Here is a 72,089-nt window from a genome sequence, read left to right on the forward strand (position 1 = left end):
TTGATTTATATTGTTTAAACTGGATTTTTGACTGCATATATAAATTCAACACCCTCAAAAGCGCTTAAAACACTTCAGTTTGACTTTTTAATTACTCCACCAAAACAAGATTTCTAAGACTAATCAAAAACTGCAATCCTAGAACCAAAACCAACGAACATAATGACCCACATATACTTCTAAAACATTGTAGATATTTGGAAGTGTCGATTGCATTCCTTGGATTCAATGAGATTGCTTGCGGTGAGCAATCGCTCTTTGGATGCAGTCCTCCCTGTAGGAAATCGTACAACTCATTCTTCTTTCCAAAGGTGCACGACTGTTGGTAGGAGATTCGCTATTTGGAGAGTTCAATGACTTTGAGTTCGGTTAGGTATCAATAGAGATCCTTCAATAGAGGAGAAGGTCCCAGAAAAGCACATATGATTTTGATTTTTATTTCTTTACGGATTGCTGCTGCCTCCTCATGATCACTCTCCTTCTGAATACTGACTTTATCCTCCTGACGCTGATACCACGCTGAGAAAGATGGTCATTCGTCCCTCTGGTATTGGACGCCTTTGAGAAAATAGATTTTAGAAATGCTTTACAAGCTTTCAACTTGTGTGTGGGGAGTGTCAGTTGTGAGTGAGTAAATGCAGTGGCTTCTTATACTGGCTATGAACGAATGCCGGTGGGAGTGTGATTGTTGTAAGTTTCATTAACTCGTTGTAAGGACCAATGTCAGGGAGTCCTTGAGGTTGTGGTATAAGGTTAAGTGTGGAGGTTTACTCTTCTCAAGTGGGGTAGTGCAATTCAGGATAAGACTATGTCTACTAAAGCTGGCTCAAGTTATTTTTTTTAGTTAAAAAAAATAAGAGTAATATTAAGGGCATGAAGTTTTTATTTTTGGTTAGAAACCTTAATTCCTCGCCATGACAATTATTCTGGAGTTTTGAATTTGGTGTCTGGAATAGATTTGCAAGTAGTCTCACTCGTGTTTTGGAGGTGTCACCCATATGCCCCATATGCCTCTAGTGTAGGAGGATACATGCAATATGAAAGCAAGTCCCATCACCAACTAGGGCCTATGGGGTTTTGGTGTTTGGAATGGATTTGCTAGTATGGGATTTTGGTGTTTGGAATGGATTCGCTAGTAATCTCACGAGACATCACACCAGTAGTCTAAGAGGATACAAACAATATAAAAAGAAAACTCATCACCAACTCCAGCTAAGAGGATATAAACAATATAAAATGAAATCTCATCAGCAACTCCAGCTTGTGGAAGTTTTGGTATTTAAAGTAATAGCAATTACTTTAATAGCAATTACAATATTATTATTAATAGCAATTACTTGAGATCCAAAATTTTTTCTCTTACAAAAAAGAAAAAAATAAAACTTCCACTTCTTTTACCTACTTTAAATATAATGTTCCAAGATTATCATCTCCATCTTCTTACAATATTATTATTAATAGCAATTATTTGAGATCCAAAATTTTTTCTCTTACAAAAAAGATAAAAAGAAAACTTCCACTTCTTTTACCTACTTTAAATATACTGTTCCAAGATTTACCATCTCCATCTTCTTATACAATAAGAACTTCAAACCAATATTCATTGGACCCTAGTTAACCTGGAAAGCAATATTAGAAAGCAATATTCATCCCTTCTGCGTGAGAAAAGTGTTTAATGCCAAACCAAAAGTTGTAACAGCTGATGAAAAATCCTTTATCTGTGTTATCTGTTTAATAGGCAGTAACCTGACAGATCACCGTCCACGTTCCACCTTGCCATTGTAGAGCGGGGAGTAAATCTGGACGCCCACACGCCTTGATAATGCAGCTGTCTAGTAAGTAGACGATCGCCCAAAGCGTGTCCTTCCAAGGAACCAGTCTGATAATGACACCACACAACCAGCAATTGTTCTCATAAGTCTCTACAGCGTCCCTAGCTGAGCAGTGCAGAGGGAACGCCATGTGTGAGGCACACGTCCTCCACCAGGAGCTTGAGTTACAATCTTGTCATAGCATACCTTGCAAAGCCGACCCTCTTCGTTCTCACACACAAAAAAATATCTCTTATATATAAATTTGACATTTAATTTAATTCTATTATTATTATTATAATATTTATATTTATTATTAATATATTTTTAATAATTTTATAAGTATTAATAAAATTATTATTTTTTTATATTAAAAATATATAATAATTAAAATTATACTATATTCAATTTTGAAACTATAGGTACATTATCCTTGTCATAGCATACCTTGCAAAGCCGACCCTCTTCGTTCTCACACACAAAAAAATATCTCTTATATATAAATTTGACATCTAATTTAATTCTATTATTATGATTATTATATTTATATTTATTATTAATATATTTTTAATAATTTTATAAGTATTAATAAAATTATTATTTTTTTATATTAAAAATATATAATAATTAAAATTATACTATATTCAATTTTGAAACTATAGGTACATTATCCTAAAAACATATATGTCGATAACAAATACAAAATGTTTTGCCTTCAACGTGGAAAGTAAGAGTTACATTATACCAAATATCATTGAATCAGTATGATGGGGTATTAGCTTTCATCATCCTTTTAACTTTTCACATCTATAAATTTTTTACATCTATAAATTGAGTGATATTAGCTTTTGTCAACTTTTTAAGTTATTACATCCATAATTGAGTGAAATTCCCTTTTTCATAGCATACCTTGAGTGAAATTCCCTTTTTCATAGCATACCTTGCAAAGCCGACCCTCTTCGTTCACGCTGACAATAAAAATGACCAAGCCATTCACAATGGGTTGTCTGGATTCAAACCATGCACGAAAACTCTCGGAGAGCCATTATGAAATCCTCAAACGATAATTTCACCAAATCGTCTTGAAAGATCTTCAGCAGCACCATACCCACTTGGAAAACAATCTTCACACCCTCGAAAAGAAAAACATCCCATATGTGGAAACGGAAAACCTGCAGAGAAAACTGTCAAGAACCAGCGGCTTGCGAGCATAGAAGGCAAAAGTCAAATAAGCATTTGTTGAGTAGAGGTAGACCGTCCAGGTATAGGCTTCTGCATGGAGTATTCGCTCCGCCTTTGAGCAGCACAACCATCACCCAAAACAGATTCTCCTCCATCACCCAAAACACATTTTCCTCAGACATGTACAGTAGAAGCACGCATGCTATGAAACTCATCCCCTGCGTATACCCCACCTCATTGTCATACACCGCATATGCTTTCAACACATTGTGGAGAGACCTCTGCGCAAACTGGAAAATTAATAAGCCAGTCAGTTGAGCCGCAAGAGTCAGTTATGAGATAAGTCGGTTATTGAAAAGAAAAACATCCCATATACAAACAATTAGGGGAAATGGCACATCTACAGAAAAAACCGTCAAGAACCAGCTAGTTGCAAACATAGATGGCATGATCGTTTGCTCCTCAAAATGTTTCCTTAACTCTGGCAGGAATGCCGTAATATCATGGCCTATAATTGCAAGATGAATTCATCACTAAAATCACCATTTGTAGAATGAATAAACTATTTTATTAAATGTTTTATCATTTCAATAAGAAGTAGAATGATGGCCATGCAAGTGAGAGTTAGGTTAGCACAACTTGCATTTTTCAAACAATCCTCTAACTTATCAATATATATGTTAAAAAATATACAAGGCACATAACAACCTTACTTAACTACTATATTAATATTATTTTCTTTTAAATAACCCTCTATGTTCTTAAACTTAAATTAACTTTATATTACAAACTTAATGTAGTAACTCTCAACTAAGTGCAACGAGCTCCTTCTGGAAGCTTCAAATAATAAGAATGGAAACTTGGATTAAGCTTCAAATAATAAGAATGGAAACTTGGATTTACAATAATTCCTGCACATATTTTTTGGGCAATTTTGAAGGTTGGTTAGATTACGACATAAGAATTTGGTTTGGGATGGAAACCTTCAAAGAATTTGGTTTGGGGTGAGGCCTATGCCTTTGTATCAAATAACAATCTTGATTTATGTGGTTTAAACTAGTTTTTTGCCTACTTTGATTGTGAAGAGTTTACTAGTCAAAATTGTGATTTCAATGATTCCCTGACAGATTTACATTGTGAAAATAAACCAGAAAACTTTTCAAAAAGTCACACTTGTAGACAACTCGATATGGTTAGGGAGCTTTATAAGTGAGACCTTTTGGAGTTTCCCCCATTATTTTTCCGATTAAAAGAAAATTGCAATTAGAAGTCCTAGGGCACTTAGATTGTGAATAGTTCACCCCTCAAACTTGGAGTTCTATAAATGAGACTTTTTGGAGTTTCCCCAGACTCAGACTCAAACTCAAAAACTCTTAGGGCACTTAGATTGTGAAGAGTTCCCCTGTCAAACTTGTGATTTCAATGAATCTTGAGGGATTCGGATTGAAAAATAAACCTGAAAACCTTTTAAAAAGTCATACTTATAAACAACGTGGTATGGTTAAGGAGTTGTCTATAAGTGAGACGTTTTAGAGTTTTCAACAGATTTCTGACGGGAATAATCTTGATTTATATTGTTTAAACTGGATTTTTGACTGCATATATAAATTCAACACCCTCAAAAGCGCTTGAAACACTTCAGTTTGACTTTTTAATTACTCCACCAAAACAAGATTTCTAAGACTAATCAAAAACTGCAATCCTAGAACCAAAACCAACGAACATAATGACCCACATATACTTCTAAAACATTGTAGATATTTGGAAGTGTCGATTGCATTCCTTGGATTCAATGAGATTGCTTGCGGTGAGCAATCGCTCTTTGGATGCAGTCCTCCCTGTAGGAAATCGTACAACTCATTCTTCTTTCCAGAGGTGCACGGCTGTTGGTAGGAGATTCGCTATTTGGAGAGTTGAATGACTTTGAGTTCGGTTAGGTATCAATAGAGATCCTTCAATAGAGGAGAAGGTCCCAGAAAAGCACATATGATTTTGATTTTTATTTCTTTACGGATTGCTGCTGCCTCCTCATGATCACTCTCCTTCTGAATACTGACTTTATCCTCCTGACGCTGATACCACGCTGAGAAAGATGGTCATTCGTCCCTCTGGTATTGGACGCCTTTGAGAAAATAGATTTTAGAAATGCTTTACAAGCTTTCAGCTTGTGTGTGGGGAGTGTCAGTTGTGAGTGAGTAAATGCAGTGGCTTCTTATACTGGCTATGAACGAATGCCGGTGGGAGTGTGATTGTTGTAAGTTTCATTAACTCGTTGTAAGGACCAATGTCAAGGAGTCCTTGAGGTTGTGGTATAAGGTTAAGTGTGGAGGTTTACTCTTCTCAACTGGGGTAGTGCAATTCAGGATAAGACTATGTCTACTAAAGCTGGCTCAAGTTATTTTTTTTAGTTAAAAAAAATAAGAGTAATATTAAGGGCATGAAGTTTTTATTTTTGGTTAGAAACCTTAATTCCTCGCCATGACAATTATTCTGGAGTTTTGAATTTGGTGTCTGGAATAGATTTGCAAGTAGTCTCACTCGTGTTTTGGAGGTGTCACCCATATGCCCCATATGCCTCTAGTGTAGGAGGATACATGCAATATGAAAGCAAGTCCCATCACCAACTAGGGCCTATGGGGTTTTGGTGTTTGGAATGGATTTGCTAGTATGGGATTTTGGTGTTTGGAATGGATTCGCTAGTAATCTCACGAAACATCACACCAGTAGTCTAAGAGGATACAAACAATATAAAAAGAAAACTCATCACCAACTCCAGCTAAGAGGATATAAACAATATAAAATGAAATCTCATCAGCAACTCCAACTTGTGGAAGTTTTGGTATTTAAAGTAATAGCAATTACTTTAATAGCAATTACAATATTATTATTAATAGCAATTACTTGAGATCCAAAATTTTTTCTCTTACAAAAAAGAAAAAAATAAAACTTCCACTTCTTTTACCTACTTTAAATATACTGTTCCAAGATTATCATCTCCATCTTCTTACAATATTATTATTAATAGCAATTATTTGAGATCCAAAATTTTTTCTCTTACAAAAAAGATAAAAAGAAAACTTCCACTTCTTTTACCTACTTTAAATATACTGTTCCAAGATTATCATCTCCATCTTCTTATACAATAAGAACTTCAAACCAATATTCATTGGACCCTAGTTAACCTGGAAAGCAATATTAGAAAGCAATATTCATCCCTTCTGCCTGAGAAAAGTGTTTAATGCCAAACCAAAAGTTGTAACAGCTGATGAAAAATCCTTTATCTGTGCTATCTGTTTAATAGGCAGTAACCTGACAGATCACCGTCCACGTTCCACCTTGCCATTGTAGAGCGGGGAGTAAATCTGGACGCCCACACGCCTTGATAATGCAGCTGTCTAGTAAGTAGACGACCGCCCAAAGCGTGTCCTTCCAGGGAACCAGTCTGATAATGACACCACACAACCAGCAATTGTTCTCATAAGTCTCTACAGCGTCCCTAGCTGAGCAGTGCAGAGGGAACGCCATGTGTGAGGCACACGTCCTCCACCAGGAGCTTGAGTTACAATCTTGTCATAGCATACCTTGAGTTACAATCTTGTCATAGCATACCTTGCAAAGCCGACCCTCTTCGTTCTCACACACAAAAATATATCTCTTATATATAAATTTGACATTTAATTTAATTCTATTATTATTATTATAATATTTATATTTATTATTAATATATTTTTAATAATTTTATAAGTATTAATAAAATTATTATTTTTTTATATTAAAAATATATAATAATTAAAATTATACTATGTTCAATTTTGAAACTATAGGTACATTATCCTTGTCATAGCATACCTTGAGTTACAATCTTGTCATAGCATACCTTGCAAAGCCGACCCTCTTCGTTCTCACACACAAAAAAATATCTCTTATATATAAATTTGACATCTAATTTAATTCTATTATTATTATTATTATAATTATATTTATTATTAATATATTTTTAATAATTTTATAAGTATTAATAAAATTATTATTTTTTTATATTAAAAATATATAATAATTAAAATTATACAATATTCCATTTTGAAACTATAGGTACATTATCCTAAAAACATATATGTCGATAACAAATACAAAATGTTTTGCCTTCAACGTGGAAAGTAAGAGTTACATTATACCAAATATCATTGAATCAGTATGATGGGGTATTAGCTTTCATCATCCTTTTAACTTTTCACATCTATAATTTTTTTACATCTATAAATTGAGTGATATTAGCTTTTGTCAACTTTTTAAGTTATTACATCCATAATTGAGTGAAATTCCCTTTTTCATAGCATACCTTGAGTGAAATTCCCTTTTTCATAGCATACCTTGCAATGCCGACCCTCTTCGTTCACGCTGACAATAAAAATGACCAAGCCATTCACAATGGGTTGTCTGGATTCAAACCATGCACGAAAACTCTCGGAGAGCCATTATGAAATCCTCAAACGATAATTTCACCAAATCGTCTTGAAAGATCTTCCGCAGCACCATACCCACTTCGAAAACAATCTTCACACCCTCGAAAAGAAAAACATCCCATATGTGGAAACGGAAAACCTGCAGAGAAAACTGTCAAGAACCAGCGGCTTGCGAGCATAGAAGGCAAAAGTCAAATAAGCATTTGTTGAGTAGAGGTAGACCGTCCAGGTATAGCCCTCTGCATGGAGTATTCGCTCCGCCTTTGAGCAGCACAACCATCACCCAAAACAGATTCTCCTCCATCACCCAAAACACATTTTCCTCAGACATGTACAGTAGAAGCACGCATGCTATGAAACTCATCCCCTGCGTATACCCCACCTCGCTGTCATACACCGCATATGCTTTCAACACATTGTGGAGAGACCTCTGCGCAAACTGGAAAATTAATAAGCCAGTCAGTTGAGCCGCAAGAGTCAGTTATGAGATAAGTCGGTTATTGAAAAGAAAAACATCCCATATACAAACAATTAGGGGAAATGGCACATCTACAGAAAAAACCGTCAAGAACCAGCTAGTTGCAAACATAGATGGCATGATCGTTTGCTCCTCAAAATGTTTCCTTAACTCTGGCAGGAACGCCGTAATATCATGGCCTATAATTGCAAGATGAATTCATCACTAAAATCACCATTTGTAGAATGAATAAACTATTTTATTAAATGTTTTATCATTTCAATAAGAAGTAGAATGATGGCCATGCAAGTGAGAGTTAGGTTAGCACAACTTGCATTTTTCAAACAATCCTCTAACTTATCAATATATATGTTAAAAAATATACAAGGCACATAACAACCTTACTTAACTACTATATTAATATTATTTTCTTTTAAATAACCCTCTATGTTCTTAAACTTAAATTAACTTTATATTACAAACTTAATGTAGTAACTCTCAACTAAGTGCAACGAGCTCCTTCTGGAAGCTTCAAATAACAAGAATGGAAACTTGGATTAAGCTTCAAATAATAAGAATGGAAACTTGGATTTACAATAATTCCTGCACATATTTTTTGGGCAATTTTGAAGGTTGGTTAGATTACGACATAAGAATTTGGTTTGGGATGGAAACCTTCAAAGAATTTGGTTTGGGGTGAGGCCTATGCCTTTGTATCAAATAACAATCTTGATTTATGTGGTTTAAACTAGTTTTTTGCCTACTTTGATTGTGAAGAGTTTACTAGTCAAAATTGTGATTTCAATGATTCCCTGACAGATTTACATTGTGAAAATAAACCGGAAAACTTTTCAAAAAGTCACACTTGTAGACAACTCGATATGGTTAGGGAGCTTTATAAGTGAGACCTTTTGGAGTTTCCCCCATTATTTTTCCGATTAAAAGAAAATTGCAATTAGAAGTCCTAGGGCACTTAGATTGTGAATAGTTCACCCCTCAAACTTGGAGTTCTATAAATGAGACTTTTTGGAGTTTCCCCAGACTCAGACTCAAACTCAAAAACTCTTAGGGCACTTAGATTGTGAAGAGTTCCCCTGTCAAACTTGTGATTTCAATGAATCTTGAGGGATTCAGATTGAAAAATAAACCTGAAAACCTTTTAAAAAGTCATACTTATAAACAACGTGGTATGGTTAAGGAGTTGTCTATAAGTGAGACGTTTTAGAGTTTTCAACAGATTTCTGACGGGAATAATCTTGATTTATATTGTTTAAACTGGATTTTTGATTGCATATATAAATTCAACACCCTCAAAAGCGCTTAAAACACTTCAGTTTGACTTTTTAATTACTCCACCAAAACAAGATTTCTAAGACTAATCAAAAACTGCAATCCTAGAACCAAAACCAACGAACATAATGACCCACATATACTTCTAAAACATTGTAGATATTTGGAAGTGTCGATTGCATTCCTTGGATTCAATGAGATTGCTTGCGGTGAGCAATCGCTCTTTGGATGCAGTCCTCCCTGTAGGAAATCGTACAACTCATTCTTCTTTCCAGAGGTGCATGGCTGTTGGTAGGAGATTCGCTATTTGGAGAGTTGAATGACTTTGCGTTCGGTTAGGTATCAATAGAGATCCTTCAATAGAGGAGAAGGTCCCAGAAAAGCACACATGATTTTGATTTTTATTTCTTTACGGATTGCTGCTGCCTCCTCATGATCACTCTCCTTCTGAATACTGACTTTATCCTCCTGACGCTGATACCACGCTGAGAAAGATGGTCATTCGTCCCTCTGGTATTGGACGCCTTTGAGAAAATAGATTTTAGAAATGCTTTACAAGCTTTCAGCTTGTGTGTGGGGAGTGTCAGTTGTGAGTGAGTAAATGCAGTGGCTTCTTATAATGGCTATGAACGAATGCCGGTGGGAGTGTGATTGTTGTAAGTTTCATTAACTCGTTGTAAGGACCAATGTCAGGGAGTCCTTGAGGTTGTGGTATAAGGTTAAGTGTGGAGGTTTACTCTTCTCAAGTGGGGTAGTGCAATTCAGGATAAGACTATGTCTACTAAAGCTGGCTCAAGTTATTTTTTTTAGTTAAAAAAAATAAGAGTAATATTAAGGGCATGAAATTTTAATTTTTGGTTAGAAACCTTAATTCCTGGCTATGACAATTATTCTGGAGTTTTGAATTTGGTGTCTGGAATAGATTTGCAAGTAGTCTCACTCGTGTTTTGGAGGTGTCACCCATATGCCCCATATGCCTCTAGTGTAGGAGGATACATGCAATATGAAAGCAAGTCCCATCACCAACTAGGGCCTATGGGGTTTTGGTGTTTGGAATGGATTTGCTAGTATGGGATTTTGGTGTTTGGAATGGATTCGCTAGTAATCTCACGAGACATCACACCAGTAGTCTAAAAGGATACAAACAATATAAAAAGAAAACTCATCACCAACTCCAGCTAAGAGGATATAAACAATATAAAATGAAATCTCATCAGCAACTCCAGCTTGTGGAAGTTTTGGTATTTAAAGTAAATAATCCCACCTGTATATTCTCACTCCAAAAAAATATGTGCTCAATACAGCAACAATAGCCCAAAAAAAAAAAAAAAAATTGTTTCTATTTCAAATATTTTCGGTTTGAATCAGCGTATGCCTCCAATACCTTTTGTGGAGATTCAAAGCATACGGATTTTTCCAATTTCTCTACCATCTGAATACGAGGGGGGGCATGGAAGGAAAGCAGCTGGCCTTTATAAAAGAGCTCGAAGCCGGGGGCATGGAAGGAAAGCGACTGGCCTTTATAAAAGAGCTCGTCTGCGGGAGAACCAACGGAATCCAGCTCGATTGAGGCGGCCTAGACAGGTTTGAGTCCTCGGTGGGGTATATCAAACTCGAATTCTCTCGAAACCGCCGCATTATTCATATTCAGTCTTCTCTTGCTCACGCCATTAGAAACCATAGCCGAGCCAATTGTGAATTTATCAAAAATAAATTCAACGATCTCTTCATAATTCAATACCCCGAATGAGTCTCATGTCACCTCTTTCACCATTTGGAGTCCTTTCGATCACTTACTTATCTTTAATTTCCTCACACCTCTTGGAATACTCTATTCTGGTGGAAAATTGGGTTTTAAAAAACAGTACACCTCATTCCAACTAAGTAAAATATTTTCTACTTTGGCAGTTGGCAGTGAGTACTCAAATCTAACCCATTAATAAAAAATTTATTTACATGTACTCATTGCTATAAATTTTATCATTTCCTTATCTTCTTATAGTTATTTCTATCATTGCCTCATACCGGCATTGCTGTATGCAGGTAGTGAGAAACGGGAGATAAAAAAACGTAAGAGCACCGGGCAGTAACAAACGAAGAGAGAGCCAGACTTTCTATTGCTCTGTTCTATAATGCGAGTATGGATTTTGTTTAAAACAGCTAGATATGGGAAGAAGATAAAACTTCAGATAATGGGCTCTTAGTCAATTTATGGTCGAGATTTTTGGGTTTGTAACTATCCATCAATATTCTACTACCGACACGCGGAGCAGTAGTATTCTCTGAGTCTGAAACCTGATTCTTTGGTGCTCGACCAGGTCTTGGCGTGGGTAGTGAAAGTTCCGAAGCACGAGATCTGTTTCAAAACAGGGGAACGCAAACATTGAAAGCATTTTTATATAAAACATTCAGGATCCATCCTTAGAGACGCATAAGAAAATTTATCAAATATGTGAGTTAAAGCAAAAGGATTTAACCCACAGACATCATCAATCACAATAAAACCCAAAATTTTACCTGATGTTATCCTTGATCAGTCTCTGCCTCGCAAGGAATCTCGCAATGGGGGCGTGAGCGCTATGGTAATGGCCCCTGCAAAAGAAACAACACCTTATTACACAACCAGCGCAAAGGCTCCTCCACCAAATTTTAAAAGTTTAACAGCTCTGAAGCTTTCCTTTCATGAGTTTTTCCCTGTGCATTTTTCATTAGTTTCCCCTGAATTTTCACCGAGAAGCTCCTTGGAGTGACCTTAATGATCCCAAGCCGGCCTTCCAGTTATACCTCTAACTACCAATCTATAACTACCTTCAGCGATCCGATGGAGGAAAATACTTTAATCCTCTAACACACAGTATGGACGGCTCCCAAAAGTACACGGTGTCACCTGGGAAAGTTGTTTTCAAAGAACAACGCCTTACGGCGTAAAATGCATTCTCCTCAGACATTTACAGCAATGGAGTATTCGCTCCGCCTTTAAGCAACACAACCATCACCCAAAATGCATTCTCCTCGGACATGTACAGCCTGACTCAGCAAAAGAACATTGTGTGGCAAATGTTTTCGTGCAGAGCAGGGAGCTCAGGGACATGTCCTCCAGATGCAACTGACCCTTCACCTCTTCCTGATCGGGAAGCTGTTTCCGAAAGCTCAACTGCCTTCAGGAGTTGTTGCATTTGGGTTGCAGCTAGATGTGCATAATTTATTGGGGCAACTGCATATCATCAAACACATAAATGATGATCAGATAAGATAAAAATTTGACCGATGGCATTTCCGTTGCAAACTAACAACAATTACAGTTCTTTTGAAGATTAACAATTTACCTGAAGATATTGCCGTTGTACTCTTTTGATACCTGCAACGAAACAAATACATAGTTGAAGAGTCAAAAGACAAAACCTCAATATTATTGGGTTGTAACATCAATTAAAACCATCAAGGATTGTTTCTTACACATAAGATAATACGTGCACCATACTCTGAATATCGTCCACACTGAAACTATTCTCATCTAGTAAAACGTGGTAACGAGTAGGCCGTGAAGTTCCCTACAACAGATAGTCATTCAATAAAATGTTAGGAAATTTCAACTTCCCAGGTTTGCATACCACTAGTAAAGTTATGTTTAATTAATTACAGTATAACCATATCAAAGTATGCTTACCACTGCGCCATTTTGAGGACACAAGTAGAAATCAAAGCGTCTAGGATGACAAATCTGAGTATCTACAATAGTCCCTGCATCCAAAGGGAAAATAATTTACACCTCTTTTCTTTTTGAAAATGCATAGGAGAGCATCAAGTTTTCACATTAAGGTCAATTCTTAGGAGGTTTTGAAGTCATTGGCATTCTGGTCAATGGGTCACAGCATAATTCAGATATGATGATGGATTTTAACAATGTCGTATTTTATCCATATGATAAGATTTATAAAGAATATAACCTGGCTGCACATTGCCTTGACCAGTTGGGAACAACTTTGTGTGGTGATTCTTCTGCGCAACAATCAATGTAACTTTGGGTCTATAACCGTCCTCTATATCATTACAGGCCTAGTGGATCAATAACCATTCACAACTTTAGATTGAATAATGTTAAACACATAACAAACCATATGAGAACTGTCAACCTGAAATTACAAACCGAACGAACTAGGAAATAAGGCTAGGATAACCTTGAGTATAGCTCGCAACTCAACATTCAAGACCTGCTCAAATTGTGTTTCACTAACTCCGTCTCTGCAATATTGAACTCATTAGTGACTCCAAAATATTCAAAATATCAAAAGGTTGGAAAATTAGATCAAAGCATTTCAAACATAGCTAAACATAAATATACATCACATCACAAGGAAACTATAATTAAGGTTAACTTTCAACATTGAAACTTGGGGGTAATTCGTTAATTAATGGTAGTGATCCTTGTTCTGATGTGGATTAAATGAATAAAATCCATATGAACTTTTCTAAACAATTGACAAACCATTTCAACAACCTATGTCCAAGAATTCTGGAATAAGAATATGGAAGTTGACATGTAAGCGTAACAATATTCATTTCCATTAATTTACATTAACAACAAATAAGTTTTACTTAATTGGCCTACCAAATTTGTAAATACAAAATGACAGCATTGCTTGCTGAGTTTCTCACATCATAGCGAAAAGAAGTAAAAACAAATGGCAGCACTAAACGAAATAACCTGAACCTCTTTTGCCTTAGTAAACAGTTTTCGTTTATATAATGCATTAGCTTCAACTCACAAAAATGGGCGACAAAAGCAATATTACATTATGTAGATAAGATAAGATAATTCATCTAAAGTTAAACTAGCCTATTATCTTTAGTCCACATAGCAACAGATAAAGAAAGAAAGCCCTGCATTTTAATAACTACTACTCACATTGATGCATGCTTTAGTCCACAAAGCAACAGATAAAGAAAGAAAGCCCTGCATTTTAATAACTACTACTCACATTGATGCATGATTTAGTCCACAAAGCAACAGATAAAGAAAGAAAGCCCTGCATTTTAATAACTACTACTCACATTGATGCGTGCTTTAGTCCACAAAGCAACAGATAAAGAAAGAAATCCCTGCATTTTAATAACTACTACTCACATTGATGCATGCTGCCAAAGAGGTCAATCTCCTCACGCTATGCAGTTAAAATTAATAAACAAACAACACAAAAAGAACAAAATATACCTCTCACATTGTCTGTATACCTGAAAATGATCATTTGTTGAGGTTTTCTTTCTACTTCTGGTGGAGGCTTGCAGGTGCTGTGGAAATCTAAAAGTAGCTCTCTGTGTAAAACGCCCATTCCAAGAATAATTGTTGGTATCTCGGATATCTTAGGCATTCTATGCTCATATTCCACAACTAAAGCAGAGTTGAGCCCACCAAGCTGAGACAAAACGATTTGTTCAAAAATTCAATCACATAAGAGCAAGGGACTTGCCTGAAAATGAAAGGGCAGATCTAGCCTGCAGACGCACGCCTGCTATGAAACTCATCCCCTTCGTATACCCCACCTCACTGTCATACATCCCTTCGTATACCCCACGGAGATCAACGGTAGTAAAGTTTTTAATCGTCTAACACTAAATCTAATGGTGAATAACCAAGACAGCGCGGATCACAGGAGAGTTCATTTCAAATAGAAACGCCTTACGGCGTAAAAACGCCTTACGGCGTAATTATTATTATTATTTTAATAATCGTAATCGTATTTTGCAGATAAAGAAATATTATATCTTTATTAATGGATCATTGAAATAAAATTAAGGTCATTATATGTAAAGATGATCATGATCATGATCACATTGTATGAGGAAATCACTTTATTATAATCTTTCCTGACCGTGAAATCATGATGTTACATAGACGCATCAGCTTTGCATTCACCCTCAATCATGGCACATTAGCACCACCACTAGGTGTTTAAAATTCATAGTAACCGTTTGACTATGGTTTTTTCTCATTACTTCAGGGTTATATTTTGTAAAATATTTAGTTTAACCCTTTGACTATGGTTTTTTCTCATTACTTCAGGGTTATATTTTGTAAAAATTTAGTTTAATATAATAAAATAAATGTTAAAATAGAAATAAAAATATCTTCATGCATTCATGTGATTTACCGACTACCACATTTCAAATTGTATTTCACACAAATATTGATTTGATTGTTATTCCAATAACTTTGTGTTATATCCAAGTTAGCTATTAAATATATTACTACTTAAATCTCAACCTTCCCTCGCAATATGTAACCGGTTAACCCATTATGCCCATTTATAATATATAAAGTAATGGATACAATTTTTTAAATATTTATTCATAATCCCAAATTATAAATCAAATAAAAGAGAATAACAATCATTATTAACTAATTAAATACCTAAATAAATAAATTTATCTAAACTAATAAATAAATAAATGGCATTCGATAAACCTTTAAATGTTAATTTTAAAATATTCCCAAAACTTTATTTTTAATTTTATAATAATTTTTCATCCATGGTAAAATTTCTGACCAACTTTATCAAAAATTAAATAAATATAACTTTTTCCCAAATTAAAACCCAAAAACATTCCCAAAAAAGCCAGTAAAATCCATGGCAAATCTGCAATGGAAAAAAGCATACTTCAAACATAACAATGTACACTAAGGGCACAGGGAATCTTATTTTCTTCCTTAGGCATGGAAAAAAACATAATTCAAACATAACAATGTACACTAATGGCACAGGGAATCTTATTTTCTTCCTTAGGCATCGTACCACTCGATTCTCATGAAAAGCGCCAACTTCCATAGATTTCTACGAATCTTCTAAGAGCATTCCGTAAGCATCCCATTAGAAAAGAAGTTCCCGGATACATCATAGCAGATCATGCTTGTATTATTGTTCCCTAGGTATGGTTTGATTGTATGGAAGAAAAAAGCATGAGATAAACGTCTACATTACTCGGGGGTTGTATATTGGCTCACAACTAGTCGTTGAGATACGCCATTACTTTTCAAAATTTGATGAGTGTTCCTAAACACATTATATTCATGCTAATATCACTCGAAATGGCTCCATATATAAGAATCATTCCCTTCCTTTTATATATTTTTAAATTTAAATTAATTGGGTTAGCTTAATAATGGTTTATCTAAAATATATTTTTTAGAGCTTAGATTTTTGTGATTTATATTGAAGATTGTCTTTTGGATTTATCACATCATGATGATTTGGTTGATGTTTTTCACCATCTAATGTGGTTCATCATCAAAATAAGAATGCAGTTTATCCTCACTACAAGAGTAAAAAAGTCAATCTTTCCAAATGATTAAATAAGAGGGATATATCCGGATCCATAGTTAGTAGTTATGAATTAGTCATTCAGAATTAGTTAGGGATTACCTCTTAAGAATTACTTACTAGGAAATAGCAAAAAAATTTATTTTATTATTATTATTATTTTATCATATATATCAAGTCAAATTAAAATAATTTAATATTTAATAAAAGGATAAGAATGGTTTGTTAGGAAATCGTTGTTAGCCATTATTTTAATAGAAGAAGAATAAATTATTTATTTATTTAATTTTTATATTTAATTTTGATTTTGATTTTGATTTTTTTAATTGAATTGAATTAAATTAATATAAAATACTAGAGAGATTTTTAAAATTAACTATAATAAATCTATTCAACTATTAAAGAATAATTAGGAAAGCTAGAAAAAATCGAAATATAAATTAAATAAATGAGGTAAAAAAAGGAAAACAAATATGATGGGAAATCAAAAGGAGAGGGCAGCATCCAACTCCTACTTAATTTCAAACCATCGTTCTTATTGAGATTGATTGCATGATTCTTAATCTCAATAGCCTCTCTTAGCTTCCTATGATGCAAGTGATCAATCCTTGCGATGACACGTGAATCCTCAATGCAAACATGGTGCTTGGAGTTCACTGCATGTTCAACTAAAGGAAGAACATGAACGATTGTGTCTAATGTCTGTTGCATGTTCATGGATTCTTTGGTTGATGGAATGACGAGTTTCACCAATGTAAGGAATCCCACACGAGCAAGGAATAGAGTATACCCCTTTCATGTTTTTAGGGTTGACGAGGTCTTCAACAGATCTAAGAGAGTTTATGATGGTATTAAGGGGCTTGAAGACAACATAAAATTTATTCTTCTTAAGAATAAGAGAAATATTATCAATGGTCCCTTGGATAAATGGAAGTTCCACATTGGGAATTTGATCCTCAAGAACATGTTTAACTTTGCACTCTTTACTGGCTCTTTGAAATGGTTTGAGGCCTTGCTGCTGCCTACTATAGGCATCAATCTCAAAATCATCATTATAATGTTACATTACATTGCAATTAATTCAACATCATATTGCGACATTACAAAATTAGGCATTAATATTAGTATGTATAATATTATGGTTTATAATAACAAGTTTAATATTTGGGTTGACAATATTGGGTTTAATATTAAGACCTAATATTAGGTTTATAATATTAGGGTTTAGTATTACACTTCATAATATTGGATTTAATATCGGGTTTAATATTAGAGTTTTTAATATTTAATCTTTAATATATTAAGTTTATAATATTTGGGTTTACATTAATGGAATTAATATTTGGACTTATAATATTCGATTTTATAAGGTTAGGGTTTATAATTTTTGGTTTAATATTAGGGTTTAATATTGTAACATTTGAATGGTACTAGAATTTTTCCAACATTACATTGTGACAAACATTGTCACAATGTGACAATCAATCTAAAAATGATTGCCGCAATGTTACATTACATTGCAATTTATTGAACATCCCATTGCAACATTGTAAAACTAGGGTTTAATATTAGATGTTATAATATTATGATTTATAATATCGAGTTTACTATTTGGTTTTATAATATCAGGTTTAATATTGGGTTTATAATATTAGGTTTAACATTAGGGTTTAATATTGATTTTATAATATTGAGCTTAAAATAGGGCGTTTAATATTATATTTTCTCATATTTGGGTTTTAAATATTGAGTGTATAGTATTGGTGTTTAATATTGAGTTTAATATTAAGGTTTATAATATCGGGTTTAATATTAGTGTTAAATGTTGGGTTTATAATATTGAGTTTAATATTAGTATTTAATATTAGGCATTTTAATATTGGGTTTAATATTGAGTCTATAATATTAGGTTTATGATATTGTGTTTGATATTGGGTTTATAGTATTGATTTTAATATTAGGGTTTACAATATTGGGATTTTAATATTGTTTTAATATTAGGATTTATAATATTGGGTTTACTATTAGGGTCTATAATAGTGAGTCTGATATTAAGGTTTAATATTGGGTCTATAATATTGAGTTTAATATTAAGGTGTATAATATTGGGTTTAATGTTGGATTTAATATAACATTTCAATGTTAAATAAAACTAACTTAATTGAACGCTTAACTTATATTCACTTATCTTAAAACCCTGATATTAGAACCCACTACTAAAATCAAATTCTGAAACTTAATACTAATATTATATTTATATATTAATTAATATTAATATTACAATATTACGCGAGGCGAGTGAATCTTCTCGAGCGAAGGCGACTTAGGGTTTCTGTAACCCGTCCTAGGATTTCTGTAGCCCCTGCTACGACAGGCTTGACAGGCAAACCGCAGTATTGAAGGCATCAGGGCGGATTGGTAGTTCACGTGAGCTGGCCATAAGCACGTAGAAGAATGCAGCCCCCTCAGGGGGAGAGCGATGCGCCTCCCCCCAAAAAAGATAGTCAAAAGCAGCAGACGGAAGAATGGGACAATGAAAACAGACAGAATGAAGGCAATACGGGAAGTAGCAACCAACAAGACAATGAGCCAGGTCAGAAAGACAAAAACAAGGCAAGTTCCTACACATGCAGACCAGTGGCAACTCACAGGCCAAAAGTGGAATTTCCCAGTCACCGAATCAATGCCAGAATACAATTCATGAGAGATCATGCGCTGATTGACAAGTTCATTGGAATATGGCGAACTGAGAGGGCGCTGAGGAGCTGGATAAGCAACAAATGGAACCCAAAAGGGCACATCACTCTGCATCTAGGGCCAAAGGGGTTTTTCACTGCAGTTTTCAACTGCCTGGAAGATCACAATAGGATTCTGGATGGGGGTCCTTATTTTTTCAATTCTGTAGGACTATATCTCAAAGGGTGGGTCAAGTGATTCAATCCAGACAAGGAAGACCTTAGTTATGCCCCCGTTTGGATAAGGCTGTACTCACTTCCTTGGGAATATTGGGAAGAAAAATCCCTTCAGGAGATTGGGAATGCGCTAGGCGAGTTTGTCAAGGTTGCCGAGGAAAAAAAACTATGCAGATACACGTCTTATGCCCGGATCTGCGTTTATATGGATCTAAAGCAAGCCCTGCGAGACACAGTAAGTCTCTTTCATGAAGATGTTGAATGGATTCAATTAATAGACTATGAGCATGTACCGTTTAGATGCAGGAAATTCCATGATATAGGACATCTCTAGAGAGACTGTCCTCTGAACAGGAAACCCCCTTCTCAATTGAGTTCAGATAACCAAACGTCTGACGGTTTTACCAAGGTAACAAACCGTAGAAGAGGGAACAAAAAATCGACAGCCAATCCCAATACAAATCCAGTCGACATGTCAAAACCCTCAACGAGCAATAGCTTTGAGGCCCTGGCCAATAATGATATGCAAGATCCTGATATTGAACCTCAGAATGACAAAGAATCTAACAAAGAGCAGCCGGAGGAAACTTCATAGCAAACAGAGGATATCCCATTCAAGAAATCAATCCTTCAATCCCAAACCAAAACTCAACCCTGGCATTCTCAAGGAATGGAAGTTGATAATCCTGAACCAAGCTCCAAGACACCGAAGGAAAGAGAGGAACCCTCTCAAGAACCCCAGATCATGGAAGAAGACCCTGAGAATATTGACATTGGTGAATTGGATATCCTAGGGCTGGAGCAAGCATGCAAGACAGGGAATTTTGACAAAATACCAGACCGGGAAGTGGATAACTTGGTAGAGGTCCTTAACCATGCACAAAAGAAATACTCTCTAGGGGTCCAGATAGGAAGTCAATGGGATGGCAAGTTTATCACCAAGGATAGCAAGAAGAGAGGAAGAAAAACAACCCTCGAAAGAACCATCAAGATAGGCGATGTGTTAGTTGAGTCAGGGAGGTACGCCAAGCTGACCAAGTACTTCAACACCAATCCCAATCCTTCTTAATGAAGCTGATATCATGGAATATAAGGGGGCTCAACAGCCCAAGGAAAGGCAAACTATTAAAAAATATGCTTATGCAGGAAAAACCAACTATACTTTTTTTTGCAGTAGACTAAATGCAATTCGACAGTTTTGGAAAAAATAGCAGCGAAAGCCTGGCCAGGAGGGCTAGTAACAGCTGTTGATGCTCAAGGGGCGTCGGGAGGACTGGAAATTCTCTGGGATGCATGAGTAATTCAACTCAACAATATAAATGCTAACAAGAACTTCATTTAGGCAATATTTCATTTAATCGGTACCAACACCCATGGTCATATAACTAATGTATATTTCCCTCAGGGAACTATACACAAAGCTAAAACTCTAGATACACTATCGGAGCTCAACTCAAGTAGGCTATACCAGCTTTGGATATCTGGAGGAGATTTTAACATGATAGCAAGAATGGAGGAAAAGCAGGGAGGCAGAAGCATAACAAACAGAGATGGGAACCTACTGAAAGACTTTATTCAAACCAACTGGCTAGTAGATGTTCCTTCAAACAACGGCATGTTCACTTGGAACAATAAAAGAGAGGGATCGCAACAGATAGCTTCGCGTATTGATAGATTCCTTATATCAGACAATGCAACTCACCTGGGAGGGGAATTCATCGCCTCCATCCTTCTTGTTTCAGGCTCAGACCACTGGCCTATCGAACTCCAATGGAACAGGCCAGGTAACAGTATTAGGCGTCCATTCCAGTTTGAAGAATTCTGGTTAACTCATCCGGATTTTGATGAATTGGTTAGATCAACTTGGCTCAAATTCAATCCTATCAGTGGCACAAAGATGTCCATGTTCCAACAGAATCTAAAGCACCTCAAAGGCGAAATTAAACACTAGAATAACACCACTTTTGGCAATATTTTTAAAGCATAGGCTACTCTCAATCAAGAAATGAAGATTGTCCAGCAAAGGATCATCACTGAAGGACGCTCCGAGGAACTTACCAAGAAGGAACAAGATATCGAATCCCAAATATTAGATAGAGCTCAACAGGAGGAAACCCTTTGGAGGATAAAATCGAGGATCAGATGGCTCAAGGACCGGGAAAAGAATACAAAATTTTTTCACAAAACTACAGTGCAGCGCAGAATGAACAATTACATCACCCATATCAAAAATGAGCAGGGGAATAGAATTGAGACTCATGAAGGCATTGAAGAGGAGTTTCTCAGATACTTTAAGAAAGCTCACCAAGAACCCATTATGGACAGAATGCCTGCTATAAACAAGATCCTAAGGAACATTCCAAAATTAATTACAAAGGAGAATAATAGTCTCCTCCTCAAGCCCACCAACTTGCAGGAAGTCGAAGATGCTGTTCATCAATTGAAGGCAGGGAAAGCGCCGGGCCCGGATGGATTCACATAAAACTTTTTTCATAAATTTTGGGATCTTATTAAAATGGAGGTATGGCAAGTTGTGGAGGAATCCCGCACCTTACGTTGGATGTATCCAGGGCTGAATGCCACATTCATTGCTTTAATTCTGAAGGCGGAAGAATCCAATACCCCAGACAAGTACAGACCCTTTGCTCTATGCAACATTATCTAGAAAATCGTCTCAAAAGTTATAGCTACCACACTAAAACCGCTGCTCCCTCTCATAATCTCGCCCTAGCAATCTGGTTATGTAGAAGGCCGGCAGATAACGGACAAGATTATTTTAACTCATGAAATAATCCACTCCTTGAAGCAGACCAAAAAACCAGGTATGCTGCTTAAGATCGATTTATCAAAAGCTTTTGATAATATCAGTTGGATTTACATTCAAAAAATTCTTACTGCCTTTGGCTTTGCCCCGTCATGGGTCAGATGGACTATTAATCTTTTGTCTTCAGCATTCTTTTCTATTCTTATCAATGGTATCCCTTCGGCTACGTTTCATCCCTCCAGAGGTATCAGGCAGGGAGATCCCCTTTCACCTTTTCTTTTTGTTATTATGGCTGAAGGACTAGGTAGAAGTCTAACTTCTGCCCAGCTCTCCCAGCGTATCAAAGGCCTATCCTTCAACAATTCTCCAACTTACTCCCACTAGCAATTCGTGGACGACAACATGCTTTTTGGTCATCCCTCGGTTCAAGAAGCTTGCCTCCTCAAATCCCTCCTATCAAACTTCTCTGAAGCCTCCGGAGCCCTTATTAATCGTGTCAAATCTCAAATCTTTTTCTTTAACACCCCTGCTCCCACCCAAAAAGCCATTGCCCGTATCCTTGGTTTCACCATCGCTTCCCTTCCCTCCAAATACCTTGGAGCTCCCTTAATCGCCTCGGCCCTGAAGCACTCCTCTTGGAAAAACTTGTTAGAAAAGCTAGAGGCTCGGCTCTCCCTCTGGACTCATAGAGCTCTTGATATGGCCAGTAGACTTGTTCTCATCAAGGCAGTTCTCCATTCCATGCCCTTGTATCTCTTCTCTATTCTTGCAGCTCCTAAATGGGTTCTTAAAGAAATAAAGAATCTCCAGCGCAACTTCTTATGGGGTAGCTCAGGCCACAATCGAAAGTGGGCTCTGGTTAAATGGGACAATGTATGTCTTCCGAAGAAAGCTGGGGGCATTGGGCTAAGAGATCCAGGGCACAGTAATAAGACTATGGGAGCTAGAATATGGTGGAGGTGGCTCGCAAATCCTAACACCCCCTGGCCCTCCCTCTAGACAGCAAAGTATGTGAACATTTGCCCTATTGAAGAAAGAATTCGGATGACAGAAGTAAGCATGGGGTCTGTAATATGGAACTCGACCATTCAACACAGAGATCTAATACAAAACCATAGCTTCTGGGATGTCAAGAGTGGTAGCACAGCAAGATTTTGGTAAGACTCCTGGCAGCAGCTCCCAAAGATAAAGGACACACTCTCTAACCTTCCATTACCAGAGTAGGATATCAATCAGTTAGCAACGCTTAGTCAGTTCTAGAATCCCTCTTCCACACAGGGATATAGACAATGGATGGATGCAAATCTAATCATAATGCATGGTTCTGAGCAAGTTCAATGAGATCTTTCCATAGAATTACAAAAGCGCCAAATCCCTATCTCAGAAGGATCGGACATACTAAGATGGGGATATGAAGAGAGAGGGACTTTCACCACAAAGGAAGCGTATAAGATAATAGTTCAAGAACAGAGAATCAAAGACACTTTATGGGATAAAATCTGGCATTCCTCCAACTAGCCGAAGGTGTCTACTTTTTTATGGCTCCTATGTCATAATAAAATTCTAACATGGGATAACCTTAGAAAAAGAAGCTTCTCGGGCCCATCTATATGTCTCAACTGTAAGCAAGAAGAGGAATCAACTATACATCTAATGCAAACCTATCAAATAGGACGAAATCTGGGGGAAAAGGTTGCCTTCCGATGCCAAAAAGACGACAAAGTGCAAGGGGATATCAGAGCTAGTATTCGCAATTGGAGTCAAGAGCCATATCAAAGCAAACTCCTCAACACACTATGGCAGCTTATTCCTGGTCTACTGATGTGGAATATCTGGAAAGAGCAGAACAGAAGAGTTTTTAAGGATCAATCTATGTCCATAGACTAGATATGGACCAAAATACATCAGAACATCAAGGAGTCTCTATCCATTAAAGACTGGTACCTAGAAGATTTTCCTTCATTGCCGTAGCAAAAGCCAGTGTGGGACAATTGGAAGATTCAGGTAAATCAACAGCTGATCCTTAAAAATAATCCTACTACAAAGAGGAAAAAATCAACAAAATGGACTCCACCACCCAGCAACATGTTCAAGCTCAACTTTGATGGAGCCTCAAAGGGTAATCCAGGAAAAGCAGGGTATGGGGGGGTCTTCAGAAATCACTATGGCACTCCTCAACTCATCTTTCTGGGCTCAAAAGGTTGGGACACCAACATCTCAGCAGAATTGGAAGGATTGTGGAGAGGTCTCACCCTGGCTCAAGACATAAGTTTTTATCTGCTTATCATAGAAGGGGACTCGCAAATCATTATAAGAATGGTCACAAAACTAATGCACGGATCCCCCATACATAAGGTTAGTAACAGTTGGAGGATGGCTCAAAGGCTCGAGCTAATAGACAGATGGCTTTCTCAACATCAAGCAATTTCCTTCAAACACACTAGGCGGGAAGGAAACAAGCTCGCTGATTTTCTTGCTAATCTCGGTGTGGAAATTGGGGCAGATCTCTTTGTAGGCACAATCTCCAGTATAGCCTCCGAGGATCAACTCTCTGAGTTCCAAAACATTGTGACGAAGGATAAGCTTCAGGAGGATCATACAAACCAGGATGCGGGTGTCAATAAATGATATTTATGAGGGGCCGCACAAGGCAGGCAACTGGCCCTGCACCTGGCTGGCAGACGACCTCCATAGCATGCGCATTTGGTTGGTGGACAATTTCCATTGCATGCGCATTTAATCATCTGCAAAACGGAATGTTGGTCGCACAAATCAGCATTTATGAGCACCTAGTTCAAGAGCTCTTGCTTAAGGTTTTATGTATGGATCCATATCTGATTCACGCCATTGTCACTGGTTCGTTTTACCTCTGCTCGTGGTGCTTCCCGCACCCCTGCCTGGCTCAACTTGTTTGGAAGCTAGCTTGGTTAACTGGTGTTGTTGGTCTCCTCTGTGCTCAGATTCTCTCCAGTCAGCTCCACCATCTTCCCTTTCCCAGTTGGTCTGTCATTCTGAGAATGCCTCACCGTTGAGGAGTCCCACGCCGAGGAGGTAACACTGGGAACAGAGGAAGAACCTCTCGGCCTGCTCCGCAGAATGTCATACCCATTGCTTCGGCCTCCCCATCCTCACCGCCCTCGGGTCAAGCTGGGCCTCTTCCGCACAATTCCTTTCAGACTACCAGGGTCACCTTCCACAGCAGGCTCAACAGGCCTGTGTTGTCTGCTAGCATCACAGTCATTCTTGCTGAGGAGGAGAGTAATCCTACCAGCTCAGCCCACACTACCTCCTCTCAATCTCAGGAAGATAGTGTCCTTTAGGGGGAAATGGCTGGGGTGGTGTCTAACACTCACAACATGGAGGATGACACCCCTGTTTCTGAAGCGCCTCTGCATCCGGCCGACTCAACACAGAACGAGATTCTTGCCCGTGGACCGACTCATCGTGCAGGCAACATTCTCAACCTGGTAACTACTCCTAAAGGCGGCATTGAAGGAATTGATGACAATGGCTTCGTCACCTGGGTCGCTTTGTCTAGCCAGGTGGATAAGGACATACCCGACTCTCCGCAGCATGCAGACTAAGCCTAGTTCATCACCGACGGGTGGCACTCTTGCCTTCGCTCTATTTATTTTTTGCTATGTGTCTTCGTTTCTAGGTCTCTGGTCCTGTGTCTGGTTTAAGTTCTTGTTTAAGCTCTTGGCGCTAGCCAACCTGTTCTCTGTTTGCAGCTACAACTATGGGTTTGATGGGTACTATTTTGTCATTTTTGTTCATGGCGGGCATGATAGCATGCGTCTTAGTAAAACCTCTGAAGGTGTTAGCTATGTCATGTTAGAATCAGAACAGAAATATTTCAGTGGGTCATGGTCTAACACAAAATCTTTTGAAGTCTGTAATCTGGAAATGGCAGAAAGCATGAAATGTATGTCTCTGAATCTCTGGCTGAGGGCTGGCATCTGCCCCCTCTGAGGTCTCGACCTCCATGTACATAATTTTCTCTTTTTAATAGAATTAGTATTTACACAGAAAATATATATATATATATATATATATATATATATATATATATATATATATATATATATATATATATATATATATATATATATAGATATAGATATAGATATAGATATATATTACAATATTCCTATTTTTCCCCATGAAAATTCGTAATTTCCATTATAGAGAATAGTGAAAATTACATGTTGTAGATGCACAAAGAATATCAAGATATTAGTTATTTAATCAATCAACAAACATGTGCTACAACCATGCATGAAAAAACTCACAAGAGAGATAAACATCTAATCTACTCTTTTCTACCCTTTGTTTTCTGCAGTTTCCGCGAGCCATTAGAGTTGGCAGTGGAGGATACATTAGCCATTTATTTTTCTTCTACATTTACAAGGATTTCTTTGTGAGAGTCTCCAATATCTTAGGCATGGAATCTTTTGGTGTCGCTTGCTTCTTTTTCATAAGAAATCTTCACAATATTCTGCTACTAAGTTGTAGGTGTTATCACTTTGGACACATTTGGAGCTAACAAAATATTCTTCTCTTTCTCGTTCTTCTTTATGGTACCCTGGGAATTCTATTCAATAATGTTTGTAGTGTTCTTCATGATTTCTTCCTTCTCTGCTTCGACTTCCTGTGAATCTCGGAACTTCCATCCTTTTGGATTTTCGGCTTGTCTATTTTTTCTTTTGGGGTCTTTCTTTTGTTGAGGACATGAGTTTTGAAGATGACCAGTTTTAAAATCTAGAGGCTAGGAACAATGCACATTGTTATGAATCAGAATAATGTGATCATGTAAGCCCTTACTAAGGTCTATCTCTACACAAATTCTGAAAATTGTAAAAATTCCTTTTGGGACTCTATCTGCATCCAACATTAGGAGCTTCCCCAATGAATTCCCTATCCCTTCTAACACTTTCTAATGCCAAAAGTGAAAGGGTATTTTATGTAAGCTAACCCATACTAGAATTTTAGAGACCACCATGGTATTTTCATCAAAGCCCAGGAACCATGGGATCATGAATATACTAACACCGCCCAAGAACCATGGTCCCTCTTTTAAAAAATAATCCATATCTTTTGTTGTGTCAAATTTCAGAACAAAAAATCTCCTAGAACATAAGTGAATATCACAGTTTTCATACAAGTGGAGAATATCCATTGATGTAAGTCCTTTGACTTGGGCAAAAATCAGTTAAATCTGCATATAACTACTCTCGCATGGAAATCATCATAGAGCTCATTGACCTCGAGAAAATTGATTGTCAAAGCCGACACCTAGATCATCTATTCCATAATATAATGAACATGGATATTAGGGGAATGAGGTGATTTTTTATGTGAATCTGTCCCTCCTTCCCCCACATCCTTGAATGACACTAGACCTTTAGAACTAGATCTAGGACATCATCCAAATAATTGTGTTAAAAATAATGGTTGAATCATGTTCAATGCCATAGTCTTGCATCTTGGATTTATCTTGTAATGTTTTCACTACATAAATCATGCTTTGGAGACTTGACGGAATACCCAAATATATGTGAATCTTCTGCTTAAGGGAATGAACCCGCTCCCTATTCTAAACCATCATGGAAACAGATTTTCCTTCGAGGGGTTTTATAAAAATTTGGAAATGGGTTCCTGTTAGCGGATATAGGGTTCGAAAACCAGTATCCAAATTCTCTTTTGACGGGACTTGTATTTTCAAAGGTCGAGTGGGTGTCCTAGATGACATACCAAGAAAATTCGACACAAAACTAGGAAGGATTTGAGAACCCCTTACTGCCATAAGCGTCTTGATCCAAAGTAAATCCATTCAATTCCCAATCATCGACAAATGTGAGTGAAGCCCATTTGTTTTTAACTTGTTGTGATCTGTTGGATCTTTGATGGAGAGATGATCCAAGTTTTGAGCCTAATAATTTTTAGAAGCACCCTCCCATTTTTGATCAAGGTTTCTTTGAAATCAAGACAATGGTAAAGGGCCACGTGCTCTCTATAGCTCTGGTACCCACCAATATATTTTCTCAACCCCAGATTTGCATTGAAATATACTACTATCATGACGTCCAGACACAATTTCACCCACGGCTTCCATGATCCAACAAACCCATCCATTACAAAAGCACCAAATTGTGTTCCCTCGATGCATATCTATTGGATATAGTGATCACCGCAGAGCCTTCGATCCTACAATTGACATGAAAAACCCAACAAGAAAAAATGATGTTGTCAATAGATCCTCACTGTCTGAAGCCCAATCTATCTCGATGATATCAGGATCTTCTGCACTCGTCAAACAACCCCACTAGATCATTTGTCTGCGCATAAAAATCATTTTTCGAAACTCCAGTCATATGGATGCCATTTGAATAAATGAGAACAACGAAAGCGACCTCCGAGAGTACAATGATCAAATCTGCTCTCTATGAAACTCCCTTACAATATTAATATACTAGCACAACCACATTTACCAATGTAGTTGATAAGCGTCAATAGGCTTATATGAAACATATATACAACCACATTTTCCAATGTGGTTGATATACGCCAATAGGTTTATATCAACCACATTAATAATTATTATGGGTATTTTTTTAAACACCGACTAATTATGATTGTTAATAACTATATAAATATTAACAACCAGATTATTTATATATATTATTATATGAATATTATATTAATATTATAATAATAATATAAACTCCTAATAATATTAGTAATATTAATTAATAATAAGAATAACTCATAATAATAGTAGATTATCATTATATTATTAAAAAAATATAATAATATAATTATTATTATATTATTATGATAATAATATTATATTATATAATAATAATAATATCTCACTGATATTATAATAATATTATATTATCATTATATTATTTAATAATATACAAATATACTTATTATTATAATAGTAATATAATTAATATTATTATAATATATTATAATAATGATAATAATAATATAAATATAATAGCTATTATATTAATAGTAATAATAATTACTATTATATTATTTTATTATTATAATAATAATATATTATGATTATGATTATATTATTATAACAATAATATAAAATAATAATAATAATAATCACAATTATATTGAATTATTATTATAATAATAAAATTAGCACATAATAACAACCATGATCCAATAATAATTAGAATTGTGATAAGTGAATTATTATGTGTAATTTTTTAAAGACCAACTATATATGATAATTAATAACTATATAAATAATAACAACGATATTCTTATATATTTATGATTATTACATTATTATTATTATAACACTATAAACTCATAATAATAATAATAATAATAATAATAATAATAATAATAATTATTATTATTATTATTATTATTATTAGGCTTTATTAATTCAACCATGTTTATTTTCGTATTTTTAATATTTATCTTAGGGTTTGTATACATTGGGTTTATAATGTTAGTCCCTTTTGTTTATTATTACCCAAGGGATTAATACTAAAATCCCAAGGGATTATGAACCAACGTGAATAATATTAAACAAAAGGGACTAATATTTTAAACTCAAGGAACTAATAAACCTAACCATTTAATATTATAAACCCAAGGAATTACTAAACCCAACAGATAAATATTAAAAACCTAAGGGATCAAGAAGTGCAAAGAATTGGTATTAAAACACAATAGATTAATAAAGATGACCATGATTGATATTATAAACCTAAACGATTAACAATAAAACCCCAAGGGATTATGAACCCAAGGAAATAATATTACACCCAAGCGACTAATATCATAAACCCAATGTTGGTAAACCCTAATATAAATATTAGAAAGACTAAAATAAACATGGTTTATTTTCATGGTGAGACTATTTTTGTCACAATGTGACATTCAACTATGGTTGACAATGGTTGGTTATGATTGACAATGGTTGACCATGATCGATATTATAAACCTAAGAGAATAATAAACCCAAGGTATTGACAGTATAAACCTAAAGGAATAATAAAGCTAAGGGATTAATACTAAAACCCCAAGGGATTATGAACCCAAGGAAATAGTATTAAAAACCCATGGGACTAATATTATAAACCCAATATTGTTAAAACCAAATATAAACACTAACACTAAAATAAACATGGTTTACTGTGATGGTGAGAAAATTGCTATCACAATGAGACATTCAAACATGGTTGACAATTGTTCACTATGATTGACAATGGTTGACCATGATTAGTATTCTAAACCTAAAGGAATACTAAAACGAATGGATTAATACTAAAACCCCAAGGGATTATGAACCGAAGGGAACAATATTAAACCCATGGGACTAATATTATAAAGCCAACATTGGTAAACCCAAATATAAATACTACAAACACTAAAATAAACATAGTTTATTTTGATGGTGAGACAATCCTTGTCACAATGCGACATTCAAACATGGTTGACCGTGTTTGGCTACAATTTATATTATAAACCTAAGGGAATAAAAAACCCAAAGGTTTGATATTATAAACCTAAATGAATAATAAACCCAGGGTATTAATGCTAAAAACCCGAGCGATTATGAACACAAGGGAATAATATTAAGTCCAAGTGACTAATATTATAAACCCGACATTCGCAAACCCAAATATAAATATTACAAACACTAAAATAAACATGGTTTATTTTGATGGTGAGACAATATTTGTCAAAATGCGGCATTCAACCATGGGACTAATATTATAAACCCAAAATAGGTAAACCCAAATATAATTACTACAAAGACTAAAATAAACATGGTTTATTTTGATGGTGAGACAATTCTTGTCACAATGTGACATTCAACCATGGTTGACCATGTTTGGCTATGATTGACAATGGTTTACCATGATTGATATTATAAAGCAAAGGGAACAATAAACCCAAGGGATTGATATTATAAACAAAAATGAATAACAAACCCAAGGGATAAATACTAAAACCAAAGGGATTATGAACCCAAGGGACTTATATTATAAACCCAACATTCGTAAAACCAAATATAAATATTACAAAGTCTAAAACAAACATGTTTTATTTTCATGGTGAGAGAATCCTTGTCATAATGTGACATTCAACCATGGTTGATCATGGTTAACCATGATTGATATTATAAACCTAAGGGAATAATAAGCCAAGGGATTGATACTAAAACCCAAGGGATTAATACTATAACCCCAAAGGATTATGAACCCAAGGGAATAATAGTAAACCGAAGGGACTAATATTATAGACACAACATTCGTAAACCCAAATATAAATATTACAAAGACCAAAATAACCATGATTTATTTTCATGCTGAGAAAATATTTTTCAAAATGGGAAATTCAACCATGGGACTAATACTCCCATATGGTAAACCCAAATATAAATATCACAAACACTAAAATAAAAATGGTTTATTTTCATGGCGAGACAATATTTTTCAAAATGTGACATTCAACCATGGGACTAATATTATAAACCCAACATTGGTAAACCCAAATATGAATACTACAAACACTAAAATAAATGTGACTTATTTTGATGGTGGGACAATCCTTGTCACAATGTGACATTCAACCATGGTTGACCATGATTGATATTATAAAGCTAAGGGAATAATAAACCCAAGGGACTGATATTATAAACCCAAATGAATAGTAAACCCAAGGGATTAATACTAAAACCCCAAGGGGTTGTGAACCCAAGGGAATAATATTAAACCCAAGGGACTAATATTATAAACCCAACATTTGTAAACCCAAATATAAATATTACAAAGACTAAAATAAACATGATTTATTTTCATGGTGAGACAATCCTTGTCACAATGTGACATTAAACCATGTTTGATCATGGTTGGCTATCATTGGCAATGGTTTGCCATGATTGATATTATAAACCTAAGGCAATAATAAACCCAATGGATTGATATTATAAGCCCAAAGGAATAATAAATCTAAGGGATTAATATTAAAACCCCAAGGGATTATGAACCGAAGGGAATAATATTAAACCCATGGGACTAATATTATAAACCCAACATTGATAAACCCAAATATAAATACTACAAAAACTACAATTAAACATGGTTTTTTTTATGGTGAGACAATCCTTGTCACAATGCAACATTCAAAGATCGTTGACCATGGTTGGCTATGATTGAAAATGTTTGACGAGGATTGATATTGTAAACCTAACGGAATAATAAACCCCAGTTATTTACATTATAAACCCAAATGAATAATAAACACAATTAATTAATACTAAAACCCCAATGGATTATTAACCCAAGGGAATAATATTAAGCCCAAGGGACTAATATTATAAACCCAACATTTGTAAACCAAAATATAAATATTACAAAGACTAAAATATACATGATTTATTCATGGTGAGACAACCCTTCTGACAATGTGACATTCAACCATCATCGACCATGATTGATATTATAAACCTGAGGGAATAATAAACCCAAGGGATTGATATTATAAACCGAAATGAATAATAAACCCAAGGAATTAATACTAAAAACCCAAGGGATTATGAACCCAAGGGAATAATATTGAACCCAAGGGACTAATATTGTAAACTAAACATGCGTAAACTGAAATATAAGTATTACAAACACTAAAATAAACATGATTTATTTTCATGGTGAGACAATCCTTGTCACAATGTGACATTCAAGCATGGTTGACCATGGTTGGCTATGATTGACAATGGTTTACCGTGATCGATATTACAAACGTAAGGGAATAATAAACCCAAGCGATTATGAACCCAAGGGAATAGTATTAAACCCAAGGGACTAATATTATAAACCCAACGTATATAAACCCTTAGACAAATATTATAAACATTAAAATAAACATGATCGACCATCACTGATTTTTATTTTCAAACAATCCTTATCACAATTCCATGTTGGACCATGGTTAATATCATAATAAACCATGTTTGACTCGGGAATAATAAACCCAAGCGAATTATATTATAAACCCAAGGGAATAATACTAAAACCCCAAGGGATTATGAACCAAAGGGAATACTGTTAAACAAAAGGAAATAATAATATAAACCCAAGGGAATAATAAACCCAAGGGATTGATATAATAAACCCAAAGTAATAATAAACCCAAGGGATTATTATTTATTTTCATGGTGAGAAAATCCTTGTCATGATGTGACATTCAAGCATGGTTGACCGTGGTTGGCTATGATTGATAGTGGTTTACCATGATCGATATTATAAACCTAAGGGAATAATAAACCCAAGGAATTAATATGAGAACCCCAAAGGAATAATAAAAAGAATAGATTAATACTAAAACCCCAAGGGATTATGGACCCAAGGGAATAATATTTTTTTTTTCTCGGCAACACTAACTAATCTATATTATTATATACAGGTAAACATTACATCCAAAAAAGACTGGCTGCCCAGGACCAACTGTGGCTCCTTGGGCGGCTCTATCAGACTCATAATTCTGCCTCGTAGGGCGATATTTCCAGTTTAGAACGATACACATGACACGGTGATATTCCAATGTAGCACCAAAACGGCCCACGCAGGGGCATCCCACAAAAGACTCATGACCCAGAAAGACTATAATAGCCGCGAGCATAACCCAGAGCAGAAAGACTAGAGTAGCCGCTAACATGACTCAGAACAGAAAGGAAACAAACAAAGACATAAGACGTAAACCAGATATCAACCGAGACCCCGTACCCGACCTGAGATAAGAAAGCAAATGCGTGGGAGTGCCGCTGGGGGTTACTCCTTTGGTTTCTCTTCAAGTATTCTGCACCATCCTTGTCCCTCTGGGATACCCTCCCATAGTGCCATGGGATCTTGCGCGGGGGCTGGCAGCTCTTGTTCTCGAGTTCGGGAGGGGGCTTGCTGAGGCTCCCTCTCTGAATTACCCTCTGCATTCGATGGCTCCCCCATTGGGCGCTTCCCCTTATTGTCCTCTGGACGTTCCTCAGGAGGGACCATTGACGATCCTTCCTCATTCTCCTCAGGAATTTTGGCGAAAAGCACTGAGATATGTGCATTAATTCCAGCATTGTCCCTGGAGCTGCCCAGTGTAAAAATGACAGAGCCAAACGCTGGGAGCATGGGCACTCCATCATTGGAGCTACCAGCCTCCAGAAGCTGACTGGCTGGAATTGGGGTAGCTCCCGCCCTTCTGTAACAATAGCAGCAGCAGCAGTGATGGTGAACATCCGCTGCAGGGGGGCGTGAGGATTCACCACGCCCTAAACCTCTTCTGCAAGGCATCCTTTCACGCGGCCGCGCCATGGTATCCGCAAATTCCTTATCCTGTTCCAGAGCAGAGGAGGGCCTACTATTACTTCGTTCCTTACCAGCTACTTGCTGTCTCCAAATTGGGTCGAGGCTGAGCACAACTGAGCATAGACAAAGACCAGAAAAACCAAGCATGAAGCGGACCTCGTCCGAGCTCTCAGCAATGAAATCGCAGCATCTTCGCTCAGAGTTCTGAGTAGCCTTCTCGTCGCACTGAGATTTGCACCCCAAAAATCCATCATTCTTAAACCCATTAACATTCCCTCGGTACTTGCCCGCATTGAATACTCTCTGCAGGCTTGCCATCGCCTCCAGCGCCTTCATTAAGGCTAGCCTTATGCTTCTCCCGACTTGAAGTCTCGGCGGCGAGAGGCATTAAAGGCCCTTGATCCTCACGTGGCAGCCCATGCTAGGCATGTGGCTCTCCCTGTCCAGACTTGATGACACCCGCATCCGGGCGACAGCCTCTTCTTAGATCAGGCTTTGACATTCCTGGAGCTGTTGCCTGTTAGGAATGATATCTGTGCCTCCAAATAGAAGGGGGAGATCAGTCTTTGCTCCAATGTTGGCTAGGAGGTCTGCTATTTTATTGCCTTCCCTTTGAGTGTGTATGAAGGAGATGGCTCTAGAATTGCTGAGCTTTTGTGCTATGTCATTTAGCCTTGCTTCTAGCCTCCAACTAGGTGCTACTTTCCTTGCTTGCGAGCCATTCTGTATACGGATGGCCATGTTGATAAGAATCTGGGAGTCACCTTCTACAATCAGGGGTTGAAGGTTGAGATTCCAAGCTTGCAGAAGGCCCTGCCACAGCCCTTCCAACTCTGCTGAGTTGTTGGTATCCCACCCTATGCTCCCAAAATAAATCTGTATAGGAGTGCCTTCATAGTCCCTCAATATGCCTCCGTATCCGGCTGCTCCTGGATTGCCCTTGGAAGCCCCATCGAAATTCAGCTTGTATGAGTTTTTGGGAGGGGCTTTCCACTGGCAGATGATTTTACAGTTGCTATTAGGAGTATTGATCTTGAGAGAATCTTGAGGTAACTGCAGCTGCCAATTGTCTAGAATGTTATGCTCATTATCTGTAGATGGAAGATCTTCCTTATTCCATACCTGAAGTGCCATCATCTCTTGAATGTTCCTATGAATCCTGCTCCAGGTTTCTTCTAAAGGAGATCGTTTGTTTTTGAAAATATGTTGATTTCTTTCCTTCCAGACATTCCAGAGGACAATCCCCGGAATGATACTCCATAAGTGGTTGAGGATCTTACTTTTGTAGGGATGCTTTGGCCATTGTCTTAAGGAATTGATGATGTCGCCCTCCCCTCTACATCTTTTTTGGCATCTGAAACTAACCTTATCCCATAGATGATTGGCTAGAGGACAGGTATCCAGGAGATGATGGAGAGTTTCTTCACTTTGAGAGCAGTTAAGACAAATCGAGGGTCCGTGAAAGTTCCGCTTTCTCAGCTTATCCCAAGTGAGAATTTTTTTGTGACCTACCAGCCAGAGAAAGTAGGAGATTTTTGGCCAAGGTCCGAGCTCCCATATTCTGCTCCAAACAGGGTCTGGAGGAGAGGGGAAGTTGCATATCAACTTGTAGGCTTCTGAGGGAGTGTAGGATCTCTTGGGTAGGTATCCCCATCTAAGAATATCCCCACCATTATCCTGCCTAATACTTCTTTTCCTTAGTTCGATCCTGAGCTCTTCCTCCTTCCGGACATCTGTGCTGTTGAGTATTTGTTTGCTCTGTTTCCATTTCCTGAAGCCATACTCCATCTCCGACATTCAGAATTGGTGAACTTTTTCCTGCTGTTGCTCCTGCCTATCTGGAATTAGAGAAGGGTGAAGAATATTTTTGAGTTTAGGCATTTGATTCCAGGCATCAGTCCAGAATCTTGCAGTGCATCCATTCCTGATTTCCCAGAAGCTGTGCTTTTGGACTATCTGATAGTGCTGCTTGGCTGCATTCCAAATTGTGGATCCCTTTTCAGTAGGAATGAATCTGATGAGTTCTTCTTGAGGTCGATTTCCTGCATATTTGGCTGTCCAGATTTTTCCCCAGGGCTTATCTGGGTTAGTGATCCATTGCCACCAGATCTTGGCGTTCATGATGGAATTGCTGTGCTCAGGGTCCCTTAACCCAATGCCTCCCTTATCTTTGGGCATGCATACATTGGTCCACTTCACCAGGGCCCATTTGCGATTGGTAGCAGAGCTGCTCCACAGAAAATTGCGCTGAAGGTTTCTTATGCTTTTTAAAACCCACTTTGGCACAACTAGAATAGAGAACAAGTACAGAGGCATTGCCTACAAAACCGATTTGATGAGGACAATTCGACTGGCTAAGTTAAGAGATCTATAAGTCCAGAGGTTGAGACAGTTTTCAAGTTTCTCAAGAAGGGAGCGCCATGCGGGTAGCTTAATGGCTGAAGCCGTGAGGGGTGCGCCCAGGTATTTGGAGGGTAGGGAAGCCGAGGGGAAACCCAAGATGCGAGAAACTGCGGATTTGACCGAGGGCGGAGTATGGAAGAAGAAAACCTGTGATTTAGCGCAATTGATATGCATGCCCGAGGCCTCCGAAAAATCCTGGAGGAGGGATTTCAGACGGAGGGCTTCTTGAGCAGATGGATAGCCAAAAAGCATAGTATCATCTACGAACTGCTGGTGGGAGGTGGCAGGGGAGTTGTGCACGGAGATGCCTTTGATCTGATGAGAATGGAGGGCTTGTTTGATGTGTCGCCCCAACCCTTCAGCCATAAGGATGAAGAGAAAGGGGGAGAGGGGATCCCCTTGCCGGATACCCCTGGAGGGATTGAAGGGACGGGAGGGAATACCATTAACAAGAATTGAAAAATGAGTGGTAGTAATCAGGCTCATGATCCAACGGATCCAAGAAGAGCAGAAACCAAAAGCTTTTAGCATATGATGAATGTAATTCCAGCTTAGTTTGTCAAATGCCTTGGAAAGGTCTAATTTGAGAAGCATACCTGCTTGCTTTGAGTGCTTGAGGGAGTGAATGATTTCGTGAGAGAGTAGGATGCCATCCATTATATGTCGTCCTTCCACGTACCCTGACTGTTCCGGAGAGATGAGCCCAGGAAGGAGCGGTTTAAGACGATTTGCTATGACTTTTGATATAACTTTGTAAATGACATTGCATAATGCAATTGGCCTGAACTTGTCAGGGGTGATGGAGTCCTCCTCTTTGGGGATGAGAGTAATAAAGGTGGAGTTGAGAGAGGGAAGAAGCCAGCGCATTGCCCTGGATTCTTCAACTATCTGCCAGACTTCCTCCTTTAGCATGTCCCAGAAAGAGTGAAAGAAAGTGGTGGTAAATCCATCTGGCCCTCGGGCTTTACCTTCTTTGAGCTGCGTCATTGCTTCATCCACTTCCTAGGGACGAATAGGGCGCATTAGGAGATCATTTTGTTCCTCCGTTATGATCTTTGGAATATTGCTGGTGATTTTGCGAATGGCCTGTCGCCGATCTTCTCTCTGCTCTTGATGGATCTGTTGGAAGTGGTTGAGGAGTTCCTCTTCAATTTCCTCATGAGTTTCTACTTTTTCCCCTGTTTGGTTTTGAATGAAGGGTATATTGTTATGCATTCTTCGCTGAACTGTAGTTCTGTGGAAGAATTTGGTATTACGCTCACCCTCCTTCAGCCATCTGACCCTTGACTTTTGCCTCCAGTAGATTTCTTCCTGCTTCCTCCTATTCTCCAGCTGACTATGGATGATCCGCTCCTACTCCAGGGTGGCTTCCGTGTGCCCCTCCGTGATAATCTTTTGGTGAAGAATCTCCAGGTCCTGAATTAGCTTTTGCTGCGCCTCGAAGATATTTCCAAAGGTTTCCCTGTTCCATCTTTTTAGGTGACTTTTGAGAAATCTTAACTTTTGCTGGAATTGATACATTTTTGCTCCTTCTGGGGGAATGAATGAGGCCCAGGTAGTCTTGACAAACTCCTTGAAAGTGGGATGCGTGAGCCAAAATCCTTCAAAACGGAAGGGTCTTTTGATTAAGTTACCTGGTCTTTGCCACTGTAGAGCTATTGGCCAGTGATCCGATCCAGTGTGAGCAAGGATGGCCGCTGAGATGTCTCCTCCTAAGTGGACCGCGTTGTCTGAGAGGAGGAAGCGATCCAATTTGGATGCGATTTGGTGTTTGCCAGCCCTGCGATTACTCCAGGTAAAGGTGCCATTACAGAACGGCATGTCTATAAGAGATGTTGCTTGTATGAAATCCTTGAAGCGACTGACTTCAGGCTCCAATCTACTTCTGCCTCCTAGCTTCTCTTCAGTTTTAGTTATCATGTTGAAATCCCCAGCAATGATCCAGAGTGGGTACCTTCTGTTGTTTCTTAGAGCTTCAATCGTGTCAAGGAGCGCTACCTTACTTCCAGTGTCTTGTGGGAAGTAAACATTTGATAGGTTGCCGTAAATATTGGTGCCCAAAATGTGAAAGGTCGCCTGTATAAGGTAGTGTGCTGCATGAAAATCTGAAAGGGATACCGCTTGGGTATTCCATGCTATTGCCAACCCTCCTGAAGCTCCGGAGGCATCCACTGCAACCGAACTACATCCGGGCCAGGCTTTTGAAAGAATGCTGCCTAGCGTAGTACTATTACACTTAGTTTCCTGGAGAAAGCACATTTGTGGCTTTTCCTTTTTTATCATGTTTTTTAACATCCTGAGTTTTCCGGGGCTATTTAGCCCTCTTATATTCCAAGACACCAGCTTCATGATTAACCGTTGACAGAGGGCTTGTAGTACTTTGTCAACTTAGCATATCTGCCTGAATCTACCAGGATTTTCCCAATCTCTATTGTTCTTTGCAGGTCTGTCTTTCTTCCTCTTTTTTTTGTATCTTTTGGGCGCAGACTTCCATCCCACTGGCTGCCTGGTTGTATCCCGAGTTGGTTCTGATGATAAGCTCGAGAAATGATCACTTCGAGCTTATTGAGTTGAAGCTCTGGAATTGTATCGTATGCTTTCTTTTTGCAAGCCAGTTCCAATTCCAGGATGTCTAAGCCATTCAGATCTATACTCTCTGGCTCTTCTTCCATTATTTGCGGTTGATCGCTGTCTTCAATGCTGGTCTCTGGATTCTGGGGAAGGTCTGTTTTACCATCAACTTCCATTTCTTTGAGGATCTCTACAGCATCTTTCTGATCCCTTTTAAGAATGGTAGGGATGATGATGGGGGATGGAGATTTAGGAGGGGGATTAGATGAAGGGGGAGGAGAAGAGGAGGATGGGTGATCAGGGTTGGCTTCAACATTGGATGGGGGTTCCTCAGAGGCTTGGCTAAGAATATCAAAGCTGTTCTTGGTTACTGGGCCATGAGACTTGTTGGGCTGGGGTTTAGACCCATTTTGGGGTTTTTTGTGAGAACGCTTCCTGCTAGGGACTTTAGTGAAGCCGTCCTGGGCAGGGGTATCAGAAGAGTCAGGTAAGCTGTTTTGGACATTTTGAGGGCAATCCCTAAAGAGATGACCTAGGGCATGACATTTTCAGCATCGAAAAGGAACATGTTCATAGTCGAGAGGCTGGATCCATTCCTCATCTCGATGGGCTAGAGTTACTGACTCTGGAAGAGCTTCATTGAGGCGAATGAATACACAAATTCGAGCGTAGGAGATGTACTTACGAGACTTGGTTTCTTCTGCCGCTTTGATATATTCTCCCACCCCATTTCCAATCCTTTTGAGTAAGTCCTCCTCCCAGTATTCATCCGGGAGAGAGTATAACCTGATCCAGACTGGCGCCCATGTTAAATCTTCCTTGTCTGGGTTAAATCTGGGGATCCAATCCCGCAGGTATAATCCAGCCGAATTAAAAAAGTAAGGCCCTCCTACTAGTATTCTGTATTTGTCCTCCAAGCAATAAAAGATTGCTGTGAAGAAACCTTTCGGCCCTAGCTGTAGCGTGACATCCCCTTTTGGTTTCCATTTCGCCGCTATCCAACCATATAGGGCTTTCTCAGTAGGCCAGAACCCTATGAACTTCCCAATGAGGGCGTGATCTCGCATGAACTCTATTCTTCTGTCAATCTTGTCTCCTGGCAGCTCGATTCGTGGCCTTTCCTTGGCCACTGGTCTGCATGTGGTTGAAGTTATCTTCGGACCTTCTTCAGACTTTTCTGTTCCCTCTTGGGGACCGCTTTCTCCTTCCTTACGTCTTCCGTTTCCTTTGTTGTCGTTCTGGGGTTTTTTCCCCCTGTTCAGGATCTCTCTGTCCACTGAGCCAAAAATGACGTTTTGCGCAGGATCTTGCTGCGACGGGGAGGGCTCTGACGCCCCCCCCAGAGGTTGTGCCATGGTGAGGCCCTGATGCGCTGCAGTTCCGGAACTCTGCAGCTGCCCTCTCACCTCTGAAATGATCTAGCCTGGTGTGCTGTCGGTGCCGTAGATGGGTCGCTCAGAACCCTAGCATAGCGATCGCTTCCCAATCCAGTGGGAGGAATCCCCCAAGGGAATAATATTAAATCCAAGGGAATAATATTATAAACCCAATGTATATAAACACTAAGGAAAATATTATAAACATTAAAATAAACATGATCGACCATCATTGATTTTCATATTGAGGCAATCCTTATCACAATTCCATGTTGGACCATGGTCGACATTATAATAAACCATGTTTGACTCGTGAATAATAAACCTAAGCGATTGATATTATAAACCCAAGGGATTAATACTAAAACCCCAATGGATTATGAAACTAAGTGAATATTATTAAACAAAAGGGACTAATAATATAAAAACAAGGGAATAATCAACCCAAGGGATTGATATAATAAACCTAATGGATTAGCAATAAAACCTAAAGGGATTATGAACCCAAGGAATTATTAATATTAAAATTTTGAAGAACGAAGAAACCCAAGAATTTGATATTATAAACATAAGGAATTAATAAACCCAAGGGAAAAATATTAGAAGCCAAAGGGATAAAAAATGGCAAGAGATCAATATTAGAAACAGAAGGGATTAATAGGAATTAATTTTTTAAACCCAACAGATTGATCAACCCACGTGACTATGAATACTATAAACCTAAGGCATAAATAGACCCTAGGAATTGTTAATAATATGAAAGAAACATGCTAATAAATTGAAGGGATAAACATTGTAAATGTAAGGGATTAATATTGAACCTTAGGACTATTATTTAAACCTTAATATTGGGGATAAATAAATGAAAGGGAATAAATGATAAACCGAAGGAATTATTAATATTATAAACTGAAAGAACAAGTAAACCTAAACATTTAATATTATAAACCCAAGGAAATAGTAAACCGAACCTAATCCCTAAATCCATGGCATCAATATTATAAACAGAAATAATGCTATAACACAAAACAATAATAAAAAACATAAATCAAAACCAATATAAGAACCACATTGCAAACCATAAAGCATTAAAACATGATAAATCACCATTACATTAATAATAACACATTTATGTCACTACATTATAAACAATAAATAAATTTTAAGCCATAAATACATTGATATCAATGCATGAATGTATTAATAGTATAAATCTCAAGAATGTTGATATAAACACCTAGAACATGAAATCCCAACAATAATACTATAAATGTAAACAATATTTTCATTTATGAAACACGTGAACAAAGTGAAGGGATCCACACAAAATACCATAACAATCATAAATGCAAGAGAAAGATATAAATTAGTAACACTGCCATTGGAGCAAAGCAACATAAATGAAAAAAACACATCTAAATTGCACACATTGGATTTAAAGAAGAACAACATAATAGGACATTTTAAGACTAGAGATATACAATTCTTTACATAGAAACAACATTAATGTTTAAAAAAATCAATTTAACCAACTTTGCAACCACAGAAAGAACATTGAGTCTTAACATATAATTTTTGTTTTCTTTTACATCAAATAATTCCACTACAAAATTGAACTTCAAACAATGTTTCAAAAGTCATCTATGGAGCGGCCTCTTCCAAAACACAACCAGACCGATGACAAAAGTAGCACCAATTCAAATCAACAGGATAATGATCACGATACTTAACACTTTCCAACCAATTCCTTCTTGTTCTCCTCCCAGACTCCCTCTGGTGCACATGTTTCAAGTATTTTACATGTGTTTTTGTTTGATCTACCTCACGAATATGATCATCAATAAACACAGGATGGAACCCATGTTTTCTATCAAACTTGTTCCTAAGATAGGAAAGAAAGCTTATAGCTCCAACAATATCGCGTATTGTTCTAAAATAATAGGTTACATCATTATTGTCCATACCTTCATTTGAAAGACACAAAAACAAAAGCAAAATCAATAAAGACATGAACAAATAAATAAGAATACACACACACACAGATATATATATATATATATATATATATATATATATATATATATATATATATATATATATATATATATATATATATATATATATATACGTAAAACATAACACCCCATTTGTATTTATGTTAAAAAGGTTAATGTTATAGTGTTACATGAAGAAAAACAATCTAGATTTACATGAACCAAATGATATAAAAAATTCTACAAATATAAGCCTCATTTCAAAATACAATAGAAAAAACTATGGAAATAGAATAAAACCGTGGCCAATATTCAAAACCTCCATTTTTTCATTTCATGATGTAATATGAATCCACAATACTAATATCAGTATGAACCAGTTATAAAAATGATTTTGAATGATTGGTTCATATAAATCATTGTTTATGTTTGAATGGTTGGTTGCAAAGAAAAGAGCAATATGCACTTTAAAAAAAAAAGTAAATTGAACAACATGAAAAACGATGTAAACAACATTCTCAAATATTACTATGAATATGATGAATTTATTAATCTAATAAATATATGAAAATGATTATTATATTAAAAGTAAATGAAGAGGACAATAAAATCAATTCAAAAAACATAATATAAAGAAGGTCACAATGTTATTAGTTCTATGTCATAGCGATATGGACTTCAATCGCTCCTCTTCCTTCTTCCTAATTGTAACATATGTGCTATCTTTCATCTGACATAATGTTGAAAAGAAAAAGGCGGTGCAATGCTAAACCATCTACTCATTTCACTCTTGATGTGGCTATCAAGGTAAGGCCTTGCTGCTCTTTATTCCCGATATCAACTCATGCTCGTTCTAAATTCAATCCCTGTGACTTCTAGATTGTAAGACCCCATGCCATCTTCAAAGGAATTTGTTTTCGATTTCCTCTTATCACTAGTGTGATAGCGACAATGTTTGCATTGTTTGCATCAAAGGGAACACCAACATACTTGTAAAAAACAACAGTTGTGAACATTGGAAGTTGAAGTGGCTTAGAGGTAGGCGGATAAAATATATCCTTAACATAACCAAGTGCACCATTCACCAAGGCAAATTCAACCCATAAATTACATGTCAACATAACACGCTGCCCATGACACAACAAAACTTCACGGTCCAATTGATAATCATCAACACCAATGATTTCTGAACGTCTTGAATGCTCAACAACACATCGTGCAATTGGAGAATTTAATGATTTTAACATATGCCTTTTATGGAAGGAGATCAAATTATTTCTTGGAAACATGTGAACTGTTGCATTAAATAAATCTCTTTCTCTAGGATGCAACCTCATCTCAGCCTGTGACATAAGAAATTCCCAATCTTCAAGAATAGGTTCTACATTTCTTATGTTATTGAGGACTCTATGAAAACAAGATTGTTTCTCATTATTCACTTGTTGGCGAAAGATTGTGTCAAGAGTGACAACAATATTGAATTTGTTCCACAAGACTTTCCTTGCTCTATTACCTGCATACAAAGGCTTATCTCTCACAGGAGGCAGTTGGCCAAGTCATCCACAAGGACGATGGATCTTCCATCAAAAGGACAATTATTTTTCTCTAGAAATGCCTCTCGTAATCGAGCATCTATTTTCATAAACAACCTTGATCCTAGAATGCTCATTTCATCAATCAATATATATCTAACATGTTGCATTTCTTCTTGTAATATTGCAAGTGACTGTCCCTGTAGTGGCCACATATCTTTAATTGGAATTTTTAGAGCTGAGTGTATTGTTTTTGCATGTATATTAAAAGAAACTATTCATGTTGGGGCAAGAAGAAGCAAAGGGATTCTTCCATTACTTGACGAATTAGAAAGAGATTCAGAAATACAACGGATAAGGAAAGACTTCCCAGTGCCCGCAGTGCCCTGAATAATCATAAGAAGAGCTTCACAAATCTCATATTTAGAAAAGCCCCTTAAGCCAATTTCAAAAGCAAGTCGTTGTTTTTCTGACAAAGAATCTAGACATTCAAACGTTCTGTTTGAAAGTTCAACAATATCACCCCTTGATTTTGCATTCCTTATAAAATTAATAGCTTCTTCTGCAACATCATTAGAAATAGTTGTACTTTCCCAATCAAAGGATATATCAAAGTCCCTTCGACCAAGGGTGTGAAGATTAGAAACATTCACATCATTTGGTGGAACCAAGCAAGAGAAAATCTGCCATTCTTGAAAATCATCTTCAAGATTCATTTCCTAGTTAGAAAAATCACCATCTTCTTCATCTTCAATATTGTCCATAATTGATGGATTTCGATCAACATGCCATGCTCAATACCCAAAATTCCTCTAATTTTCAATAATTATTTCAGCTGAAAGGCCAATTGCTGTAGGAATGTCATGAAATGGCTTGTACAAGAGAAATGTTTTCGAGCAAAAGGTTTCAAATTCCTCTCAAGCCTCACCAGGAATAGAATAAAATCGTGGCCAAACCAAAACAATGGCATGAACATCTCTAGGCTTCCATGGATCTTGTTTACACTTGCTATCAAATGTCCAAGATCTTGTTGTTTCTATCAAAGATAGATGTTCAACGAAACAAGGTCTCTTCTGATCATGTTGAACAAAGTATTCTGAGATGAACATTGCAAGCCATCCCTTGAGATTTTCCTAAAAACCCTTCTTCCAACATTTAAGGAAACAAATTTCTGACTACAAACAACAAGAGGTAGCTTAAGCAACATATGGCATGCTTCTTGTGCTCCAATGTCACAATCAACAATTGTTTTTGCAAGAAACTTTCTATATGCACATAAAGCACGATCCTCTGAGCCAATAGAATTAGAAATTCTAGTTAACATATGATGATAACTTTCATACCTTTTTTCTACTTTTGATGCATACTTAGCAATGTATTTCAACACAACATAGCGAGAAAGCACTGGCTGGCAATCAACCGTTGCACGCCACATTGTTAGAACCTCAATGTTATGTACATTAAGCTTGTCATCATTTCTTGTTGGCTCATATTTTTTTCTTCCATGATCATCTATGAACAATCTTGATTCATTACAAAGATCCCTTGGAGCATTGTACCGACATGTTATAATAGTGCCCTTTTTGCGCAAAGAAGAATCTACAGTGCACTTTGTGTGCCTTTGGACTCAGTTTAACAATTCTTCATAATCATTATGAGGATTAGAAGAGAAAATGCGACGAGTATTCAATAGGCAAGGGTCATCGTTGAGGCTTTGTGGAACCATTGTGTTGCGACGATGTATGTCACGTGGATTCCATGCAGTTACATATTTGAAGAAGAATATCTTTGCAAGTTGTACATTGGAACTATTTGACCAATCAAGTATTTCCATGTCAGGAGCACCTTCTAACCATAGGAAACCATGTATATGTGTTGAACCTCCATGTTGCCACTCATATCTGAAAAAAGTGAAGATATAGTTACTACACACAATATAAATAGAATCATAATAAATGTTGAAAAAGTATAGAAAAAAAAATTGAACACAAACCTTTACCAGAGGTATTTAGCTTTATGATATTTTTGGATAACTTCATCTCAAAAAATATTGAATACGTGGTGCATAAATGCCGCAATAATATGAGGGTACTGAATAACATTCTCGATTTCCATACGATGCTCATTTGAAGAATGAGAATTTGAATGTCTAGGCATGAGGTTATGCAACTCTAGCCACTTTGTGTTAGCTGCACTCAAAGTAAAAAATAAAGATGGACATTCTAACTAAGTAATCATGTCCGTCAATTCAGATCGACACTTAGTCTAGTATGCCCTTGCACCACTCAGAGAAGAACCAAACCACATAAGATGCTCAACCAACTTATTATCTCGTAAATCGGTTGGTGATTCAACTCTTCAATTGTTGTAGGTGAGTTATCATGTAAATGTTTCTTTGCAAAAACTGCAGCAGTTGCTTGGCTCCAATGCCACATTATCATGTTTAATAGGTAATATCAAATGTGAGGATGGCTTCTCAATCTTTGATCATAGTACATAAGAATATGCAATGCAATGCATACTCATGAAGTTCAACACTACAAATACATGGTTGCAACCAATCAGCATCACTAGTGGGGAACAATGTTGGGAATGCCATATCTAATAACCCCTTTGTATTATATTCATTCACTGGAGAGGTTCCAATACTAGGCCAATCCATGTCTTGAACATGTGAGGAATCAACATTATCAAGAAATGCTCTAATTTCTTCCACTTCTCTTCGTTTGTTTGGTAGGCGAGCAACAAAAGAAGAAGGATTGAGGGAAAATGCTCAGCAGGAAACCCTTCATCATTAGTTTCATTGATCTTAGATCTTCAATATCACAATCAACAAATTTAAGCCTGGAGGAGACATCTGTTGATCTTTCAGGCAGAGCATTCACTGAATCATAATCAATTACAACATCTCAATAATATTGATCATGTTGGATTTTGAAAAGCAATGCAGCCATCACTCGAGATATTTTGACATAACATTCATAATATTTAGACTAAGCAGCATGTCTCCTCATAATAAGAAAGTCAATATATTCAACATGTCAGGGAAGGCTTTGTACAATTGTAGAAATATCTTGAGGAAAGCCAACTATATGACCACTATACTTATATTTCCCACCTCGAGGAGGTGTCACCTGCAAAATAGGATTCACAGGTTCTATTAGAATTTCTTCAACTTGAGTAAGAACTCTTAAAATATGAGGTTGCTCATGAGGATCCATGTTATTATATCAGCAAAAACGGTGGGCTCCTCCTTCACTCTTACATCGTCTGCAAACACGTCCTTTAGAATGTCTCACATTATGGATTCCAAGATATGATTCTTGGCAAATGTGGCACATTTGGACAACTGACAAGCTATCTATCTTTGCTCGAAATCTTTTATGCACTGCAATCATGTTTTCATCAAAACGAATATGATCTCTACTGGCTGAACCATGTTGAAAACCATTTGAAAGAGTAAAATTTCTTCTAACATGTACTTCATCTTTAAGAACATGAGATTCCCTTCACAAATTTGAAGCATGTGGAATGGATCTATGAGAATGTCTTTCCAAATTTATGGTGCGCATTTCGCGAACTTGAGAGGATGTAAAGATCTCTTTGTCATAAAAGACTTTAAAATTTAATTTCCAACTAATTATAAATGAAAAACATGAAAAAGAATCAAATGCGTTCAAATTTACATTTGTGTCTTCATGTGGACGAGGGTTATGAGATGGTTGCGCTTGGATTCTAAGATCAATGGAGGGAACATTTTGGGATGCAGTTTCTACGCCTCTATTCAAATGAGTTGTTTCCTATTCAAAAAAAAAAAAAATACGTTATAAAACTAAATGTCCAAAAAAGAAAACTCCCTTACAATATTAATATATTATTATTATAATTATAATATATTATACTTATAATATATTAAATTTATAATATATTATTATATTATAATTATGATATAATAATACTAAATTTTTTTTATTATAAATTTCTAATTTTAATTTTAATATTAAATTTTTACTATTGAGTGTATAGTTGTCAATATATTTCTATCTTTTTATATTAACTATATTTATTAATGTTGTTGTTCATGCGGTTAATATCATCTTATCCACCATTTTTATTAATATAATTGTGTTAGTTATAAAAAATAATTGACTAAATACATATTCACCAAAATCAAATAGTAAAGACTAATATATAAAAGATAATAAGAATATCATCACAACCACAATTCATTTTACAATATGATAATGATTATAAATTTTGAAACGACAAAACATATGAAATTAACACTTTTGATTTATCATTAAGATAATTATTAAATTATTAACCTGCTACCAAATTTCAACTTAATTAATTAATTATAATTTTTATTTATATAAATTAAATTTTACAAAATTACAAAGTTTTTAAGATTAATTTAAAGATTAGTTTTTATAAAAGATTAAATTATAACTAATATAATGTTTTGTTTTATACATGAGAATAATATTAGATATGAGCTTCAAAGTATATGACCCTATTGAAAATAGTTTTAATAATAATCGCTACAAAGAACACTCGTTTTATGTTTAGGAATAAGACATAAAATTAATTTTATCTTTTTGAAATTAGGCGTAAAACTAGGTCTATTCGTTAAGAGTTAGTTTTCCTTATATAAAAAAACAAATCAACAACTAAAACTTAAAAACATTGTATTAAAAAATATATTCAATAAAAAAATATGACATGAACACAACGTAACGCCTTCTTTGCCAATTCCTCTGTATTTTAAAATGCACTACTCTTTGCTTCCTTCCAGCATTCTCATAAAGACTTTGTTATAATAACTTAACCTCTTCCCATTTTAAACGAATGGAAGATGTGGAGGTCTGTCGTTCACATAACTAAATGGCACCCTCATATACTCTCTCTCAAGTATCAAATACAAAAATATTTCGAAGCCGGGATCCTGGTATCTGAATCGTTTATGAGCGTATCAAATACATCGACATATACTGTCGAATTAGGTTACGCCGTGTTGAAGAGATCCGCGTTAATTACGAAGTTATTGTCGAACATTAAACTTAGTACTGGTCATCCACGGATCCGTGCAGGAAGAGGGGATGGAGGAAGCTTCGTCGAAAGAGGTTCGGACGGGACGGTTAGGGTTAGGGTTACAGCATGCACAAACGGATGTAGATTGAGATCCAGATTTTGTAAGATGCTACGTTCGTTCAATCGTTGCTGATCCGGATCGATGAGGTTGACAGAATAACTACAGCAATATATAGGAGGAAGCTTAAAGGAAAGAGAGTCCAGTGGGGTTGTCGATCTATTCCAAGGGAGGAAGTTTTATTGAAAGGGGCACGGATGGGGAATCAGAGATGGACATCGAAACAAAGAGACAACTTCCATGTGCAACTCTTAAGGGTATGGGATGATGTCTCATGGAGAGAGACTTGGGTACAGAATTTGAGAAAGACATCTAAACAAAGAGACAACTTCTATGTTCAATTTTATGGATGGGATCTGGACCACCGATAACATTTGATGTTTCTTTAATTACTTTTTAATCGCTATTTCCTGTCACATATTCCCTGTCATATTGTAACAGCGACAGGATTATTCCCTATTTCATATATCATTGCAGCAGGAGGAATCATTCTTGTAACTTGTCGATTTTAGATTTTCAGAATTAAGACTGAGAATAAAGACAAGCACCAGAGTCAGTAATAATGATATTGTTAACTCGAGTTGAAACTATTTATGGTTACACAATAGTACATTGCTACTCTTATGACCATCGCATTGAAGGGATTGTAATGGTTATCCCATGTAACATGTGTCCAATTTATGTTTAATGCGTTTATGACGGTTGATTGTGACATTATTAACAACATCGTCATTGATTTTAAGAGAGGATTATTTTTTCTTTTTCACTTCATATGTTTTAGAAGATAATAGTATTTTTAGGGATTTGTTAATGAAAATTAATTACTAATATATAGAAATTAATAAAATTTTAAAAGCTAGAAAATGGAAATATACTATCAAATATATGAGATGTTTCATTTTGGATGGATAATTTAAAATAGATACCCAAAGCTTTTATGTATAACTATTAAAAGATGGGATGAAGTTTTTTGGAAAAAGGTTGAGAGAGGGAGTTTGAAATGAAAGACAACTTCCACATAAGTTTTAAAAGAATAGAATATGGTCCAAGGATCAAAATTGAAGTATTTATAGCTTTTCGCAAATTATTTACAAGGATACTAATTAATTCTTTTGTAAAAGAAATTCAAATTACCACTGAAATCATTAGGATACCATAAAATGTAAAGCTAGTTACTAATATAACAGGTCAACACTTAATTTTTAAATATAAAAGTATGAAACTACAAAAGAAATGGTAAACATTGATCTCAATGTTAATTCAGTTTACAACCCCTTTATACTTACTTTTAAAAAATATACATTAATAACCCTAGACCATGTACATTTGTGAAAAAAACATTGCATATTATATACTTAATCTCTTACACATATTTATCTTTTCTCAACATTTAATAACCATTGACCATGTACATTTCTGAAAAAAAACATTGCATATTATATGCTTAAACTCTTACCCATATTTGTCTTTTCTCAACATTTGAACATGTATCAAAAGTAGAGGAGAGTTGTGATTTTTTAATAACTTTTATACGGATTGAAATATAGAAGATCTATGAAATATATTAGGGAAGCTATTAGGTATTTTTCAACTAATAAAACTAATTCATCACATTTCTTTTTTTCAGCATAATTTTTGAGATCTTATTTTTCTATGGTTAACAACCTTAGACAATAAATAATTGATGAAAAAAATTATGGAGCTTTCAAAGTGTTTTGTTCTCATTATCAACAATTTTTTTTAAAGAATAACTATGAAGAACATGTAGTCTAATGTGAACATTTTTTTCCCAATATTTATTTTTGGCATTAGAGTCTCGTGTATAGAAACTAATACTAAGTAATTTGCATATTTTTAAGAAATTAAAAAATCAATATAATAACACACAAATGTTTCATAAGTTTCTATACACAATTTTTTTTTAGAAAAATAATTTATACTTGCTAAGTTATAAAAGTAATAAGTAATGGGAGATTTTATTTTAAGTTAATCATCCATTGAATGACAAAGAACAACATAAGGAAATTATAAAAATAATTCAAGGAACATATTCCCATAGTTAAGAAATTTGCAGCTATGGATAGCTTAGTACAAACAAAAATAATCATATAGGAGAACTTTTCTAAAACTTGTGATACCATACTACAAGGGAAAGGAACTTGAACTCATATTCGCTAATTCATTGCACTTGTTTGATGCAACACTATACACTTGTGGAAATTTTGCGTCCTAACAGAACAATTCCTACTCATCCATTGATTCTACTCCTTTCAACTCTTCTACCCCACATAGTCCCGAGTTGTGATGGGATTGTATGGAAGAAGAAAACTCTAAGAAGTGCAGGAGAGCACTCCAACTCAAGGGTCTCATAGTCAAGGCTCATCCCCTTTCACCAAGCTCACTATAGAACACAATAGTGATTCTAAAAACATAATAGCATAGCCATTGAATAGTAGGGAAAAAAGGATTCCCTCTCTTATAATTTTCTCCTTCTATTATAAAAGGTTCTAGTGATAAAACTTGTCAATTTATGGAAAATTAATTATTTTCATTAATCCAATAATTTGATCATTCATCTATCCATGTGCCACCCTATCACCAAAACTTTCATAACATTATTTACTTGATTTCTTATGAAAATTTGTTTTTCTCTTACACATACACCTATTCTTCTCTATTTTTTCTCCTAGGTATCCCTTGATATCGATTTCTACTCTCCATTTTGTATTCATTAGCTTAAGTCATCATGTAGGTCTTAGATTTTGTTCGTGAACTACTTCTTATGCTTTCTAAAGTTGAAGTCTTAGTTGCGAATCTTTGTGTCATGTTCTTGCCACATAGAGGTTCTCTCAAGAAATTTAGTTTCTCTAATTTTTATTTTTTACTGTTTAATTTCATCCATAACCCTCTTTTCTTAATGGGAGTGGATTATTATTGGATTAATGTTTCTAAATCAATGTTACTTCTCATTTCCCCTTTGTTATTAGAAAAATATATATATTTAGGAGTTATTTAAATATACATTATATATTTTAAAATTTTCCAAAAGTGAGGACTGAAGGGTTAGTTGTTTGATTTAACAATTGTAATTATACCTATCTCCCTTTCCCCAAGATTTTCTTCTGATCTAATTACTTTTATTCAAAAAACACTTACTACATTATGTGAATTAGTGTATATCATTGGATTATCATCAACCCTTATTTATATTACATCTTTTTCTCATGATTCCATGGGTTCCAAGTCAATCGTCCCCTTCGAGAAATTCCTTTCAAATATCCAAGGTTCCACGTCACTTTCCCTTTAGCCATCTATGAATATGAGGGAGAAATTGGACACAGTGAAAAAAACCATTAACATCTTATTTTTCACCCTCTATGGTTAGACTAATGGTGCTAGGGATAAAGAAATATTGCTTGATTCATTCCCCCTTAGTAAATCCTGATGAGTGATCCAATCTAGGGTCCATCCTCATGACAATGTGAGAATCAAGGAAAAGGTATCCCAAAACCTTATCACCTAAGTCATAGTGAGAATGGAATTATTGATGTTTTCCCACCCCTCTCATGAAGTTCCAATTGTGCTATACAACCCCATCACCCATGTGCGATTTTTTTCGCTAAGAAACTAACCCTTTCCTGCAACCATTATCGTGACGTTAGTAACCATAGAGATATATGAGTTAAAAGTTCAAATTATAGTGTCAATGATATGTAACAGATCCAATGAAAGTTCATTAATGCATCACATGCAAGTGCATTTAGATGGTCTCCTATTGCACACAATGATCATCAGTAATATATTCTCGTAATGTTATTCATTGATATAATTGCAAATGTTTAATTTTCATTATGAAATAATCATCAACAAAATTGATAGTTGTAAGTAACAAGCTATTCCTTAGAATATATAAATAAAATAACATATAACGAACTCATCAACATGGTTACACATAGTCATAAAATGAGTCCATTACAACCATCATCATCAAATGAAAATAACTTCAAGGTGGAACACCATAATTGTTATCACATCCACCAATAATAAAAGTAAAATAATAAAATCCTTGACTTGAGGTCCTCAAAGAATAATGTATGTGACATAATGCTATATCAACGTCAAACTAACATCAATGTGAGTCAACCAAAGTGGGGAACTACATACACCCCCTCCTAAATATAGACTTCATTGTGAAGTCCTCAAAATAGGAAGGGACAATGGTGACACATCTCCTTGGCATCATCCCAAGTAGTCATATTGGGACTATAATTGTTGCACTACACATTCACTTATGAAGACAAATTTTCTCCCTGCATAAACCTTATGACACTCTTTTGGGGTGTTACTCTCAAAAACATCCTATCTCTTGCGCCATACCTTTGATTAGTCCAATGAGCATCGACACAACTATTTTGTCAATCTTGGGATTATTATAAATTCCGATTGATCATGGTTATTCATTCTTCCATCTCTTGTACTATTGGTCCTATTAATACTTGATTCTCTAGTGAATCCCAACTAAGAGGTGTTCTGCAAGGCATCCCATATAGGAACTCAAATGGTGCCATCTTGATGGAACTTTGATAATTGTTATGGTATGCAAATTCCACCAATGGTAAGAACCCTTTCCATATTTTTTATTGGTCCATCACATACATTCATACAAATCCCTCAAGGAGTTTTTTTTTATTTTTCCATCCTTTTCGAGGTGATAAGTAGTGCTAAAGTTTAATTGGATTCCCATGGCTTCCTGAAAACTATTTCAAAGCCTTTCAGCAAACACTACTACCCTATCTTATATGATTTTCCGTAGCACTACGTGTAATATCAAAATATCATCAATGAAAACTCTATCTATCTCATGTGCCTTCTACTTAGTCTTAATAATATAAAATGGGTACTTTTGGTCAACATGTTTACCAGTACAAATATAACATCATGTCTCCTTGTGGTCATGAGTAGTCATATGATGAAATATATTGATATAGCTTCCCATTTAGACTCTGGTACCTTTTAGGGTTACAATAACCATGTTGAATGTATGTGCTCATCTTTTACTCATTGAGACTCTAAACATATTCCCACAAACTTTACAATGTCCTTCTTTATCCCCTTCTAGAAGAATAATAGTTTTAGGTCTACAATCATCTTTTAACATTGGGGTGTGCCATGTATCTCGGTTGATGTGAATTTCTTAAGATTCATTGTTGCACTTCTTCATTTGATGGTAGATATATCCTTCCATGGAATCATAGTATCCCATCAATAGTTAGAGAGTATCCTCATATTTTTGGATCATCATTTCATCTTCCCTAAAACTATTGCTAAACTCCTTATATCATGTATCATCAATATGTAAATTAAGCAACTTCACCCTTAGGTTTGTCTTTAAGGGAATCACCGAAAAATATTTGAGGCCTCCTACTTGAAACATTGACCACCCTATTTATTGTTCACATTATGCAAGTATTATCAAAATTGTATTCACTTATTAACTCTAATTTTAAATTATTATTCCTTAATACCATGCAAAAGCCTCTTTTCCTGAAGGGACTAAATTATCATTGGATTAATGTTCCTAATTTAGCTCTATGTCCCCTTTCCCATTACATATTAGAAAAACTTAAGTATTTAAGAGTTATTTAAATATAAATTATATATCTTAAAGTTTTCCAAAAGTGATGAGGGTAGGGTTACCTATTTGGTTAAACTTTTATAATTCTACCTATTCTCTCTTTTCCCAAGGTTTTATTTTGATATAATTATTTTCATTCGAAATCCCACTTACTACATCATGTCAATTAGTGCTTATCATTGCATTTTCATCATTCCTTATCTATATTATACCATTTTATTCCTAATTCCAAAGGTTCCAAGCTAGTTATTATGTTCAATAATTTCCTTTCAAAGTTCCAAGGGTTCAACGTCGCTTGCCCTTCATACATCTGTGACTATGACGAGAAAGTTGGCATGATGACGAAGACCACAATTATATTTTATTTTTCCCTCTCTCGTGATACTAATAGTGTCAGGGATCAATGGATCTACCTTAATGTGTGCCCCCGAGTAAATCCCCATGAGCGACCCAATTTGGGGTCTTGCCTCACAACATCATGATATTCAAAGTAAAGGTACCACAACACCTTCTAACTCAAGTTAGGTTAAGAGTGCTAGTGGGTGGAATCATGGATGTTGTCTCACCCCTCCCATGAAGTTCCATTTGTTTTGTACAACCCCATTCCCCATGTGTGAGTCGTTCGACTGAACAACTCACATGTGCTTGCAACCGTTATAATAACATTTGTAATCCTAGTAGAATAATAATTAAAACTTTAAATTCTAGTGTCAACAATATGTAATATATCAAAGTATAGGTCCTTGACTAATCACACGCAAGTACATCTGGGTGCTCTCATGCCATACTCAATAATCATTAGTAATATCCACTCATAATTTTAGCCATTCATATATTTTGACATGCTAAATTATCATTATGACATGATTATTATCATAATTGCTAACTATACGCAAGAATCTAGTCATTATAATATGTAATGAGGACAACATATGAGCTCATCAATATGATAAGACATAGTCATCAAAGAGGTCCATCACAATCATCATCACCAAAACCTAGATAACATCAAACTATTACACCATAATTATTATCACTTCCACTAATAATAAAAGTAAAATAATTAGCTCTCCTCTATTTTTTGTCCGATGCTTCTCTTATATGCATAATATGTACCATCTGGAACTGTTTATACAGACTTAATATAACACAATATAGCTTGTTCTTTCTGAAAAATAAAAGTAAAATAACAAGATCCTTGCAATTGAGGTCCACACAGAATAATGTGTGTGCGATAGGGCTATATCAAGCTTACGGTAACATAAAAGTCATTCAATCAAAGTGTGGCACTACAACTTGAACTATTTTAAAAGTCCATAATAATTCTTGAAATATGATTTTAAAGACCTTGGGTTTTGTAGAGTAAAAACTAGAATCTACATAGATACAATGGACACTTAGTGATAAATTATGAATATTATTTAGACAATAGGTTAAAAATAACTATCAAAGAAAATAACATTATTCCGTCTTAAATTTTCACTATTTCCAACGATTAGAATTTATACCCAACCAATACCTTTATGATCTCAAAATTTGATATCAAAACCATTTTAATTTTGGATTTCACTATTTATATATCTTAAAAAAAAATTAGAATATGTTCAATAAAAACCATAAAAAAATCTATCTCTAATTAAATACTTTAGTTTTATAAAAAATTACATAAAAATATGTTTTTAGAAAAAATGATCATTAATAATAGTAGATACATTTGTATGGCATACTAAAAAAAATTGATCACCCAAACCTAATAAAGTTCCAACTAAAAAGTGTTTTAACTTATTTAAATTTCATAAAGTTCCAAGTAAAAAGTGTTTTACAAAAGATTTAATATACTTTTATTATATATAAATAAACTTTTATTATAATTAAAAAGGACTCAAAATTAGAGGACAAATTCTAGAGTTTGAAGAATGAGGTTTCTTAGAATTTCAAGGAAGCTTGACATGTTTTATGATAGCCATGAATGGCTATCATATCTTCTTGAAATTGGACTGATCACATTAGTTAATAGAGCTAGGTAAGAAGAAAAAGTAACCATGCCTTCCTTGGATAAATTCACAAGGTAGGAAGGACAAAACATAATGGTGATGGGATGCATTAGTGGTTGGGACAGTTGAAGTTAACCAATAGGAAGTGGGTGGGGAGTGTTGGCTAAATAACATCCCCACGACCACTAAGATATGATATAACCATTGTGGTTGAGGGGAGAAGATATGTGACTAGAGTGTTTTCCATGAAACTGCAAATGGTTGCAGCACTGTGGTGGAAAAGGCCATGTCAAATGTATTTAGGGAGAAAACTACAAGGTGAAGATTATTCTCCATCTCACACTTATTGCATAAGGGGAAGGTGATTTTGGACATGAACAAAAACAAAGAGAACACAAGAGAGTACAACTAAACAAGAAGAAAAAGAAAAAGGAATAGAAAAGTCTCATGAAGATGACTATAGAGGAATGGCTATGGTATAGAGAACATAAAGCATAACACATGAGGAAAAAGAGCAGAAAGATTTATGCTATTACCTGATGGAAACGAGGAGAGTAATAAATTGGATTAAGCATTGGGAGGTGGAAGAACATCTCTTGGGCGAGTACAATAGTCTCTAGATTCCATTTAAGACTTGAGGGCAGAGGTTGTTTTATTTGGATTCCCTTGATAACTTAGGTGGAGGCTTGTTCCTTGGATTCATAGTAAGGAGATTTATTTAGCTCCCTTTGCTTGTAACCTGGTGCTAATGTCATTTTAGGATTCCTAGGACTTGGTGGAATCACTAAGTGAAAGAATTGTTGAGGGTGGGAGTGTTAAGCATATGGATTCCCTCCTACGGTTAAGGGTGGAGGTGACCCTTTCGAGTCCCTGTTTCAGCCTACGATGTTAGAGATACATTTATTATTGAAGTAATTGAAAGTTGGAGGTGGTGGAACTCTAGACTCCCCGTGAGATATTGATTGCATGAAATAGTTGGTGGGTGGAGATGGATAGTTCTATTGAGTCCTTGTTTTAGCTAACAACATTGGTTTAATGCCTTAAGCACCCATCCTCAAGCTCTAGAATTTAGTTGGGGGTTCACTACTATAGTAAATCCTTGGTTATAGTGTGGCTAAGGTTAGGTAGAGAGATGAAGTCCCAATCTCAGTTGATGAGCACATTTTACCATATAAGTGTATACTCAAGCCTTTGTACATTGATATTTAAGAATATGTTTGATATGTTTTCTTAAGGCCTATAATGGTATTGCTTCAATGTGTTGGTACGATGCCAGTGATATGCTAAGGAATGTGATTTTCGGCATGCTTAAGGAATGTTTATTTCCTATGTAATTCCTGAGTAAATGACTAGATACATGTATCTATTCATGAGGTTGTTTTTATGTTTATCATTAGCCTAAGAGACCTATATATTTATGAACTTTCAATAGCTTGAAATATGCCTAATAGGCCTTAGTGTAAAGGCATGGATTGATATATGTCGTATTTCTTATGAAATTAAAAAAAATTGTCTATTAAGCACATTTCTATCATTACTAAGCGAGGAAGGATATGTGTGTGTGTGTGTGTGTGTGTGTGTGTGTGTGTGTGTGTGTGTGTGTGTGTGTGTGTGTGTGTGTGTGTGTGTGTGTGTGTGTTGAATCGTTGAGCCCTATTTAGACCTCAGGAGGGATATCACTATAGATCTTCACAATACATATATATGAATCACCTAGGGCTAAATCTTAAGGTGTTAAGGGTCTGACCATTGAATATAATAGGCCATATGTAATAGAACCACCATGACCAAGCACTAAGGGTGAAGAAAAACCCCAAACATACACATATTTCCACATGTAAAGGGGCTGGAAGTTTGGGGCCCAGAGGAGCAAGGAGGTTAGAGTCTTAAGAGCCCATATGAATAGGAGCTATGTCTAAGCACTAGAAGGTCTCAGTAATAGATGGGAGGAAATTTGTTAAACAACGATATGTTCATCATCCCAGAAGAATTACCCAGGAGAATTTGAGTAGAGGCTAGGATGATTTCACTATGATTGAATCAAAGGGATAATGTGGCATTATGGGGGTCTCCCAATCTTATAACAACAACTGAATTGGTGTATGTGCTTCCCATAATTGAATGGGACCCATAGAAAATTTCCTCAGATGTTTCAAATGGAGGTTGGGACACAACTGCCAATATTTAAGCATCGAGACAATGTGCTACAATGAGTTTGTTTCTCTAGTATTAAACGTAACTTGATGGAAGATCTTGTATGATATTTATAATGTAAAATTAAAAGACTTACCCCATAGTGGAGGACTGATGGGACCGAAGACTATTGTGGTAGGTGATGTGGGCTTAGGGTGGCATGGTAACGTGAGAGAAAGACACATGTCAGATAGATTTGGGATTTTGTGGGGCCAAGTGGTTCATAAATGAGTGTCATGTTGCACACATACAGTTAAGGCACATGGAAGGATGACATCCTACTTTAGAGCCTTATCCCTAATGATTTATGTGGTTTTTGGGGGCAACTCTTCCAGGATTGTGTCCTCAAGGTGATGTGGTAGAGGTAGAGCTCATATGCACAAATGCGAGAGGATATGCAAGATAATGTGTAGAAGGAGGAGGTGCATGAAGGGGACCTTAACATACATGATTGGTTGGAATGCTTTCCAGGAGGACTGAGGTGGAAATATGATGGGGAAGTTCCACGTAACCCCTAAATCTACTTCCCTCACAATTTCCACAATGGATTGCAAAGGAAATCCCTGGGATTTTATCTTCAGGATGAGGTGGGAAAGATGGGGGCCCATATGATGCTTACACAGTCCACCCTTATGTTATGATAGAATAGGTTATAATGTTTCATAAGAAAAGGAAAGGGGTATCCCCCTATATAGTGTACACCGATTATGAATGTGTTAGTATATTCTATGTGGGAAATGACATGGATGGACATGTGGGAATCACGTGGGAACCACATGGGTGCCACGTGGTAATCTAGAGTGACGTGGCACTATCTAATATGCTAAGATTTAAATGTCCATATGTTTTGATTCGGGAGTCTTATTGAGGAAAATTTATATCATTGGAAAGGTATCGACGAGACAAACACAATGATGCCATTCATTTTATGTTTTGAGAAAATTTAAGAAGTTTGAAAATTTTAGACCCCATTTCCATAAATGGACTTTTGATGTCGGGCTATTTAGTAGTTGTCTCCTTCCACCCTTAGTAGGGTGTAGGGATGGTAGGGGCTATGTTACATAGTGGTATTAAAGATTCCAAGTTCAACACATGGACTCGATGAGATTTATCACAACGAAAATGTAGACAAAGGTTTCAACTCAAGAGCTTTGGGAGTAAATTTGTACCAGACTATTACAGAATTAGTAGAACAACATGCTTGGATCTTTGGAGCTAGGGTGGAGCTCTATCTTGTAGTGTTGTATTTGAATGTGGATTGATTTCTTTCCATTTATAGTATTTTCTTGTGTTTTGTATTATAGTTGAAAGGATGTCATGGTATGATTGATTTTATTCAAAAGTGTAATGGTATTGCATGTGCTTATTATTAGGTATCTTGAATGTCTAGACACTCTATTGTTATGACCATGGATGCTTAATATTTCTTTATTTTTTGTAGAACTACTTAAAGGATTTTTTATGAAGGACTATTTAAGTGGTGTGATCTTACACACTTGGGATGAATGTGCATGTGAATGCTCATATCATATGGGGGATTTTGGGGAAATCCCTGTTTTTCTTGTGTTGCATAACATCATTTGCTTTTGTTGATAAAATATACATATATATGTATGTTGATTGGATGGGAGAATCCCATGGTATGTATGTTATATGACTAAGAGCCTTAGTGGATTGGAGGTATAGTGTTTGTGAGTCTATTAGAGGGTCAAGTAGTTTGATAACTTCTTGTTGTAGGTGTTAGTTATAGCACTATGATCATGGTCATATCTTGAGTGTTTTCATGTGTAAGTGAATGTTGGGTGTAGCATTGTAATGGAATGGTTAGGTGCCAACTTGGGATTGCACGTAGGTCTTATGATACATTTTTTGAATGTGAAAGAAATTATAAGTATGATAGATACATGTGGTTTCCTAATTGTCCCCCTTGAGGTTGTAGATGACATGACTATTAGCCTTAATAATAAGCTTGAATATTTAAAAAGTGTCTAAAATATGATTCAAATATGGTAATGGTGGTCTCCACAAAGAGAGTTATTTTAATTATGTTATTAGTTTAGATCAACGATTGATTTCTACCATTTGTAGTAGCATGATGGTAACTGTGGCTGATAACAATTTTAGGGATGTGTGTATAGTTGCAGGGTAATGTGTTTGATTTGACTTGGTAATATGACCATTGGAACATGAATTTTTATTTCATTAATGCACTAACAACTACGTGTATGTGAAAACACATAACAAGACTCAATGACAGTAAAAGTAAGTGTGTATTGTGTCATGGTGCAACAAAATATGGACCAAGTCCATCAAGAATGTGAAGGAGGGGAATTCCTCCAAAGAAAAAGAACCTTCAAGAATTTGGAGGCTGAGATCAAGGACTTGGAAGATAAGCTAAATATCTCCAAGGAAGAAATTAGGAATCTTGTGAGGAAACATTAAGAACTTGTCAAGTGAATCTCTGAACTACAAAAACATTTGGATGAATTGGCATATCAAACTAAATCCTTAAAAAGGGAAAATGATATTGGTAGGAAGAGGCCTTGTGAGGCTGAAAAGGAAAAGATATTATTTCCCCATTGGCATCATAGAGAGGAGAAATTAATAAATTATTGTACCCACATGAAGAATAAGAAGGAAGATAGCCCTTTCCAACCACGGGGACATGAATCTGTAATGAAAAATGTTGCGAGAGAGAAGGGAGCATTCCCTCAAGCTCCTTGAAAGATGCAAATACACATTGGAAAAAACTTCCCCATATAGTATCTTGGGGAAAATAATACTTTAAGGTTTATGTGAGCCTTGTAAAATATCGTTGAACTGACTTTGGCATGTGCATATATAATTATATACATATACACATTTGTATGATGGCTAAAAGTGTGATGAACACTGGACTCATGGGGATTGAATTAAGTTTTTGGGACTCCTTTATTTAATGCTTATGTGTTGTGGCTAATTTATTGACTTCATGGAATGATATCATTTTGATTATAGATTTATGCATGGCCATGCTATTCTGTTGAAATTTTTTTATACATGTTGTTGCAATTTCCCTTTTTGTATTAGAGGTCCTCATTTTCCTTTTTCAATTTTTTCCTTTCAAATGTCATACTTTGGGCCTATGGAAAACTTGATGGGTGTGGTAGGAAAATCATGGGACTTTGGTCAAAAATATGAGGAGGACCAACAAAAATACAACCTGAATAATTCAAGAGAATGAACAAAAATGAGAAAGGTTAGGCTTGGGCGATGGGTTAGGAAATATCAGCACTGATGTATATTGAAGCATCACTCCTAAATATGATAACCAAGTAGACTCATTTAGTCCATGGGATAATGAACAGTGATATGATATCCATGGAATTATCACAAAGGAGGTTCTCTTGACCTTATCACAATTTACATATGTAAATTTGTGATATGTGCATGATCATGCTAAATGTTTATATACATATATGAATGCCATTGTGACTAACAAGTGTCTTGAGGAGTCATTATTGTGGAAGAATGATGGTTTATATTCATTTAATGCAATTTTTTATGTTGTGGAATGTTGAAGGATATATCAATAGAACGATAGCTATGTGAATTGTGGCATGTTGGGACAAGCATGGAAAAGATGAAGGAACCATAGACCCAGGACTTGCATTGTCGGTGCATGTGGTACAATGAGGAAAGTGCACATAGGTAGAGAAATCACTTTAGGATCATGTTGTTTATTACGTGTCTCTAAATAGATTTTTGGATTCTTGATTCTTTTACAAACATGTGAATGTTAGCCCTTTGGACTCCCATGGAGGAAAATAGGTGGAATGGCTAGTGTACTTTGTATTCTTGCAAGAGACAAGTGGAGGAACTGGGTTCCATATTGTTGATGTGAAATGTGGGTGTAGAGTAATGGACCTCTATATTCTTGTAGTTCGAGTGGAGTTGTAGGTTCTATGGATTCCTTTACTTTATTATGCTTGGGTGGAGATGATATAGACTCTGGATTATTGATGATATGAGACTATGGGCTTGCATTCAGTTATAATGTTATGTACATGTTGTATTGTGCCATGTGTATTTGCTGTGTTGTATATGTTTATATATTGTATTGTGCCATGTGTATGTTCTAATGAGCCTTATGTGTTATGTTATGTGTTTGATACAAGAAGGTATTGGACTATCTAGGCCTGGGTGTTATGTAATGTGTTCGAGATAGGAAGGTATGGCCCTATTTGGCCCCATGTGTTATGTTATTTGTTTGGGACATGTATGTATGAGTTTTTTTGGGCTCGTGTGTTGTGTATTTTTTTTGGGTGGAGGCAAGATAGCCTCTGGACTGTTGATGATAATATCCTATTGACAAAATTCTATCAACATATTACTGCCCATATTCACAAGGTAGCAACTCGACTTATTTATGGAAGAGAATAGGCCATTGGATGCTTACAGGGTTGGGAAAGCGATCTAGTATAAAGAATCAAAGAGAAATTGGAGATAAGTATTAATATTTCATTTGATTTCATGAAAATTTGCAACTAGGAACATGATGTGATATTCTAATTTATGATGATTTGATCTATGAGCTAATTTAACTTTTTGTGACAGGAAAAAAAATAAAATTACAAACATCACCTCATGGTGTAACACCTTCCTCCCACATCTACCTAGGTAACTAGACAACTGGGCTACACATATGATGAGAGGCTATTATGATTGGATTCAACCTCCCATGTGACCTTAAGGAAGTGGAATCGATTGAAACACAACATACATACCTTCCACATCAGCTACAAGACTACTATGAAAAATTCCAACCACTGAGGTAGCTAGCCCTTGGCTCCCACTAAAGTTTTTGAGCACTTGACCTCTGGACGCTCTTATTCTATAGGCCTGCAAGCATCCAAATGACTATGGATGCTCTCACGACACGACATTCTAACCTCGAGGGACTATTTTTCTCAGTGTCATGACATCATCCCTAGGATTTGATCCATTTTTTCATGCCCAAAGCCCAGGTCACTTTCTAGAATTGAATAACAGCTTAAGAACAATAAGATAATAGGGAAGCAATGATGAAAAAGTAAATACCTGAACAAGCCCTTAACCGGACTCCTACTAGACATGAGAAACATTTAATCAAACATATCACAAATATGTAATCTACAGGTGTAAACAACAAATTTAAGCATAGGGGTCTCATAATTATCTGAGAATCACTAAGAACCATTGTTCCCTCATATCATTTGTTGCATTATCATCTTTTAGGTCATAGATAAATTGTCCATTCATTTACAAGTAAAAAAATGAAGAGGGCCATACATAGTCACTATCATAAAACACATACATAACAAGAATACCAATGAAATCATACCCATATGATCCACATATAAACCAGTATAATACTCATAGAAATACAAGGAGAAATAGCATCATATTAATTATGAAAAATCCAAACCCACGACGAGACTACCACATTCCACCTGACCATAGAATGGATGAGCCAAATATCTCTTCAACCATTCACCCATGTGACATATTCCAAGCATGAATGTGGGACTCAAACCAAAAGACCCAACTACGGCATCTTATGGCTAAACCACCTCACCCTCATCAATAGAAACTAGGCTTTACCGTAATCCATCACAGATCACCAGGCCAAAACAATGAACATGTAATAAAGGCTTTAGAATGATCTCCACCATATCATTGGGCCAAAAAATGCATGGATTCCACCAGATTTCTCACCCTACACCGTGAGGAATTTTCTTGTAACTAGTCTCTCAGGCTTTACCATAGTCTACACCGGATTCCTTGGTCGTAAAGTGAGACCCACTCTCAAGGATTTACCGCATATCCAACCCAGGATTACTAGGTCCAATAGAGAGAAAACCTCCTCTTGGATAAATAAACCTTATACCCTTCCATTCACTGGCAAGGACTCTCAGGCCCACGGAGGCAACATGAAATTTGGCTTTACCACAACCCACCGTCCGGTTCAAGGGTTACTAGGCCATGTGTTCCATCATTCAGAGATCCACCTCGCTGAGCTTTGAATCGATCCGAAAATCTAGCTCAACCAAAACATGAGAACCGCATCACACCATGGTTATCTGGAAATGGCAAGGCTAGGCTTAAAACACTGTCACACCTAGCAAAACCCATTCCATAAGAGGAAAAGAGCCACATGCAATACCATGCATGTCGAATCTAGAAAGGAAAACACACATGAAAATCGATCGCTGCAAATAATATTGTTGTAGCTATTTGATCCTTCTCTTCCTTTCTTGATCTCTACTTCCTCTTGCCTTCTTCTCGTTTCTTGATCCAATGAAAAACTACTCCAAGACAACTCTATGTTTCCAAGAGTGTGTGTGCGAGAGAGAGAGAGAGAGAGAGAGAGAGAGAGAGAGAATAATGAGAGAGCTCCAAAAATGAACTGATAAAAGGTTACCCAGTAATCCTCATAAGTATTTTTATCAATTATGCCTCTATTTTATTTATTTTCCATTATTTTCCTTCATTTTTCTCCTCACATGCAACCTATGACCTTTCACCTTCCTTTTCTCTTAATTTCCATTATTTTCATAAATAAATGTGCCAAAAATACCATTTTTCCTTTCCAAAGCCTTAACCATTGCCTTTGCCAATTTCCTTAGCCATAATAAACCAAATGAACACCCACTACCATGTCTTGCCAAACATTCAACTTGGAATAGGTGTCCCAACAACTGTGGTTATTATTTTTGTCTTTATTAACTTTTATTACATGAATTTTTACCAGGGCTATTACAGAACCCTCCCCCTTGGGGGACACCATATTCAGTGTTCAACCACACATATACCTCAGCAAAATCACTGAAAATAAAATAATTTCCCATGGAGATTTATAACATAGCTCGATTCAATATTTAGAGTGATCACCCTGTTGAGAAGCAAACCAACATGACAACTATAAATGACATGCCACCCATATCACTTATTGGAGCTATTAACATAGCTCATGGTGGTATTTACATCCATATACATGTGTCAATATACCAAAACACCATATCAAAATTGCTTTGCCTCAACTAGAAAACAATGAAGGATACATAGCCCGCATCTGATTCGTCATCTCCCATGTAGCTTCATTGGGCCCAAACTGGTTCCAATTCACTTTAACCTCCTTGATTTCTCTTTTTTGGAGCATGAGCACCTTTTTTTGTAATATACAATGAGGCTCTAACTGGAATACTCCAACTAGTTCCACCTGCAATACAGACCAATCAATCACATGATCATCATTTTAAACGTACTTCTTAAGTAATGGCCCACAAAACTAATGAAACATTGAAAACATCATGGAATTCCACTATCGGAGGAAGTGTAATTCGATAGGCTACTGGCCCAATCCTCTTAATAATACTAAATGGCCCACAAAACTATGGTGCCAACTTGGCACTTGATCCAATATGCAAGGAGCTAAGCTTTAGTTTGATGGGCAAGTACATTTGTTCCCCAACCTAGAACTCCTTGAGCAATTCGTTATGATATGCATATTTTTTCTAAGTATCCTGTGCTTCCTTTAGATTCTTCTTTATAACCCGTATTTCGTGTTCCATGTCCACCAACATGTTTGGTTCAATCAACACCTTGTTAACTGGATCACTCCAACTGATAGGAGTATTGCAACTCCGCTAATATAATGCCTCAAAGAAACTCATCCTCAGAGATTCTTGATACCCATTGTCACAAGCGAACTCTACTAGTGGAAGACACTCTTCCCACTTTTATTGTTGATGCATCACATATCTCCTCAACATGTCCTCCAGTATCATGTTGACCCTCTCTGTCTATCCATATGTTTGTGGATGATAAGTTGTACTAAAGGCCAACTTTGTGCCCAAACCTGCAAAAAACTACTTCCAAAACCTGGAAGTGAACTTTGCATCCCTATCAGACATAATATTATTTGAAACACCATGCAATCTAACTACATATCTAATGAATACTTGTGCTACATCACTAGCTGAGAATGTAGACTTCATTGGAATGAAGTGTGCAACCTTTGTCAACTTGTCCACAACAACCATGATGGAATCATGTTATCTCATTGTCCTCGAAACCCAGTGATAAAGTACATGGAAATGACCTCCCATTTCCATTTTGGAATCACAATCGAATGTAGTAATTCACCTCGATGCTTACATTGTGGCTTCACATGCTGACAATCGGAACACCTAGCTATAAACTCCGCTACATCCCTCTTCAATTTGGGCCAATTATAAAATATCTTCACTGTTTTAAATGTCTTCTAATAGCCTGGGTGGCCTAAATAAGGTTTCACATGAAACTCCCTCGAGATCACCTTCTTGATATCAATACTATCTTGGAACATATACCCTGTCTCTGAATCTAACTAATCCATCTTCTATAAGGTAATAGTCCCCATTTGGTGCACCTGCACCTATACATGTACCTATACCTATGCTACTACCTGTACCTGTACATGTGCTACCACTTGTACATGAACCTACACTCTACTGCAACCTATGCATAATCTCCATGTACCTCACATCTTGTTGTCCTTCCTGCAAGATCCTATCATGTAAGTCTATCCAATAGGAGCTCATAGTTGCTAAGTGATTTACCTATACCCACCTGCTAAGAGCATCTGCCACCATGTTCTCCTTTCCATTGATGTCCCTAATCTTGAAGTCAAACTCACTGATCATGGCCAAACATCTAGTTTGGCTCGCATTCAAATTTGGATGGTCAAAAAAATATCTCAAACCAATATGGTCACTCATCAACACAAACATCCTACCAAGAAGATAGTGCTTCCACTTCTTCAATGGATGTATGATCACTACTAACTCAATATCATGCGTCAGGTAGTTCTTCTTGTGTTCGTTTAGTTTTTGTGAGTCATACCATACCACCTGTCCATCCTACATAAGGACTCCACCAAGTCATCTTTTGCAAGCATCTGTATATCCTACAAACTCTTTGTTTGGATCTACAATATGTAGCACTCGTGCATGTGTCAACAACTGCTTAAGCTACTCAAAATTTGTCCTCACACTCCTCTATCCATTCAAGCTTCTTACTTTTCCTCTGCAATGATGTAATAGGATAAGAAATCTATGAGAAGTTCTTGGTGAACCTCCTGTAATATCCTTCCAACCCCATGAAAGATCTCACCTCATCCACTCCATCATGGCCCTTACCTTTTTGAATCTACTGCAATACTCTCTGTTATGACCCTATAATGCTAGTGATTCCCCCATTACTATTGTCATTGTATCCCTTATTTTTATTATTGTGCCCCTATTGTCCCCATATTGTTATTAGTATGCCCCATAGAAACCCACTATTGTTATTTTTGTGCCCTTATGTTAACACTGTTATGTCGGCTTGATTATATTATGACCCCTTAGACTCCGATATGTAGAAGGGAGGTTTAGTCATTTGAATCATCGAAGAATTGTTCATTTGTGTAATGTAAAGGAGTTCGCCCCTTTGAAGAGACCGAATTCTAAGGCTTTGATCTATCTTTTTATCTTTTTGTGAGCTAGTTTCCTAACATTTGGTATCAGAGCTTTGGATTCTAGGGTTTCGCTGCTCCAAATAGGTCATCATGGAATTTTATCTATAACATTTTTCTGCGATGTTTCAGAAGCAAAAAAAAAAACCCATTTTAGAAAAAATTGCGTTGAACCTCGGATCCGAATTTCAAAGCTTACTTCGCTATATTTTCGGAGATATGATCTGAGGAAGTTAGGGTTTTTGCAAGCTCCAAAATTTAAGCTAAAACAGGTCATCATGGGATTTTCGCTATAACTCTTTCGCTACAAAGTTTCAGAAGCTAAAACAAAATCCCATTTGAGAAGAAATTCGTATGAACCTAGGCTCCAAATTTTAGATCGTGTCTCACTATATTTTCAGCGATATAGTCTGCGGAAGTTAGGTTTTTGTAGAACCCCGAATTACATTCGAAACAGGTCACCTAGGGAAAATTTCCATAACTTTGCTTTTGAGTATCATATTGAAAGTTCATCAGAAGGTTCAGAAAGCGAATGGCCTGTATTTTTCTTTGTATTAGTTTCAGGTACTAAGGTCGAAATAGTGACACGTGGAAAGTCGTTCAAGTTCTCTCTACTCAACTAGTTTATAATCAGGTCACTGTGGGAGATTTGGCATAACGCTTCCTTGGGGAATCCAACATTGAAAAAACTTGTGGGGTTAGAAAGAGAACTCATAAGTCTACCGCAGGACAAAATTTTAGATATTCAAGATCCGTGGTTACAGAGATACAACAGATTCAATATCGAGCTGTTACTAAGTGAAAAAAAAGGTGTGTAGTTTTTTTTAAATTTTGCATAAGATTGGTTTGAAAAATTAGTTTGAAGGAATTCAAAGGGAATAGTGAAGAATTATTAGCATTAATTAATGCCCAGAAGAAAGAAAATGGAAACACCTAGTAAGCAACCTGAAAGCTCTAGCATGACTCGTGAAGAAGAGGAAGAAATGCAACATGATATATCAAAATTACAAGACCAAGTACAACAAATTTCATTCTCACTAAAGGTAAATGAAGCCAAGATGAATGGCATGGAAACTAATATGAATGGCATTCACATTAAGATGGATGGCATGGAAGCTAAGATGAATGGCATGGACGTTAAGATGAATGGCATGGATGATAAGATGGAAGAATTGAAGATAAATTTGAATAAGTTGCTACGAGAAATGGTCACTAATGCTTAAAGGGTAGTAAAGGAAACTCATGATGAGAATAAAATAAATGTTAATCATGATTTCATAGAATCTAATTTTGGATAGAAGACCCACCATGTTCCAAAAATTGATATGAGGAAGTTTGATGGCAAGGATCCCGGAACATGGATACTCTAGATGGAGCAATTTTTCGATCTCCAAAATGTGCAAAACACACAAAAGGTACATATTGCAACTTTATATTTGGAACCAAATCAGTTTGTATGGTATCGATGGCTTCGCTCTCGTAAACAAATTGTCACTAGGGAAATTTTTATGGAAGAAATGATAGCACACTATGAGGATACAAAAAGCAACACCTTTTTTTAGCCAATTGATAAATCTCAAACAAAAGGGTCCAATGATGGAGCACATTGAGTACTTCCAAAAATTGAACATAAGGGTAAAAGATATTTCAAAGGAGCATAGCATTGATGTGTTCATAGGGACTTTAAAGGATAATATCCAACATGAGGTTCCCAAGCCTTTGGGAACCTGATTCATTGGGGAAGGCATTCAGGTTAGCAAGAAAAATGGAAAGCAAAATTAGGGCAATGAGGAAGCCTACCACTCACAACTATAAAGATGGAAGTGTTGTTGCTCCTAGCCTTCCACAACCTACAAGGTTGACACCACAACAATTGGAAGAAAAAAGAGCAAAATGACTTTTTTACAGTTGTGATAGCAAGTACACTAAGATCATAAGTGTGCTGAGAAGAAATTATTCTACATAGATTGTGAAGCGAAGGAAGAAAAGGAACAAGAAATGTCAAAATAAGAGGATATACTACATGAAAAAACCCTAGATAAAGAAGAAATGAATCCAACCATATCTTGTAATGCATTGGCTAGAATTACCACTCCTCACACTATCAAGATAGAAGGACATGTCAAGAAGAAAAAGGTAATAGTGTTGATTGATTCGGGAAGTACCCGTAATTTTATCCATCGTAAGATAGCAAAGGAATTGAATTGCTTCCTATATCTAGCACCAGATTTTCAAGTGATGGTTGCAAGTGGAGGAACCATAAATTGCTTTGGAAAGTTCCATAATATCAAGCTATCCATGGGAGAATATGTATTGAATAGCCCAATGCTTTCCATTCCAATGGGTGGTGTTGATGTTGTACTAGGAGTCCAATGGCTACAATCCTTAGGTACAATAGCTTTTAATTTTCAAGAACTTTTCATGAAACTTTGTGCAGAAGGAAAGGAAGTTGAATTAAGGGGTATTACAGGGAAACCAGAAAAGATAATCATCTCTAACGGTATGACAAAGCTTCTAAAGAAGGAACAACAAGGTGTAATTGCACAATTATGTTCTCTAGAGGTTCCCGCATCGAAATCATATATTTCTCCAGATCTCCAAAAAGTCTTGGACAAACATTCCAAGGTATTTGAGACTCCCAAAGGTCTCCCACCTATTAGTGATCATGATCATGCTATTAATTTGAATCTAGGAAGTGTTCATCCAAATATCAGGCCGTACAGATATCGCTATGCCCAAAAGAGTGAAATTGAATGTATGGTTGCGGAAATTCTAGAGGCTGGTATAATTCAACCTAGTCAAAGTTCTTTCTCTGCTCCAGTAGTATTGGTGCACAAGAAGGATGGATCATGGCGCATGTTTCCAGATTATAGGGAGCTCAACAAGCTCACTATTAAAGATAAATTTCCCATTCCTCTCATTGATGAATTGTTGGATGAATTGCATGGATCAATTTACTTCACCAAGTTGGATCTTCATTTAGGACATCATCAAATTAGAATGAGGATGGAAGACATTCTAAAAACAACATTTAGAACTCATGAGGGTCATTATGAATTTTTGGTCGTGCCTTTTGGCCTTACCAATGCACCTTCTACATTCCAAGGTTTGACGAACTCCATTTTCAAACCCTTCCTTAGAAAATTTGTGTTAGTATTTTTTGATGATATACTAATCTACATCAAGTCTTGGAAG

At 36.2% G+C, this 72,089-nt stretch overlaps 3 protein-coding genes across 3 annotated transcripts; 1 reads left to right on the plus strand and 2 right to left on the minus strand.

Annotated features, from left to right (window-relative positions):
* Window positions 1–12,235: 12,235 nt before the first annotated feature.
* Window positions 12,236–14,759, minus strand: LOC149221671 (protein argonaute 9-like). Its single transcript, XM_089387444.1, has 8 exons — window positions 14,709–14,759; window positions 14,436–14,617; window positions 13,382–13,445; window positions 13,151–13,259; window positions 12,871–12,944; window positions 12,660–12,754; window positions 12,530–12,561; window positions 12,236–12,417 (listed from the first exon to the last, which is right to left on the minus strand). The coding sequence occupies exons 1-8, from the start codon at window positions 14,757–14,759 to the stop codon at window positions 12,236–12,238; spliced, it is 789 nt and encodes a 262-aa protein (XP_089243570.1).
* A 6,182-nt stretch (window positions 14,760–20,941) lies between these two features.
* On the plus strand, window positions 20,942–21,913 carry LOC149221672 (uncharacterized). The gene is made up of 2 exons (XM_089387445.1): window positions 20,942–21,283; window positions 21,419–21,913. The coding sequence occupies exons 1-2, from the start codon at window positions 20,942–20,944 to the stop codon at window positions 21,911–21,913; spliced, it is 837 nt and encodes a 278-aa protein (XP_089243571.1).
* Window positions 21,914–38,286: 16,373 nt separating this feature from the next.
* On the minus strand, window positions 38,287–40,859 carry LOC149221673 (uncharacterized). The gene is made up of 3 exons (XM_089387446.1): window positions 40,125–40,859; window positions 39,422–39,965; window positions 38,287–39,104 (listed from the first exon to the last, which is right to left on the minus strand). Exons 1-3 carry the CDS (start codon window positions 40,857–40,859, stop codon window positions 38,287–38,289), a joined length of 2,097 nt encoding a protein of 698 aa, XP_089243572.1.
* Between the last annotated feature and the right edge of the window lie 31,230 nt (window positions 40,860–72,089).

This window comes from Pinus tabuliformis, chromosome Q (genome assembly GCF_031772625.1).
Source record: "Pinus tabuliformis cultivar Carrire ecotype Pingquan chromosome Q, CPIR1, whole genome shotgun sequence".
Taxonomy (NCBI): domain Eukaryota; kingdom Viridiplantae; phylum Streptophyta; class Pinopsida; order Pinales; family Pinaceae; genus Pinus; species Pinus tabuliformis.

What these genes read in the sequence shown, in the direction of transcription:
- LOC149221671 (XM_089387444.1), bottom strand. Translation starts at nt 14,759, where the DNA reads ATGTATGACAGTGAGGTGGGGTATACGAAGGGGATGAGTTTCATAGCA. An exon ending in GTCCTCAAAATGGCGCAGTG is followed by an intron (nt 12,755 to 12,870) that starts GTAAGCATACTT and finishes TATCTGTTGTAG; the next exon opens with GGAACTTCACGGCCTACTCG. An exon ending in TACAACGGCAATATCTTCAG is followed by an intron (nt 12,418 to 12,529) that starts GTAAATTGTTAA and finishes GATGATATGCAG; the next exon opens with TTGCCCCAATAAATTATGCA.
- LOC149221672 (XM_089387445.1), top strand. Translation starts at nt 20,942, where the DNA reads ATGGAGGAAAAGCAGGGAGGCAGAAGCATAACAAACAGAGATGGGAAC. An exon ending in ATCCGGATTTTGATGAATTG is followed by an intron (nt 21,284 to 21,418) that starts GTTAGATCAACT and finishes TTTAAAGCATAG; the next exon opens with GCTACTCTCAATCAAGAAAT.
- LOC149221673 (XM_089387446.1), bottom strand. Translation starts at nt 40,859, where the DNA reads ATGGCACAACCTCTGGGGGGGGCGTCAGAGCCCTCCCCGTCGCAGCAA. An exon ending in ATGAAGCTCTTCCAGAGTCA is followed by an intron (nt 39,966 to 40,124) that starts GTAACTCTAGCC and finishes ACCCCTGCCCAG; the next exon opens with GACGGCTTCACTAAAGTCCC. An exon ending in AGGCAGCCAGTGGGATGGAA is followed by an intron (nt 39,105 to 39,421) that starts GTCTGCGCCCAA and finishes GTTCGGTTGCAG; the next exon opens with TGGATGCCTCCGGAGCTTCA.